This window comes from Macaca nemestrina, chromosome 1 (assembly GCF_043159975.1).
Source record: "Macaca nemestrina isolate mMacNem1 chromosome 1, mMacNem.hap1, whole genome shotgun sequence".
In the NCBI taxonomy this organism is placed as follows: Eukaryota; Metazoa; Chordata; class Mammalia; order Primates; family Cercopithecidae; genus Macaca; species Macaca nemestrina.
Genome location: NC_092125.1, coordinates 201,928,053 through 201,999,392, shown reverse-complemented (window position 1 = coordinate 201,999,392; position 71,340 = coordinate 201,928,053). Strand labels below are relative to the sequence as shown.

General features: G+C 45.0%; 1 protein-coding gene across 4 annotated transcripts; it reads left to right on the top strand.

The window, feature by feature from the left end:
- Window positions 1-21,740: 21,740 nt before the first annotated feature.
- LOC105494624 (KH RNA binding domain containing, signal transduction associated 1) lies at window positions 21,741-69,103 on the top strand. Of its 4 annotated transcripts, none has more exons than XR_011623686.1 (12): window positions 21,741-22,332; window positions 37,840-37,964; window positions 39,063-39,179; window positions 40,720-40,866; window positions 44,083-44,216; window positions 45,012-45,213; window positions 45,742-45,809; window positions 46,725-46,783; window positions 49,751-49,943; window positions 52,542-52,601; window positions 65,279-65,397; window positions 68,561-69,103. XR_011623686.1 is itself a non-coding variant. In XM_071096952.1 (9 exons), the coding sequence occupies exons 1-9, from the start codon at window positions 21,951-21,953 to the stop codon at window positions 49,846-49,848; spliced, it is 1,332 nt and encodes a 443-aa protein (XP_070953053.1). In that variant the 5' UTR covers window positions 21,741-21,950; the 3' UTR covers window positions 49,849-51,096. The 4 variants fall into 4 exon arrangements, 1 of the variants encoding a protein (XP_070953053.1); XR_011623683.1 differs by having other exon boundaries at window positions 65,279-65,401; XR_011623688.1 differs by lacking the exon at window positions 65,279-65,397.
- Window positions 69,104-71,340: the final 2,237 nt, after the last annotated feature.

Here is a 71,340-nt window from a genome sequence, read left to right as displayed (position 1 = left end):
CCTCAAGACTACGGAGGCATGACACCATGCTGGGCTACAAGTGATTCTCCTGGCCTCAAGTGATCCTCCCACCTCAATCTCCCAAAGTTCACAGGATCTCATGCTATTGCCCAGGCTCCAGTACAGTGGAACAATCATGATTCAGCAACCTCCAACTCCTGGGCTCAATCAATCCTCCCACCTCAGCCTCCCTCAATCCCTCTTAATATGTTTTATGACTTTTTTATTTTATTTTATTTTATTTTATTTTATTTTATTTTATTTTTTTGAGATGGAGTCTTGCTCTGTCGCCCAGGCTGGAGTATAGTGGTCCCATCTCAGCTCACTGCAAACTCTGCCTCCCAGGTTCAAGTGATTCTTCTGCCTCAGCCTCCCGAGTAGCTGGGACTACAGGTGCACACCACGACGCCCGGCTAATTTTTGTATGTTTAGTAGAGATGGGGTTTGACCATGTTGGCCAGGCTGGTCTCGAACTCCTGACCTCAGGTGATCCACCCCGCCCCCAGCCTCCCAAAGTGCTGGGATTACAGGCATGAGCCACCACACCTGGCACAATTAATTTATTTTTAATAATAAACTCAAGTTTATTTCAGTAATTTTGCAATTCACCATTAAATGATTGATCTATCATTCAGGGTCTTAGCAAGAAATTGAACTAAACTCAGAAAATTCAAGAAACTTTAATGAAGGGAATATTCAAGAGATATGGGTAGAGTTATGGGAGCCAAAATGGGAGGTTGAGGCAGCCACAGGCTAGCAATAGCAGGAAGCCACCACGACTGCACTTGCTTAAAAAGGCAAGGGGAGGAAATGCAGTTTCCTTGAACCCAATGGCAAGCCAAGCCATGGAAGAGGGGCCACAGACAGGAGCTATTATGTTGGACAGAAGTAATCATTGCCAGAAAAAATTTAAAATGTGGCTGGGTGTGGTGGCTCATATCTGTAATCCTAGCCTTTGGGAGGCCAAGGAGGGCGGATCACCTGAAGTCAAGAGTTTGAGACCAGCCTGGCCTACATGGCGAAACCCTGTCTCTACTAAAAATATAAAAATTAGCTGGGCGAGGTGGTGCGCACCTGTAGTCCCAGCTACTCAGGAGGCTGAGGCAGAAGAATCACTTGAACCCGGAAGTGGAGGTTGCAGTGAGCTGAGATTGCACCACTGCACTTCAGCCTGGGCAACAGAGCAAGACTCCATCTCAAAAACAAAACAAAACAAAACAAAACAAAAAGCATCCACTGTAGCTACAGACCCTGCCACAGTGAGATGGTCATGAGGCTGAGCTGGTCCTCAGAGCTGCCTTCTTCCGCTCTCTAGTCCATGTTCCCCTCACCCTTTGCCAACATGTTGGCCAGAGGAAATTCTTTACTCAGTGGAATGAACCAAACCTTCATTTCCACAGGATTCAAGCCATAAGTGGTCCTGTCTTTATTGCTTTGCTATAGTTTTACATTGATAGTTATTCTATGGGAGTACTAAGACCCTAGTGAATCCACTGGGAATAAACACAAGTATTCTTGCCCCTGTTGGTAGCAGCAACCTAATTTCCATGCAGGATTAATCACCCTAGCCAATAGTATAAACTCCTTATCTGCCACTGGTTCAGTAGTATGAAGAGTCCAAAATGACCACTGAAAAGTCTCAGCTTCCAAATTAATAGAACCAATGTAATGTCTGTGTTCCCTGGAGGAAGCATTCCTCCCTTGGGAAATAGGACTTGCAAATCTACTGAACCCAGAGTTACAGGAACAAAAAGAAAAAAAAATAATCTGAGTTATTAAGTAGAAATGTGAGAAAGATCAGTCCCACTCCCACCCTGAATACAGACGGCACTGTATACTGGTGACTTGCTTAACGCATATGCCACATCCTTTGACATCACCTCAAAACTTGTTTTTCTTTTTTGTTTTCTTTTTGTGGAAACAGGGTCTCACTATGTTGCCCAGGCTGTTCTCAAATTCCCAGCCTCCAGCTATCTTCCTGCCTTTGCCTCCCTAAGTGTTGGGATTACAGGTGTGAGCCATCATGCCCAACTGACATCACCTCAACTTTCAGGTTGCTGTCTCCTTGATGGCATTCCCAGGAATCAGCTGGCTGTGACTTCCTAAGCCATTCCTACACTATCCAGAGTTCTTAAGGTGTGACATCTGAATTGGAAATTTTCGCTGGTGATTTTACCACCTCTCTATGAAAGTGTTCAAGGGATATTCTGGTTATTTGAGAACACTTTATATTCTCATCACCAAAAACAAAACCAAGAAAACCACAATCACCCTTATTTTGTAATTTTCTTTTTACGTTATACAGGGCAGACCCCTACCTCAGATACTTGGGTTTTGCCATGCAATTGATGCCTAATTATCGCTCATATCCCTGCTCTCATGGCTTCACCCCACACAGAGGACAGTATGTCCACTAGGCCTATTTCAGCATTTTTCACAGAGATGTTTTAAATTTGCTCAATTGCAAATGACAATGTGGTAAGTATTTCTGTGGCATTCATAAACCGTGATATGCTCTGTAACACATCAACAAAGTGTCAAGTGGGTTTTGTGTTGGTCAAGAAAAAAAGATAATAAGGCCAGGTGCAGTGGCTATCGCCTGCGCATTTTGGGAGGCCAAGGTGGGCAGATCACTTGAGGCCAGGAGTTCGAGACCAGCCTAGCCAACACGGAGAAACCCCATCTCTACTAAAAATACAAAAAATTAGCCAGGTGTGGTGGCACATGCCTGTAGACCCAGTGAGGCGTGAGAATCACTTGAACCCGGGAGGCGGAGGTTGCAGAGAGCCAAGTTCACGCCACTGCACTCCAGTCTGGGTGATAGTGACTCTGCCCTGCCCTGCTTCCCTCGACAAAAAAGAAAAGAAAAGAAAAGAAAAAAGGACAATGGCCCCTAATGCTTCCCATTTCATAATTTGATCTGATATCTATGATTAAACTGAGTAGCAGTGTGTGATGAAAGAAAGAGTCTGACTTCATGTTCAAAATTCTGGGAGAAACACCCTTATTATAGTAATCAACCTCATGCATTTAAATAAGTGTTTCGTAGAGCAAATCTCCACAATTATTTGGGAGCTATGAGCTTGGACTTTGAAATCAGACAGCCCTAGATTTCAAGCTTTAGTTCACCACATACATGATGTGCGCAGGTTATTTAACCTTTTTGAGCCTCAGTTTCTTCTTCTCTATAAAGTGGGTGTAACTATTGTCCTTTCTCCCAGACTTAAAGGCTTACAAAGAGACTGGCATATACTAAATTATTTTTAAAATATTAGCAATTGTGGTTTCTAATAGTTATTACTCACTAGGCATTATAAGTATTGGGTTCTAAGATGAATGAAAGATTTCAGAAGTCTTTGCTTATAAAACGGAAATTTATCAAGAGGAAAAGACTCCAACTTAAGTTTCCTTTAGGCCATTTTTTAGAAGGTTGGATCATTTCCCTTCCCCCATAAAAAAAAAAAAAAAAACCTGATAAACTTTCAGAAAGAAAACACAATTGCTTAATTTAAATTTTATCATAGATATTTAAAATAAAAATAGTTTTAGAATAAATTTTTCACTTAGGTCAACATGATACAAAGAAATTCTGTTTTAATGAGTTGTAGGTTTATCTTGTAGGACACTGAAACCACTGTATAATCATTGAAGTCAATATAAGTAAACCAAATTTTACAGAACTAGGGGCCAGAATTTGCCAGTTTTAGGGGTTTATGATTAAATGTTTGTCTTTAAATCCCTAAGTAAGTCACACCTATGATATAATGCTTAAAACATTTGGGCTCTCAGCTGGGCACAGTAGCTCACACCTGAAATCCCAGCACTTTGGCCGGGCGCGGTGGCTCACGCCTGTAATCCCAGCACTTTGGGAGGCCGAGGCGGGCGGATCACAAGGTCAGGAGATCGAGACCACGGTGAAACCCCGTCTCTACTAAAAATACAAAAAATTAGCCGGGCGCGGTTGTGGGCGCCTGTAGTCCCAGCTACTCAGGAGGCTGAGGCAGGAGAATGGCGTGAACCCGGGAGGCGGAGCTTGCAGTGAGCCGAGATGGCGCCACTGCACTCCAGCCTGGGCTGGGCGACAGAGCGAGACTCCGTCTCAAAAAAAAAAAAAAAAAAAAAAGAAATCCCAGCACTCTGGGAGGCCAAGGCAGGCGGATCACTTGAGATCAGGAGCTCGAGACCAGCCTGGCCAACGTGATGAAACCCTATCTCTACTAAAAATACAAAAATTAGCCGGACATGGTGGTGCACACCTGTAGTCCTAGCTACTCAGTAGGCTGAGGCAGGAGAATTGCTTGAACCTGGGAGGCAGAGGTTGCAGTGAGCCAAGATCATGCTACTGCACTCCAGCTTAAACAACAGAGCGGGACTCCATCTCAAAAAAAAAAAAAAAAAAAAAAAAAAAAAAAAAAAAATTGGGCTCTTGAGTTAGACTACCTGAATTCAAATCTGCAGTAACTTTGCAAGTGACTTAACCTCCTTGTGCTTTTATTTTCTCAGCTGGAAAAAGGGGAATAACAGTGTCAGCTTCAGAGGACTGTTGTGAGAATTAAATAACTAAACACATATAGATGTTGGCTATCATTATTTCTTATTCCTGCAATTCCAAGTTCCCAGTAAGTAAATGTAATGTGAAGAGAAGTAGGATCAGCCTATCCTGTCAAAAGAAGTATCTCAATCTGGACACAGTGGCTCCCACCTGTAATCCCAGCACTTCAAGAGGCTGAGGTGGGAGGATCGCTTGAGCCCACGAGTTTGAGACCAGCCTGGGCAATTTGGCAAAACCCGATCTCTACAAAAAATACAAAACTTAGCTGGGCATGGTGGCAGGTGCCTATAGTTGTAGCTATTCAGAGGGGCTGAGCTGGGAGGATCACTTGAGCCCAGGAGGTCAAGGCTGCCGTGAACCAAGATTGCACTACTGCACTCCAGCCTGGGGGACAGAGTGAGACCCCATCTCAAAAAAAAAGAAAAAAAAAGTATTTTAGGGCCGGGCGCGGTGGCTCAAGCCTGTAATCCCAGCACTTTGGGAGGTCGAGACGGGCGGATCACGAGGTCAGGAGATTGAGACCATCCTGGATAACACGGTGAAACCCCGTCTCTACTAAAAAATACAAAAAGTGAAACCCCGTCTCTACTAAAAAATACAAAAAACTAGCCGGGCGAGGCAGCGGGCGCCTGTAGTCCTAGCTACTCGGGAGGCTGAGGCAGGAGAATGGCGTAAACCCGGGGGGCGGAGCTTGCAGTGAGCTGAGATCCGGCCACTGCACTCTAGCCCGGGCGACAGAGCCAGACTCCGTCTCAAAAAAAAAAAAAAAAAAAAATACAAAAAACTAGCCGGGCAAGGTGGCAGGCGCCTGTAGTCCCAGATACTCGGGAGGCTGAGGCAGGAGAATGGTGTAAACCCGGGAGGCGGAGCTTGCAGTGAGCTGAGATCCAGCCACTGCACTCCAGCCTGGGCAACAGAGCGAGACTCCGTCTCAAAAAAAAAAAAAAAAAAGGTATTTTAGAGTAAAAAGTGCCCTAGTGAGCTTGGCACAGATAGTAAACTGCTATCCCAAGAAATGCAGACCAATCATGTTGATAAGGTATCCATTTTATACACATCCCCCCTAGAGCTTAGGGACAAGCCTAGTGAGTCAGCTTATTGGGTCACACAATCAACTGACTGGTCCCAAGCTTTGAAAAATTTGATTTTCCAAAAGTTAATTTAAAAAAACTTAAAGAAAGGCCAGGCTCGGTGGCTCACGCCTGTAACCCCAGCACCTTGGAGGCCGAGGCAGGCGGATCACAAGGTCAGGAGATTGAGACCATCCTGGCTAACACGGTGAAACCCCGTCTCTACTAAAAATACAAAAATTAGCCGGGCATGGTAGCAGGTGCCTGTAGTCCCAGCTACTCAGGAGGCTGAGCCAGGATAATGGCGTGAACCTGGGAGGCAGAGCTTGCAGTGAGCTGAGATTGCACCACTGCACTCCAGCCTGGGCAACAGAGCGAGACTCCATCTCAAAAAAAAAAAAAAAAGTTAAAGTAGGCCTCAAGTCTCTTTACTACACTCTATTCCTGGGCTGTGGCCTCACTGATGATAGCATGTAAGTGGTCTCAGGCAGTTTTCCGGGTAGTCCTGTTCCGATACTCAGAGACTAAAAACATCTTGATTTTTCCCTCGTTTGTTCCTTTTCACCTAGGTAGGAAGTGAGCACGGTGGCTCACACCGGAAATCCCAGCACTCTGGGAGGCCAAGGCAGGTGGATCATTTGAGGTCAGGAGTTTGAGACCAGTCTGGCCAACATGGTGAAACCCCATCTCTACTAAAAATACAAAAATTAGCCAGACATGGTGGTGCACACCTGTAGTCCTAGCTACTCGGTAGGACCAATATGCTCTCCTTTTTTTTTTTTTTTTGAGACGGAGTCTCGCTGTGTTGCCCAGGCTGGAGCGCAAGTGGCCGGATCTCAGCTCACTGCAAGCTCCGCCTCCTGGGTTTACGCCATTCTCCTGCCTCAGCCTCCCGAGTAGCTGGGACTACAGGAGCCCGCCACCTCGCCTGGCTATTTTTTTTTTTTTTTTTTTTTTTTAGTAGAGATGGGGTTTCACCGTGTTAGCCAGGATGGTCTCGATCTCCTGACCTCGTGATCCGCCCGTCTCAGCCTCCCAAAGTGCTGGGATTACAGGCTTGAGCCAACACGCCCGGCCTCTCCTTTTTATCAACACTGAGTGTAGTATCAGGTTCAAAGTTTCAGCTCAGCAGTTGATTGTTAAGACTAACTTGAGATTAGGGAGAAAGGCAGGTGAGAGTTGGGCAGGCCCAACCATGAACCATGTCATTCCGCTGCTGAGAAACCTTTGAATGCCTTTCCTATGCAAACTTAAGAGGCTTATAAGAATAAAATAGGCCAGGCACAGTGGATGGCCAGGTGCAGTGGCTCACGCCTGTAATCCCAGCATTTTGGGAGACTGAGGCAGGCAGATCACCTGAGATCAGGAGTCCGAGACCAGCCTGGCCAACATGGCAAAACACTGTCTCTACTAAAATACAAAACTTAGCTGGGCGTGGTGGTGGGTGCCTGTAATCTCAGCTATCTGGGAGGCTGAGGCAGGAGAATCACTTGAACCCAGGAGGTGGAGGTTGCAGGGAGCCAAGATCACGCCATTGCACTCCAGCCTGGATGACAAGAGCCAAACTCTGTCTCAAAAAATAAAAAATAATAAAATAAACTTAGACTGATCTCTTTTTTAACAGGATATAAACTTCTAAGATCCAGCCAGGCTGAACTACAGGTAGGTTCTCAAACAACCAAGTTCTCTCTCCCCTCTACACCCTCTCATGTGCCCGGGTTGCACTTCTCCAGTCCTTTACCTGACTGACACCTGAGGTCCATTAAGTTCAGCCTAGATGACACCTCCTCCAGGAAGCATTCCTTAACCTGAGACTGGGTTAGGTGATCCTCCTCTGTACTCCTATAACACCTTGTATTTAATCTTATTCTTATAATTTTACCCACACTGATCTGCAATTGCCAACTTACTTATCTGTGTTCCCCCCTCCCCGTCATCAGCATCCTGAGGATAGGAACCCACATCTTACTCACCATCATATCCTTAGCCTCTAGCATACTTCTGGCACATAGTAAATGCTCAATAAGTAAATACTTGTTGCATATTTACTGTAGTAGTCTCCTAATTGGTCCTCATGCTTTCGTTTTTCTCCCAATTTCTAGACAACAGCCAGAGAAAGCTCAGCACAGCTTACATGGCCATGCAGCATTCTGACCCTACCTACCACACCCACCTCAATTCTACTTGCTTATGCTCACTGACTTCTCCAGCCATATGGCCTTTCTTTTTTTCTTAGAATTCACTCAACCAGTACCTGCCTCAGGGCAGCTGCACTTGCTGCACCTTTTGTCCAGAGAGCTCTTCCCCTAGTACGTGCCATGGCTGGCTTCTCCCCCATCAGGAACCCCTGAGAGAGACCTTCCCAGACCATCCTGCTTAAAGTAGCAACCCCATCCCTTCTCAGTCACGCTACCACAGTATCTTATCTTTTTTTTTTTTTTTGAAATGGAGTCTTGTTCTGTCTCCCAAGCTGGAGTGCAGTGGCTCGATCTCAGCTCACTGCAACCTCGCCTCCCGGGTTCAAGCAATTCTCCTGTCTCAGCCTCCTGAGGAGCCGGGATTATAGGCACACACCACCGCGCCCGGCTAAATTTTGTATTTGTAGTAGAGATGGGGTTTCACCATGTTGGCCAGGCTGGTCTCGAACTCCTGACCTTGGGTGATCTGCCTGCCTCGGTCTCCCAAAGTGCTGGGATTATAGGTATGGGCCACTCTGCCCGGCCATTTTATCATCTTTCTAGAAATTATTTCTACCCTGTGTACTTGGTGTTTATCTGTCTCCCCTATGCAGAAAGCAGCACAAAAGCAGGAACCCTGTCTATCTTGTTTACTGCTTACCCCACACCCAGTACAATGGCTGGCAACTATTAGGTAGATATATAATAAATATTCATTGGATGAATGAATGCATGCATGCCTCATGAATGGAACAAATGCTGCCCTTGAAATAGTCACATTGGGCGCTGTGTCTATCCTTGCTCTGACAGTGCCATATTGCTCAAAGGTATTTTGGGACCTCATCTTTTAGAACTGACTTCAGGATCACTTCAAAAGTTACACAAGCTCTTAGACAAGATGGCATGAAGAAAAAAAGTTACAGAAAAAAATCAGATTCACAGCTGGGAATGGTGGCTCACATCTGTAATCCCAGCACTTTGGGAGGCTGAGGCAGAGGGTCGCTTGAGCCCAGGAGTTAAAGATTAGCCTGGTCACGGCAGTGAAACCCCATCTCTACAAAAGAAACAAATTTAAATTAACTGGGCATGATGGTACGTGCCTGTTGTCCCAGCTACTGGGGAGGCTGAAGCAGGAGGATTGCTTGAGCTCAGGAGTTTGGGGCTGTGAGCTATGATTGTGCCACTGTACTCCAGCCCGGGCAACAGAGTGAGACCTTGTCTCAAAACTAAAAAATAAATAAAATGTGTCACCTGTGTCAATATTCTGAAGAATACATTTTAGGCTCTATAGGGAATTTGCAAAGAGAAATTCAGGCACCTCTCATTCCGATGTGTAAGTTCTCCAGTGTTATGTTACTTCTAAAAGATCATCTTGTTTTACAGTGAAACTTTTTTATTTTTTTTCTGAGACAGTCTCACTCTGTTGCCCAGGCTGGAGTGTAGTGGTGTGATCTTGGCTCACTGCAACTGCCACCTCCTGGGCTTAATTGATTCCCCTGCCCTGGCCTCCCTAGTTGCTGGGATTACAGGTGCACGCCACCATGCCCAACTAATTTTTGTATTTTTAGTAGAGATGGGCTTTCACCATGTTGTTCAGGCTGGTCTCGAACTCTTGACCTCGGGTGATCTGCCTGCCTTGGCTTCCCAAAGTGCTGGGATTACAGGCGTGAGCCACTATGCCTGGCCCACAGTGAAACTTTATACACTAAGAACAGTGTTTTCACTTTTGGACTGCTTTCTCATTTTAGTGATTTTTGAAACAGTTCCATTGTGAATAATTCAATGTGTAGGAAAAAAAACAACACAATGGTATTTAGGTTAGAAGGCATGTCAGGGTCTAAATAATTGCTTCCTTCTCTCCTACAAGAATCACTCCAGCCTGACAACTTTGCTATTCCTCAAGCATCTCACAGATTCTCACCAGTTTGTGCCCCTCTTTCTGTACTTTTTTTTTTTTTTTTTTTTTTTTTTTTGAGACGGAGTCTCGCGCTGTCACCCAGGCTGGAGTGCAGTGGCCGGATCTCAGCTCACTGCAAGCTCCGCCTCCCGGGTTCACGCCATTCTCCTGCCTCCGCCTCCCGAGTAGCTGGGACTACAGGCGTCCGCCACCTCGGCCGGCTAGTTTTTTGTATTTTTTAGTAGAGACGGGGTTTCACCGTGTTAACCAGGATGGTCTCGATCTCCTGACCTCGTGATCCGCCCGTCTCGGCCTCCCAAAGTGCTGGGATTACAGGCTTGAGCCACCGCGCCCGGCCCTCTTTCTGTTCTTTCCTCTGACAGAATAGACCTTCTATCCTTTACCCCAGTCCCTAGCAAAATTGCATTCTTCCTTCTAGGCCCTGCTCAAATATTTGCCTTCAAGAATTCCCACCCCATGTAAACTTCCTTCAGAATTAATTCCCTTATTTGCTGGGCATGGTGGCTCACGCCTGTAATTCCAACACTTTGAGAGGCCAAAGCGGGTGGATCACTTGAGGTCAGGAGTTCAAGACCAGCCTGGCCAACATGGCAAAACCTTGTCTCTCCTAAAAATACAAAACTTAGCCAGGCGTGGTGGCGCACGCCTGTAATCCCAGCTACTTGGGTGACTGAGGTATGATAATCACCTGAACCTGGGAAGTTAAGGTTGCGGTGAGCTGAGATCATACCACTGCACTCCAGCCTGGGCAACAGAGAGAGACTGTCTCAAAAAAAAAAAAAGAAAAAAAAAAGAATTAATTCCATCATCCCCTTACTTCCCACACCACCTAGTATAAGCACCATGAGGCCATGAGGGCAGGTGCAATGTCTGTCTTCTTCATGACTATGTCCCCAGGACTGAGCACAGTGTCTGGCATATGGTACATGTTCAAAATATATTTGTCGAATGAATGAATGCTTCTCCATTCTATTATCTTGCATATATTATTTAGGTGTTTTTTTTTTTTTTTTTTTTTGAGACAGAGTCTCACTCTGTCACCCAGGCTGGAGTGCAGTGGTATGATCTCAGCTCACTGCAACCTCCAGGTCCCAGGTTCAAGCAATTCTCCTGTCTCAGCCTCCTGAGTAGCTGGGCATACAGTGCCTGCCACCATGCCCAGCTAATTTTTTTTTTTTTTTTTTTTTTTTTTTGAGATGGAGTCTCGCTCTGTCGCCCGGGCTGGAGTGCAGTGGCCGGATCTCAGCTCACTGCAAGCTCCGCCTCCCAGGTTTACGCCATTCTCCTGCCTCAGCCTCCGGAGTAGCTGGGACTACAGGCGCCTGCCACCTCGCCTGGCTAGTTTTTTGTATTTTTTAGTAGAGACGGGGTTTCACGGTGTTCGCCAGGATGGTCTCGATCTCCTGACCTCGTGATCCGCCCGTCTCGGCCTCCCAAAGTGCTGGGATTACAGGCTTGAGCCACCGCGCCCGGCCCATGCCCAGCTAATTTTTGTATTTTTAGTAGAGACGGGGTTTCACCATATTGGTCAGGCTGGTCTCAAACTCCTGACCTCAGGTGATCCACCCACCTCGGCCTCCCAAAGTGCTAGGATTACAGGTGTGAACCACCGCACCCAGCCTATTATTTAGTTCTTTAAATGTCTTCCTTTCCCTCAAGACTGCCAATTTCTTCTATAGTGAGGTCCACAGCTTTATTCATCTTTTATCTCTCTGAGTCATAAAGAAGACAGAGGTGAGCCTGGGCCCAGAAGGTGGCATTTATTTTGCTAAAATTCCAAAGCTTGCTCTCAGCTCAACTAGCATCACAGCAAATTCCTTTGCTTTTATATTATCTTTGACCCCAAACTAAGCTTCTGACATGAAAGGGTGGCCCTAAGTTCTGAATATTATCCGCCTCCCCGACCCCAGGCCTGAGCCTAACTGAGCCCAAATGTAGTGCCCCTTGGGTTTACATATCTCCAAATTGAGGGTGAACTCCCTTCTCTCCCTGGGCTCCTCTGACTGCCCTTGCAGTCTCGTCTCCCATTCCACCACCGGAATGATCTAGGACAGGATCACTATCTCAATCAAACGCTTAAAGAGGCAAGCTGGTAGCATAAACACCTGGGAAGTTAGAGGTAGTGCCATCTAAAGGCAGAAGCTAGTTATTGCTTGGAGGAGTATGAGCCCAGAGCTCCTGTACGTCCCTAGAACATCTGATGTTTCAAGAAAAACTAGAAATCCAGAGCTTTAAAAAAATGTGAAATCTCCCCATGTTTAAGTATTGGCAACTAATTCAATTTTTTCAATTAGGTAGGCCTAATTTTATTTTATTTTTTGAGACAGAGTCTCACTGTGTCACCCAGGCTGGAGTACAATGGCACAATCTTGGCTCACTGCAACCTCTGCCTCCCAGGTTCAAGCAATTCTCTGCCTCAGCCTCCCAATTAGCTGGCATTACAGGTGCCTGCCACCACGCCCGGCTAATTTTTGGATTTTTTTATTAGAGATGGGGTTTCACCATCTTGGCCAGGCTGGTCTTGAACTCCTGACCTTGTGATCTACCCACCTCGGCCTCCCAAAGTGCTGGATTACAGGCGTGAGCCACTGCACCCAGCCTAGATAGGCCTAATTTTAAAACATATGCACAGGCTAAATCTAACCTGTGAGCTGTGGTGTTCTTCACTCCTTTCAGCCTCTGATCACGTTATCTCACTGTTCGCCACTGGCACTCTATTTCCTTATCTAAGCACCAAGATTCAGACTACCTTTTGGCCTTATCTCCTGCCATCTTCCATGAGCCCCTCCCGACTCACCCAAATCTAGATCATATACTGCAACTTGCCATTCCAGGGACCCACACCAAATTTTGTAATGTTTTGTTGTCTTTGCACGTGCTGTTCCTATTGATATTCATTGAGTCAACAAATATTTACTGATTAGCCAATCCAGCCCAGCACTGTGCTGGGGACATAACCTGAAACACCAGAAACAAAGTTCCTGCTCTCATAGAGCTTACATTTGAGTTGTAGAGATGGAGGTTACTCAAATAATCACAAAGAGGTAAATTCTTGTTGGGTTTTTTTTTTTTTTGAGACGGGGTCTCACTCTGTCACCCAGGATGGAGTACAATAGCATGATCTCGGCTCACTGCAACCTCTACCTCCTGGGCTCAAGCAATCCTCCCACCTCAGCAAGTAGCTGGTACCACAGGCTCACATCACTACCCCCAGAGAATTTTTTTGTTTGTTTGTTTTGTTTTGGTAGAGACAGGGTTTCGCCATGTTGCCCAGGCTGGTCTCAAACTCCTGAGCTCAAGTGATCCACCCACTTTGGCCTCCCAAAATGCTGGGATTACAGGCATGAGCCATCACATCCAGTCCCAAAGAGGTAAATTTAAAAGGTGCTGTTTTAGGAAAGAGCCATGAAAGCAGGTAACAAAGGGAACTAAGCCGACCTGCACTAGGGTGCCTGGACACCTTCCCTGAAGAAGTGGCAATTGACTACATCTGAAGAATATATAGGAATTACAGTAGCTAAAGAAAAGAGGAGGAGCTAAAGAAAGAAAAGACGAGGGACTAGACTGGAGTAAGGGGGACAGTGATTGGAGTTTTAGGCTAAGGAACCAGAATGGGTGTGGTCGAGAGGAAGCAGGAGTCTGGCTTATTTGAGGAACTGAAAAAGGCCAGGGCTGCTAAGCACAGGAACCAGGCAGGAGAATGGCATGAGATGAGGTAAGAAAGCCAGGTGTAGCTGGGCACAGTGGCACCTGTAGTCTCAGCTACTTGGGATGCTGAGGAAGGAGGATCATTTGAGGCCAGGAGTTGGAGACGGCAGTGAGCTATGATGGCGCCACTGCATTCCAGCCTGGGCAACACAGTGAGACTCAATCTCTATTAAAAAAAAAAAAAAAAAGAAAAGAAAAGAGGCCGGGCGTGGTGGCTTACACCTGTAATCCCAGCACTTTGGGAGGCTGAGGTGGACGGATCACCTGAGGTCAGGAGTTCGAGACCAGCCTGACCAATATGGAGAAACCCTGTCTTTACTAAAAATACAAAATTGGCCGGGCATGGTGGCACATGTCTATAATCCCAGCTACTAGGGAGGCTGAGGCAGGAGAATCGCTTGAATCTGGGAGGCAGAGGTTGCGGTGAGCCGAGATTGTGCCACTGCACTCCAGCCTGGGCAACAAGAGTGAAACTCCATCTCAAAAAAAGAAAAGAGAAAAGAAAAGAAAAAAAAGAAGAGTCAGGCATGCAGGTAGGGGCAGGTCAAACATGTTAACAGGACTCAGGTCTTTATCCTAAAGGCAATAGGAAAAATATTATTCTGGCTTCTGGGTTGAAAATAGAAAAGGACAAAAGGAGTGGAAGTAGGGGACCAGGTCAGAGGTGGCAGAAGTTCAAGACAGGCATTATGGCACTTCAGATGGAGGCAGAGGCAGGGGAGACAGAGAAATGTAGATGGGATTTTCAGTATTTATGAGGTAAGCAACAAAGGACTTAAGAATGGTTTGTATGTGGTGGGGGTAGAGCGATGAGGCAGAGGAGGGAAGTCAGAACAAGTCTCAGATATCCAGCGTGTGTAGTGAGTTAGGGATGCTGTTCCCTAAGATACAGACACTGAGAAGGAGCAGGTCAGTGGCGAAGGCAAAGGGTAGAGTGTGAATTTGTTTATTTATTTATGTATTTTGAGACGGTCTTTCTCTGTCGCCCAAGCTGGAGTGCAGTGGCGCTATTTCGGCTCACTGCAACCTCCACCTCCCAGGTTCAAGCGATTCTCCTGCCTCAGCATCCTGAGTAGCTGGGATTAAAGGCAGGTGCCACTACACCTGGCTAATTTTTGTATTTTTAGTAGAGACGGGGTTTTGTGATGTTGGCCAGGCTCGACTCAAATTTCTGACCTCAGCTGATCCACCCGCCTCAGCCCCCCCCCAAAGTGCTGAGATCACAGGCATGAGCCACTGTGCCCAGCCTATTTACTTATTTATTTTTGAAATAGAGTTTTGTTCTTGTTGCCCAGGCTGGAGGGCAATGACACGATCTTGGCTCACTGCAACCTCCACCTCCCAGGTTCAAGCAATTCTCCTGCCTCAGCCTCCCAAATAGCTGGGATTACAGGTGCCCGCCACCATGCCTGGGTAATTTTTATTTATTATTATTATTTATTATTTATTATTATTATTTTAAATGGAGTCTCATTCTGTTGCCCAGGCTGGAGTGCAATGATGCGATCTCGGCTCACTGCAACCTCCACCTCTTGGGTTCAAGCGATTCTCCTGCCTTAGCCTCCCGAGTAACTGGGACTACTGGCGCCCACCACCACACCTGGCTAATTTTTGTATTTTTGGTAGATATGGGGTTTCAATATGTTGGCCAGGCTGGTCTAAAAACTCCTGACCTCAGGTGATCTGCTTGCCTTGGCCTTCCAAAGTGCTGGGATTGCAGACGTGACCCACTGCACCTGGCAAGCAGCTCACTTTCTGGTTAGCAGGACAGGCAGAAAAAAAAAAAAAAGACGATTATAATCCAAACATCACACAAGCCTCAGCAGTCTGTGGATTCAAACAAAGCTACATGAATGCTAATCATCCCAAGTTCCTGTTCTTGCCCCAGCAAAGTCTCCTCCAAGTATTTCTGGGATTTCTCTAGGGACTTTTCACACAAGGCTGTCACTGGTCACATCAGCCTTGCTCTGATCCCTTCTACCTCTACCAAAGGTGCCTACTGTGGGAAAGCCTGATGACCCTGTGGGCAGGACTCAGACTATTATGAGGCTGGCAAAGGGCAAGCCTCAAAGTGAACGACTCCTTCAATTCTGCTGGCCCTGTGTTCTCTCTCTGTGCTGGAGCAGGCTGGAGAGAGGAAAAGTTCAATGAAAGAGCTGGGTCCAGAGCAGCACTGCTAATGCCTGCAGTTTGGGTTCTACCGGGGACATGTCGAGTTTGAGGAGCCTCTGAGATATCCAAATGAGGATGTTAGGGATGCAATTGGCTTTCTGGATTTGGAATTCAGAAGTTTGAGTTAGAGATCTGAATTCCAGAGCTGTAAACATGGAGGAGGGAGTACCAGCACAGGACCAAGCTTTGCTGAATTCCCAACATTTAAATGCCCTGGCCCTCTCTCTACCTGGCCACTTCCCAAATACCCAGCTTTCCTACCTCATCTGGGCAGTTGGTCAGTCACTCCCTCCTGTGCATGCCCATGTGTGTCTGCAGCCTTCTGTTACAACACCTTTCATTCTACATGGCAACTTGATTTACATATTTGTCTCCTTGAGAGTAGGGACTTTCTCTTAATGTTGAATTTTGGTCTCCCCATCTCCTTCCCCTTCCCTCCACATATGTGGTGCCAAGTGGTGTTTAAAACTGAACAAATGAACTACACTTTTTTTTTTTTGAGACAGTATTGCTGTGTCACCCAGGCTGGAACGCAACGGTGTGATCTCGGCTCACTGCAATCTCCACCTCGTGTGTTCAATCAATTCTCTGCCTCAGCCTCCTGAGTAGCTGGGATTACAGACACCCGTCACCACGCCTGACTAATATTTTGTATTTTTAGTAGAGACAGGGTTTTACCATCTTGGCTAGCCTGCTCTTGAACTCCTGACCTTGTGATCCACCCACCTCAGCCTCCCAAAGTGCTGGGATCACAGGCGTGAGCCACCGTGCCGCCTGAACTACACTCTTGGAAGAGAAACTCTGCTGCCCAGGGCTGGGGCCTTTTGTCTCCTGGGAACTGGCTGTGATGCAGGAGAGGTAGATGGGGCCTGCAGATCTCCCACCTGCTGAGATCACACAGTTCAGGAACTCTAGGCAAATTTCAATCCTTTCAGTCATTCCCTTAGTGAGTCATGTGAAGGTGAAAGTCTGCAGTAGGATACTCAATAAATGTGTGTGGTGATCATAACAATGACCAATATTGCTTATGAAGTACCTACTAATTGCCAGCCTCTGTGCTAAGTGCTTTATAGACACTATCACCATTAACCCTAACAGCCCTGGGGCAGACATTGTTATCTCCGCTGTTTTTGTTTGTTTGTTTGTTTGTTTTGAGATAGAGTCTTGCTCTGTCACCCAGACTGGAGTGCAGTGGTGAGATCTCGGCTCACTGCAACCTCCGCCTCCGCCTCCAATTCTCCTGCCTCAGGCTCCCCAGTAGCTGGGATTACAGGTGCGTGCCACCATGCCTGGCTAATTTTTTTACTTCTAGTAGAGATGGGGTTTCACCATGTTGGCCAAGCTGGTCTCGAACTCCTGACCTCGTGATCCACCTGCCTTGGCCTCCCAAAGTGATGGGATTACAGGTGTGAGCCACCGTGCCCAGCCATCTCTGTTTCATCAAGGAGAGGGAAAAGGAGTCTGAGCTAGTGTGATAGTTAATTTAGGTGTCAACTTCACTGGATTAAGGTATACCCAGAGAACTGATAAAGCATGATTTCTGGGTGTGTCTGTGAGTGTGTTCCCAGAGGAGAGTGGCCTGTGAGTGGACTGAGTGGTACAGATCCACCCTCCATGTGGGCGGGCACCAGCTAATTGGCTAGGGCCCAGAATGAACACAAAAGGCAAAGAAGGGATTTCCTGTCTCTCTTCCTGGAGCTAGGACACTCTTCTTCTCCCGTCCCTGGACATTAGTTCTCCATGCTCTTCAGCCCTTGGACTCCAGGACTTACACCAGCAGCCCCTGGGTTCTCAGGCCTTCACCCTCTGAGAATCGCACCACTGGCTTCCTTGGTTCTGAGGATCTCAGATTTGGACCGAGCCACATGACCGGCCTTCCAGGGTCTCCAGCTTGCAGAAAGCCTCCAATGGGACTTTTCAGCCTTCATAATCATGTGAACCAATTGTCCTCACAAGTCCCCTCTCAGATGTCTATATCTATCTATATACCGTGTTTATTCTCTCTAAAGAATCCTGACTAATGTAGCAAAGCAAAACACTGTGCACAATCACCCAGTAGGTAAGAGGCAGAGCTACCAACCTCCATCTGAACCATTATGCACTGCTGCTGTACCCTATACCATAGTAACTGGATTAAGGGTAGAAGAAACTTTCTCTTTTTGGAACCTCCTCCTCCCCCGAAAACAAGCCTAGCTATACTCAGTGAAAATGATACAGATCAGAAAGTAGGACTTTCAGATCCACAGCCAACATAAAGCACCCACAAATCTTCATCAGGCACTAAAGGGCATAATAATGATTACTTCTGCTTATAAGCCTTACCATCAGGAGGTTTACACTGGTATTTGTTAATATTCATAACAAGCCTTCAAGGTAGATGTCATTAGCCCACTTTATAAAAGAGGAAACTAAGTTTCAGAGGTCTTCCGAATGATACACAGTGAGGACAAGGCATTGCCGGGTTCTTTGAATTTGCCCCACTCCAACCTCAGTCTTTTCACATGGATGCTACCTTTCAGGTGGACCTAGGGCAGCATACTGTGGTCAACACAAAATAAACTCCAGACTTCTAGGCTTTCAGGGCAGAAATTACTCTTCCCAATGCCCCGAGAAGGACCCCAAAATAGAAGGCTGCTGCATCACTTAGTGGGTACATACACTGCAACCTCAACCACTCAGGGCCTGAGATTACCTTTAGGGTTCTCACCTGGAAGAAGAGCACATCTCTCCCACTCAGCCTACTCTCAGGGAAAGCAACTAAAGATGTGGCAAGCACCCAGAAAGACTGAGGGTTATTTTTTTGTTCTGTTTCCAGTGTTTTTAAAATTGTATATAGTTATGGCTACAACATGTTTTGCTATGCATATGCAGTAACTGTTTATTCTAGTCTAGAAAGGCCATAGATACCACTACTCAGCTCCTTCTCAGACATACCTTTATCAAAGTTTTATTAGACTCAGCCCAAGAGATCTCTATTTGGGCATCTCATTACAGGGCAAGGACGCTTCAGCCATTTGTACCACCACCACTCAAGCAGGATCTTCAAGGGTGGCAGTGGAAATGAGCTGCAAGGGAACTATAAATTCTCCTTGCCCCTTCCCCACTCTTCACGCAGTTGCTCTCTCAATCCACCTATTCCTTCAAGTCTGACACTGGATTACTCCCATTCCCTGAACACATTTCCCACATTCTCATCTCTGCTCATTTATTCCACTTCTCTTCACCTGGAACTTATTCTCCCTTGGCCAAAATCTATCTTCTGCATTGAACTCCAACAGCACTTAATTTTTTTGCTTCTTTTTTTCTTTTTGACACTGAGTCACTCTGTTGCCCAGGCTGGAGTGCAATGTGGCACGATCTCGGCTCACTGCAACCTTCACCTCCCAGGTTCAAGCGATTCTCCTGCCTCACTCTCCCAAGTAGCTGGGATTACAGGCGCATGCCACTGCGTTCGGCTTTTTTGTGTTTTTAGTAGAGATGGGGTTTCACTGTATTGACCAAGCTGGTCTTGAACTCCTGACCTCAGGTGATCCACACACTTCGGCCTCCCAAAGTGCTGGGATTACAGGAGTGGGCCACTGCACTGGCCCTTTTTTTTTTTTTTTTTTTTTTTTTTTTTTGAGACAAGGTCTCACTCTGTCATCCAGGCTGAGTGCAGTGGGGGCAGTAGTGGCTCACTGCAGCCTCAATCTCCCAGGCTCAAGCAGCAATCTTCCCACCTCAGTCTCTCAAGTAGCTGGGACAACGGGTGCATGCCACCACACCCAGCTAATTTATTTATTATTTGTAAAGATGAGGTCTCACTATGTTGCCCAGCCTGGTCTCGAACTCCTGGATGCAAGAGATCCTCCTGCCTTGGGATTACAGGCATGAGCCACTGCACCTGGCCTGCACTTAATTTTCAACTATCTGTTTGACATTCATCACATTTCATTCATTACAAGCACTCAAAAATTTTTTTTTTCCTACTTGACTGAGGACAAGAGTCACTTCTTGGAACCTCAAAGTAAACGTATATATACTTTTTTTTTTTTTTTTTGTGAGGAGGAGTCTCCCTCTGTCACCCAGGCTGGAGTGCAGTAGTGTGATCTCGGCTCACTGCAGCCTCCGCCTCCCGGATTCAAGCGATTCTCCTGCCTCAGCCTCCCGAGTAGCTGGGATTACAGGCGCCCGCCACCACCCCCGGCTAGTTTCTGCATTTTTAGTAGAGGCAGGGTTTTGCCATGTTGGTCACGCTGGTCTCGAACTCCTCACTTCAGGTGATCCGCCCACCTCAGCCTCCCAAAGTGCTTGGATTACAGACATGAGCCACCGCAGCCAGCCTATATTTTATATTACATATATATAATTTATGTGGATATGTGTGTTTTGTTTTCATTTCTGTGGGTGATTTGGTAAATCCTCTCCCTTAACCCAAGAAGGCCTTTAGGTTCTCTAGTTAAAGGGTTCTAAGTTTCACATCCAAAAATCAACAGTTTCCAGGCACTCAGAAGACAATTTCCGAAGAAACTTTTTTTCCTTGTTTTTTTTGTTTGTTTTTTTGTTTTTTGAACGGAGTCTCGCTCTGTTGCCCAGGTTGGAGTGCAGTGGCGCGATCTCGGCTCACTGCTGCCTCCACCTCCCTGGTTCGAGCAATTCTCCTGCCTCAGCCTCCCAAGTAACTGGGATTACAGGCACGCACCATCACACCCCGTTAATTTTTATATTTTTAGTAGAGACGGGGTTTCACCATGTTGGCCAGGCTGGTCTCCACCTGGCCTCAGGTGATTCGCCCATCTCGGCCTCCCAAAGTGCTGAGATCACAGGCGTGAGCCACCGAACCCGGTGGAAACTTTTTTATTGTTAGAGATGAGGTCTCATTACATTGTCCAGACTGCTCTCGAACTCCTAGCCTCAAGTAATCCTCCCATCTAGGCCTCCCAAAGTGCTGGGATTACAGGCATAAGCCACCGCACGAGGCCCCAAAGACTTTTGAAAAGTGTGGGCTCATTAGGAGAACTGATCCAGAAGAAAAAGAGATGGGAGTGAGTGCTTTAAATGGAAGAAGAAAAAAATCTGTGGAGGGAACGAAAAGTTAGAGACAGCACTAAGCTTTTGATGGTTTATGGGACAAGTAGGGACCTAACGCTCCACCTGCATATAGCACTCCAGGATGTGGAGAACGCCGTGGGAGACTGGCCATCTGGCCTTTGAGAGTAGTGGCAAGCGTCTCTTTGAGCAAGTCTGGAGTGGTAGAAGGAGCCACCCTAATGATGCAAGCAACGTGGATTAAGGATCTGGTCTCTACTCCACTTTTTGGCAGAAGAATCACTTAATTGGCAATGACAACGGCAAAACAAAACACAATTCAGAGAAAGCAGTAAAATATATAAAAAGAGCTAAAATGCTGCTTAAGATTTCCCTGACCAACAACGGCAACCGTTTTAGAACCGACTGGAAGAGATCTAATACTGGAAATACATACACTGGAAACGACTTCTTGTGTTCCCTATGTCTGGGGCCCTTTTCTTTGCTAGACTTCAGATCTCTGATCCGAGCCATCCCTCTTAGCTCATGTCCTCCAGTAGCCTTCAGAGTTTCCACCGAGCCGTCCTTTCTCAATTTCTCCCTCCAGGTTTCCCTTCCCCAACTTCCCCTCCTGCATCGGACTCTCCCTTAGCCTTCCTTTCTCCCTCCTGTCTTCCTCCCCCGGCGGTCTCAATTCTCTCTCCCTCCCCTTTCCGTGTCCCTCACGGCAGTCTCCTTTTATTTCCTTACTTCGGTGACCGCCCCCCACCCCACTTCCATCCCCACTCCACTCGCCACCCCACTCCCCACCCCACTCCCCACAGCCTCCCTCCGCTGCTCAGCCGTTGGAGAGGGCGTGGCCCCGCGAGTAACAGGTCTCCCGCCCCACACTCCGCGGGCCCGCGCGCAGACAAAGACATTCCACAGCTCCCGCCCCCTCCACGCACTAGGCCAGAAGAGGGAGGAGACACGTGTCCCGCTAGCGCCGAGTCACGTGGAAAAGGAAACGAACGGAGCCTGCGGCCTCCCGCGCATGCGCGTCAAGCTCTGGCCTGGCGGGCGCGGAGGGAAAGCCAGAGTCAGGAGGCGACTTCTTCGGACGCCGCGGCGGTGCGCAGGCGCCGTGGCCGGACTGGGGACTTTGTTCTCCGCGGAGAAACCCAAGGGCGGTGCCGGTGACTGGCTGCGCACGCGCGCCGCCTCATTTCCGGTGTTCTCTCTCGCTGGGTCGCTCGGGTCGGCTTCGGTCGCTACTGCTCCCGCTCTCCCACCCCCGCCAACCGCCGCTTGGGCCTCCGTCGCTGCCGCGTCGCTCTCTCGCTCCTTGGTTTCGCACATCCTCCCCGATGCAGCGCCGGGACGACCCCGCCGCGCGCATGAGCCGGTCCTCGGGCCGCAGCGGCTCCATGGACCCCTCCGGTGCCCACCCCTCGGTGCGTCAGACGCCGTCTCGGCAGCCGCCGCTGCCTCACCGGTCCCGGGGAGGCGGAGGAGGGTCCCGCGGGGGCGCCCGGGCCTCGCCCGCTACGCAGCCGCCACCGCTGCTGCCGCCCTCGGCCACGGGTCCCGACGCGACAGTGGGCGGGCCAGCGCCGACCCCGCTGCTGCCCCCCTCGGCCACAGCCTCGGTGAAGATGGAGCCGGAGAACAAGTACCTGCCAGAACTCATGGCCGAGAAGGACTCGCTCGACCCGTCCTTCACTCACGCCATGCAGCTGCTGACGGCAGGTAAGGGGGCCTCCTGGGTCCCTCGGCCATCCTGGGGCATGAGTGGCCCTGGCTTTGTTCCTCTCGCTTCCCGCCCCCTCGGGACCGAGGCAGTCGGGAGCTCCGGTGTCATCCTCATCTTTGGGAGCCTGGATTCCACATTCCCACCTCAACCCGGAGTGCGTGGGAGAATTTCTAGGCTGCAGTGGAGGCCCAAAGGCGACTTTGCGATCTCCTAGCGCTAACGTCTTGATGGATGGTGCTGAGCTCCCCGCCCCTTTCCCGACTCTTCCCTCCTCCCTCCTCTTGCGGCTGCTGGGCGCACAGATTCTTCCAGAAATTAACCTGTATTTCCCCCTTTCCCGAAGGGAAACCCTTTTTGATCGCGGGTGGCGATGAGCGCCTCGTCCGAGGTGTAGGAAGTGAAGACAGCCGGAGCGGGGAGGGACCGTGGGAGGAAGGGCCGAGGTGAGGTGGGGTGAGGCTGGAATACCCTGTCCAGCGCCTCGCTGTCGCTGGGGCCGAGCCGGACTTAGCGGTAACCGCAGCTTAAGTTGCTGGGAGGAAGGAGCGATTTATGGGATCGGAACTTGAGGTTTCCGAATCAGATTTCCGACTAAGGCTGATAAAGTAAGAATTGCTACTGAGCCTGAAGGTTGTCCTCTTTCATTTTACACCGTGTGTTCACTATCATGGAAGAAGGAGTGAAATAACCCTAGAGACAGTGAAATGGGACGATAGGGTCTCCCGCGTAGTTCACATAACGTTTCCCAGCGAGATGGACAGAAATTGAGAGAAGTGGCATGATGCTTGTACTGAAAGACTTAGTCTTTTTGTTGCTGTTTTTTTTACGTTTTTGATTCAGTAGTGAAATAAATCAGAAATGAGAGTCTTTGTTCTGTAGATTAGCGCTCTTTTCTTGATCAGCACTAGCCAATCACCTAATCGCTCTGATTTTTCCCTAAAGCTGTGTGACCTTCGCTTCAAGTTAAAACATTATTTTAATAAATATTTCTTATGATACCTAAATTTTAGTAAGCAAGTAAAAATTGACATCCTTCAACACTGAATGAGTAGTTGGACTCTTTGGGAAGGTTAATATAATGGGCAGTTCATTATGAAAATATTATCTCCCTCTCTTTGTTCTCTGTCTCCCAACACTGTAAGGTAAGGGATCTTTACCAGTGTGGTGTTCATCTTTTATATGCTTTCTTAAGATAACTGTCAAAAACTATTGATCCTTAAAAGTTACTTAGAATTTTCAGCCTTCCCTCACTGCTTAACTAAGAGAGGAGTGCTCTTTATTTTTAACCTGGGCTTTCTGGATGTATTTTTTTTTTAAACCCAACTGAAATTGGAGAAGTGTGGTTGAGGTAATGTTGGTTTGGGATGTATGAATTCTTTCTAGCATGGGTAAGTGTTAGTATATGTTGAGCCTGGCTTTTAAGGTATTTCTGAATTATCTTGCGAGGGGATTGCAGTGAAGTCGCAACCCATTGTGAGGAAGTGAGACTTTGAGAAGATAGAATAGTAGTATTTAAGCTCTGGTAAGATCACATGGAAGGGGCGGGCGCGGTGGCTCATGCCTGTAATCCCAGCACTTTGGGAGGCCCAGACGGGCGGATCACGAGGCCAGGAGTTCGAAACCAGCCTGACCAACATGGTGAAACCCCCGTCTGTACTAAAAATACAAAATTAGCCTGGCGTGGTGGCGCATGCCTGTAATCCCAGCTACTTTGGAGGCTGAGGCAGGAGAATCGCTTGAACCTGGGAATCGAAGGTTGCAGGGAGCCCAGATTGCGCCATTGCACTCCAGTCTGGACAACAAGAGCTAAACTCCATCGCAAAAAAGGAGAGGAAAAAAGAACACATGGAAGAAAAATATAGCTAAGACTTCATGTTTGAGGTCTGAGCACTTTACATTAAATATTTAACCTATGAAATGAGAACTTTTATTATCCTCATTTTTACAGATGAGGAAACCAAGGCACCCAGAGATTAATAATTTGCCTAAGGTAACAAAATTAGTAAGCAGCATAACCAGGGTTTTTAGTCAGTCTACACACCTTCCCCGTTCCCTCACTGTAGTGCCTGCTGCAAATTGTACTTTAAAAGTAAGCTATAATTGGACAAAATATTAAAATCTAGCTGGGGTGATAGGTGACCCAAAAAAAAAGTGTATTTGAAAGTATAAAAAAAAAAAAAGACAAAACTTTGAGGGATGTAGATTTTGAATATAGACTTCTGTGTTAAGCAGATTGATATTCAGCAGCGAGGACAGTCGAATGTATTTGCAGACATAAAGATTCAGTCATCCATCTTTGTTTTCTGGAAGAGAAATAATTTACCTTATTGTGTTAATGTATTTATATACTAAGTAAAATGCTGTTATATATGTCAGTGTTCTTTTTCTTTTCTTTTTTTTTTTTTGAGACGGAGTTTCGCTCTTGTTGCCCAGGCTGGAGTGCAGTGGCGCAATCTCGGCTCACCGCAACCTCTGCCTCCCAGGTTCAAGCGATTCTCCTACCTCAGCCTCCCTAGTAGCTGGGATTACAGGCATGTGCCACCACACCCGGCTAATTTTGTATTTTTAGCAGGACGGGGTTTCTCCATGTTGGTCAGGCTGGTCTCAAACTCCCGACTTCAGGTGATCCGCCCATCTGGGCCTCCCAAAGTGCTGGGATTACAGGCATGAGCCACTGCGCCCGGCCTCTTTTTCTACTTTCTACAACTAGTAAAATATAAGTTAGTATAAGTGACTCAAGAATAAAACATTTTGAATAGATTAGCAATCTGCAAAAGATCTTGGAGGGATAATCAAAAATCCATCCTTCAGAAGGATGGAAAAAGTGGAAAACATTTTACAAAGTCTGTTGAAACTTCAAAATAGTTAATTCCTTTATTTACAATATTCTCTAGAAATACATTAAGACCTTCCCAGTTCATTCCACAGGGCTAGCAAAACCTGCTATTAAAACTGGAAAATAAGGGCCGGGCCAGTGGCTCACGCCTGTAATCCCAGCACTTTGGGAGGCTGAGGTGGGGAAATCACGAGGTCAGGAGTTCAAGACCAGCCTGGTCAACTTGGTGAAACCCCTTCTTTACTAAAAATACAAAAAATTTCCCCGGGCGTGGTAGTGGGTGCCTGTAATCCTAGCTACTTCGGAGGCTGAGGCAGGAGAATCATTTGAACTCAGTAGGCAGAGGTTGCAGTGAGCCCAGATCGCACCACTGCACTCCAGCCTGGGCAAAAGAGCGAGACTCTGTCTGAAAAAAAAAACAAAACCGAGAACACCTTTCCTAGGAATGTGCTCAAAGAAACTTATACATGAGTACTTGATTCATAAAATGGTGTGCCTTGTTCACAAAATGTTGCAACTTGTGTCACCATTCATTGGCTAATGTGATAGATTTACAACAGAAAATATTTGGCTGGGCACAGTTTCTCATGCCTGTAATCCCAGCATTTTGGGAGGCCTAGGCGGGTGGATTACCTGAGGTCAGGAGTTCGAGACCAGCCTGACCAACATGGTGAAACCCTGTCTTTACAAAAAATACAAAAATTAGCTGGGTGTGGTGGCAGGTGCCTGTAATCCTGGCTACTTGGGAGACTGAGGCAGGAGAATCGCTGGAGGCAGAGGTTGCAGTGAGCTGAGATATAGCCAACAAGTGAAACTCAATCTCAAAAAAAAAAAAAGAGAAAAGAAAAAGAAAAGAAAGTATTTGTACAGCAGTGAAAATGGATGAACTACAGGCAACAACATGGAGAAATCTCCAAAATCTAATGTTATATGAAGAAAGTACATCCCATAAGACTACATATGGTATAATACTATTTCTGTAAAACAAAGCCTAGTAAGATTAAGCAGAATATCATTAAGTATACATTTGTCTGTGATAATGCAGTTTTGTTTTTGTTTTTGTTTTTGAGACGGAGTCTTGCTCTGTCACTCAGACTGGAGTGCAGTGGCGCTATCTCGGCTCACTGCAACCTCCACCTTTCGGTTTCAAGCAATTCTGCCTCAGCCTCCCGAGTAGCTGGGATTACAGGCGCCCGCCACCATGCCCGGCTGCTTTCTGTATTTTTAGTAGAGATGGGGTTTCACCATGTTGGCCAAGCTGGTCTCGAATTCCTGACCTGGTGATCCTCCCGCTTTGGCCTCCCACTGTACTAACACTCAGACTACCCGTGTTACAGGTGTGAGCCACCACGCCCAGACCAATGCAGGTTTTGTTTGTTTGTTTGTTTGTTTGTCTTTAACGAAACTAAATGTGCTTATTGGCTGGGTCTGGTGGCTCATGCCTGTAATCCCAGGACTTTGGGAGGCCAAGGTGAGAGGATTGCTTGAGTCCCAGTGAGAGCTTGTCTCTACAGAAAATTTAAAAATTAGCTGAGAATGGCGGCACACACCCGTAGTCCCAGCTATTCGGTAGTCTGAGGCAGAAGGATCGCTTGAACCCAGGAGATTGGTCTTAGACTGAGGTGGAAGAATTGCTTGAACCCAGGAGGTCGAGGCTGCCTTGAGCTGAGATCGTGCCACTGCACTACAGCCTGGGCAACAGTGAGACCCTGTGTCAAAAATAAATAAATGTGCTTACCATATAGTTCAACAGTTGCATTCTTGGGTATTTATTTCAGGGAAATTAAAACTCAGGTTAACACAAAACCTGTACATGAATGTTCACAGCAGCTTTATTTGTAGTAGCCAAAAACTGGAAACAAACCAAATGCCTCCAGTAGGTAAATAAACTGGCACACCCATACCATGGAATGGTGCTCTGCAGTTTAAGAAAAAAAAAAAAAGGAACTGTTAATAAATGTAGCAACTTGATTGATCACAAGAGAATTAAGCTGAGTAAAGAAAGCCAGTCTCAAAAGGTTATGTACTATATGATTTCATGAATATAACATTCTTGAAGAAATGAAATAGTGGAGATGAAGACTAGATTAGTGGTAGCCAATGGTGAGAGATGAGGGAAGACGGTGACTGGCTATCAAAGGGTAAGGATCCTCACGATGGAACTGTTCTGTATCTTGACTGTGGTGGTGGTCACATGAATCTGATTAAATTGCATAGAACTAAGCAAATAAGTGCATGTAAAGTTGGTGAAATCCTGATAAAGTCAATTAATTCTTAATTTATTTTGTTTTTTTTTAATGAAACCTGTACAACAAATTTTCTTATTTTAATGTTAATTTTCTGATTGTGATACAGGTATGCAAAATGTTAGGGGGAAAACTGAAGTATACAGGATCACTGTTATTTCTTACAACTGCACATAAATCTACAGTTGCCTTAAAATTAAAAAAAAAAACAAAACTTTTTTCAAAGATGCGAAGCTCTAAGCTCTAAATTGTGCACTAAGGAAAAGATTTGGGAGACCATAGTCGGTATGGCAGAGTATTCTACTGTCCTGGAATGTAAACATTGAGCCCCTATGAAAGGGCTCTTAACAGGCCTTTGGGGGATTTTTTTTCTTAAACCAATACCCAGGCTTTCTATACCCATAGCCAATCTTGTATATAATATATTGTAAATTTGTATTTTTTTCTGGGTTGCTAATCAGTAGCTTCCATCAAATTCTCAAAGGGACCCATGATTCCAAAAAAGGTAAAGAGCCTGTTGGCCTTGTGCTCTTGCTCGAAACAGTAATTTGTTAAATAGAACGAATGAAGTTGTTTCGTAATAGTAAGCTTACCGGACTTCTGATTCTAAAAGATGATACCAACAGAAACGGTGAGAATTACAAATTTGGGGATGATAAAGTTATGTGAGTTGTTTAAGGGAAGTTGAGGGTGTTAACAGTACTTCTTTTTTTTTTTTTTTTTTTTTTTTGAGACAGGTTCTTACTCTGTCACTCAGACTGGACTGCAGTAATGCAATCTTGGCTCACTGCAACCTCTGCCTCCCGGATTCAAGCTATTCTTCTGTCTCAGCCTCCTGAGTAGCTGGGACGACAGGCAAACGCTGGCACACGCCAGCACGCCCAATTTTTAGATTTAGCTAGAGTAAATCTTTAAAGGGTTTAACTAAACCCCAACAGGGTTTCACCATGTTGGCCACAATGGTCTCGATCTCCTGACCTCGTGATCTACCCACCTTGGCCTCCCAAAGTGCTGGGATTACAGGTGTGAGCCACCGCGCCCCAGCCAGTACATTTCTTTAATTTGGTTAATGGTTATAGATCCCTATTGTGTATCAAGCATTGTTCTGTACTAAGAATTATAGATACTCAGCAATGGAAGGAATCCAGAGATTGTTAAACAACAGGCAAAGGAGAAGTGCTGTGTTTAGAAGTGTAGAACCAAGTATATTGGGTGGTCTAGAGGTGGGTATGAAATGAACCCTGACCTTCTAGATCAATTCTGCTGAGAATCTTGCTGTCCTAGAAACACTTGCTCTGGACACCTTAGAAAATCTTGACCATTGTCTTATTCCTTATGTAAGCCATATCAAACGTTTAGTTGGCCGGGCGCGGTGGCTCACGCTTGTAATCCCAGCCCTTTGGGGGGCCAAGGCGGATTGATCACAAGGTCAGGAGATCGAGACCATCCTAGCTAACGTGGTGAAACCCTGCCTTTACTAAAAATAGAAAAATTAGCCGGATGTGGTGGCACGTGCCTGTAGTCACCAGCTACTTGGGAGGCTTAGACAGGAGAATCACTTGAACCCAGGAGGCAGAGGTTGCAGTGAGCTGAAATTGCACCACTGCACTCAAGCGTGCACTGCACTCAAGTGTGGGCGACAGAGCAAGACCCTGTCTCAAAAAAAAAAAAAAGTTCAGTTAATGATATATTTGTAGTAATTTGTTTTTAGTTAACCCAGCCTAGTTGATAAAGTTTGTATGTAATTTTCCCAAACTTCTCTAGTATTAACATTTTTTAATACATTACATCTCTCTCTCGCCCTCTCTCTTTTTTTCTTACTGTTTTTCTTATTAACATTCTCTTTTAAAGTCATACACCATGGCCAGGCGCGGTGGCTCAAGCCTGTAATCCCAGCACTTTGGGAGGCCGAGACGGGCGGATCACGAGGTCAGGAGATCGAGACCATCCTGGTTAACACAGTGAAACCCCGTCTCTACTAAAAACAAAAAACTAGCCGGGCGAGGTGGCGGGCGCCTGTAGTCCCAGCTACTCGGGAGGCTGAGGCAGGAGAATGGCGTGAACCCGGGAGGCGGAGCTTGCAGTGAGCTGAGATCCGGCCACTACACTCCAGCCTGGGTGACAGAGCGAGACTCCGTCTCAAAAAAAATAAATAAATAAAAAAAATAAAGTCATACACCAAGCATGTAGGAGAGCTGGGATTCAAACCCGTTTTGTCTAGCTTCAAAACCTGTGTTCTTTCTTCGGAGACGTATTAAGCAACATGGAAGCTTGCAGTCTGGTTGGGAGGAAAAAAAAAAAAAGTAGAGGGTGGGAAAGGTTAAGTTATAGTAAAAGATGAAGGAAATGTCAAAAGGTTAATTGAATTTACTCTCTTTGGTATAAGAAGTGACTTGGGTTTAAGTGTCTGCTATGTCACTAATTAGTTTTGAGATCTTGGACAAGTTATATAACTTTTCTGAGCCTGAGTTTCTTCATCTGTCAAATGAAGATAATACTGGTTACAAAGACGAAGTGAGATAATAAATACAAAATTCCTGACACATAGAAGGCAGTGGATAAGATATGATTATTCTAAGTGGCCAGGAAACAAATGGGTCACCTCTTGTGTAGTTTACACCTCAGCTTTGTTTTCTGTGGCTCTTGGGACATCCAAGGTCTCCAGAGACCCAAGCAGAGATTACTTAAAGGAGTCAGTTCCAAAAGGGTTATCTAGAAAGTACTTTTGCCTGAGGTTGAACCATTTTTAGGAAACTCCTCCTCGATTTTTTTTCTTCCCGTTTCAGTCTACCCTAGCTCTCCAGGGAAAGCAAGGACAAGGAGAGACATACAGAGTTGAAAAAGAAAAGAGAAAGACCATCAGACCACTGAACATCTGAGACACCCATAAAGCCTCTTTATTACCTTTAGGCTACATACCAGTGTCTGAGGGTATAAATTGTACTTCCCAAAATTTTATAAAAATCAGCTCTTCCTTGCTTAAATAAAGTGTGCCCCCACAAACACACACTCATCAAGAGACAATAGGAAAAGCATGAAATTAGAAGAGGCCCAGTGTGGTGGCTGACGCCTGTAATCCCAGCACTTTGGGAGGCCAAGGTGGGCGGATCACCTGAGATCAGGAGTTGAAGACCAGCCTGACCAACATGGTGAACCCTTGTTTCTACTAAAAATACAAAATTTAGCTGGGCATGGTGGCAGACGCCTGTAATCCCAGCTACTCGGGAGGCTGAGGCAGGGAGAATTGCTTGAACCCGGGAAGCAGAGGTGGCAGTAAGCCAAGATTGCGCCACTTCACTCCAGCCTGGGCGACAGAGTGAGACTTCGTTTCAAAAAAAAAAAAAAAAAGGAGAGAGAAGGCCTGAGTTTTGGGGGTTTTCTAAAGTTTTTTGTTAAATTTTTTTTAGAGACAGGGTCTTGCTCTGTCACCCAAGCTGGAATGCAGTAGCGCCATTATAGCTCACTGCAGCCTCCAACTCCTGGTCTCAAGTGATCATCCTGCCTCAGCCTCTCTAGTAATTGGGACAACAGATACACACCACCACACCGAGCTAATTTAATTTAATTTAATTTTTTTTTACATTTTAGTAAAGATGGGGTCTCACTCTGTTGCCCAGGCAGGTCTCAAGTTCCTGGGCTTAAGCAGTCCTCACACCTCGGCCTCCCAAAGTTCTGGGATTATAGATGTGAGCCCCTGTGCCCAGCCAGGCCTGGGTTTTTAATTCTTAATCTGTTACTTTAACAATTTTATGACCTAGAGATAGTTATTTAACCTCTTTGAGTTTTTATTTCCTCAGATGTAAGTAACTCAGTTCACTGAGTTATTTAACCTCTTTGAGTTTTTGTTTCCTCAGATGTAGGTAACTCAGTTCACTGAGTTATTTTTGAGGATTAGTGAGGTAATAGTTCTATGATATTTGATACATAGTAGGCATCAAATAAATATTCAGCCCCAGTTGAGTCAGGTAGCATGTACCTTTAGTCCTAGCTACTGGGGAGACTGAGGTGGGAGGATCCCTTGAGCTCAGGAGTTCGAGGCTGCAGTGAACTATGATGGTGTCACTGTACTTCAGCCTGGGCAGTAGAGAACCCATCTTTTTTTTAAAAAAAAAAAGTGGGCACAGTAGGTCACGCCTATAATCCCAGCCCTTTGGGAGGCCGAAGTGGAAGGATCATTTGAGTCCACAAGTTCAAGACCAGCCTGGGCAAAATAGGGAGACCCCCTCTCTATTAAAAAAAAAAAAAAAATTAGGCATGGTGGCACACGCCTATGGTTGCAGCTACTGGGGGTGCTGAGGTGGGAGGATCGCCTGAACCCAGGAGGTTGAGGCTACAGTGAGCCATGATTGTGCCACTCATTCCAGCCTGGGTGATAAAGTGAGACCCTGTCTTAAAAAAAGAGAACAATGAAGTGCCCCCCCCCCCCCCGTTTTTTTTTCTTTCTGTGAGACGGAGTCTTGCTCTGTCACCCAGCCTGGAGTGCAGTGGCGCAGTCTCGGCTTACTGTGACCTCCGCCTCCCGGGTTCAAGCAATTCTCTCAGCCTCCCAAGCAGTTGGGACTACAGGAGCATACCAACTCGCCCAGCTCGTTTTTATACTTTTAGTAGAGATGGGGTTTCACCATATTGGTCAGGCTGGTCTTGAACTCCTGACCTCAGGTGATCCACCCGCCTCAACCTCCCAAAGTGCTGGGATTACAGGCGTGAGCCACAGCACCTGGCCCCCTCCACCTGTCTTGAAAGCTCAAGTAGCTTCTTAGTCTTTGCTTGCTTCCTTTTCTTCCCTCTCCCTCTCTCCCTTCATCCCCTCCCTGCCCACTCCCTCGTTCCCCCTCTCTTCCCTTCTTCTTTCCTTTCTCCCTCCTTTCCTCCCTTTCTCCCTTCCTCCCCTCTCCCCTCCCCTCTCCTTCCCTTCTCCTCTCCTGTCTCCCTTCCTCACCCAAACTGGAGTGCAGTTGCACAGTCATCATAGTTCACTGCAGCCTTGAACTCTTGGGCTCAAGCGATCTTCCCCCCACAGCCTCCTGAGTAGCTGGGATTATAGGCATGTACCACTACACCCAGCTAATTAAAAAATATTTATTTATTTATATATTTATTTTTGGTAGTGACAGAGTCTCGCTGTGTTGCCCAGGCTGATCTCAAGCTCCTGGGCCCAAAGCAGTCATCCTGCCTCAGCCTCCCAAAGCACTGGGATTACAATCGCACGTGCTACTGTGCCCAACCAGTGTTTTGCTTTGTAGGTTAAAATTCGGATTCTCTTTTCAACCCTCTGTTTTATTTAAATGATCCTCCTCTGAATTCTCTAAAAATGCTTTGCTTTGCTCTTTTTGAGACAGGGCCTTACTCTTTCACCCAGGCTGGAGAGCAGTGGCATGATCTTGGCTCACTACAGCCTCCAACTCCTTATCCTCCTGTCTCAGCCTCCCAAATAGCTGGGACCACAGGCACATACCACCATGCCTGATTAATTTGTTATTTTTTTGTAGAGAAGGGGTCTCACTATGTTACCTGCCGTGGTCCCAAACTCCTGGGCTCCAGTGATCCTTCTGCCTCAGCTTCCCCGAATGCTGAGATTACAGGTGTGAGCTACCATGCCTGGCCACTGCTGTTCTTTAAAAAGTTGTGAAATCATATGACAGAAGGATTCTAAGATCTGACTAGTTCAAAAATAGAAGAATCCATGCTATAGAAAGGTCTTATATTATCACAGTGGTCTTTAAGAAATGAAAAAATGAAAGGCCTTAAATTCACAGAGTGTATTACATTGCATATAAACACACCTTCCTGTAGGAGTATAACAAATTAACAGACTTTGAGTTGTCTTGCACTGACCAAGATTTCTGGAAAGTGGTATAAAATATAGCCAAAAGTTCTAACTCAATGGTAGCCCTAGGAAGCACAAAGCGACATAGATAAAATGAAGTATCTAGTTTGTTCCACATTTCTTTTGTTGTTGTTGTGATGGAGTATCGCGCTGTTGCCCAGGCTGGAGTGCAGTGGCATGATTTCAGCTTGCTGCAACCTCTGCCTCCTGGGTTCGAGAAATTCTCATGCCCTCAGCCTCTCAGGTAGCTGGGATTACAGGTGTGAGCCACCGCCATGCCTGGTTATTGATGTGTGTGTGTATATATGTACACATATATACACACACATATGTACATATATACACACACATATATACACATATATATACACACACACATATATATATATTTTTTTGAGACGGAGTCTCGTTCTGTCACCCAGGCTGGAGTGCAGTGGTGCGATGTTTGCTCACACTCACTGCAAGCTCTGCCACTTCCTGGGTTCACGCCATTCTCCTGCCTCAGCCTCCCAAGAAACTGGGACAACAGGCGCCCGCCACCACGCCCGGCTAATTTTTTTGTATTTTTAGTAGAGACGGGGTTTCACCGTGTTCGCCAGGATGGTCTCCATCTCCTGACCTCGTAATCCGCCCACCTCGGCCTCCCAAAGTGCTGGGATTACAGGCGTGAGCCACTGCGCCCGGCCTATATATAATTTTTTGAGATGGAGTCTCGCCCTCTCGCCCAAGCTAGAGTACAATGGCACAATCTCGGCTCACTGCAGCCTCTGCCTCCCGGGTTCTAGCAATTCTCCTCCCTCAGCCTCCTGGGTAGCTGGGATTACAGGCGCATGCCACCACGCCTGGCTAATTTTTGTATTTTTAGCAGAGATAGGATTTCACCATGTTGACCAGGCTGATCTCGAATTTTTGGCTTCAAGTGATCCGCCCACCTCAGCTTCCCAAAGTGCTGGGATTACAGGCGTGAGCCACCGCGCCTGGCCTATATATATATAAAATATATATATATATATAAAAAATATATATATATAAAATATATATAAATATATATATATATATATATTTTTTTTTTTTTAAGTAGAGACGGGGTTTCACTACGTTGGTCAGGCTGTTCTTGAACTCCTGACCTCAGGTGATCTGCCCACCTTGGCCTCCCAAAGTGCTGGGATTATGCGCGTGAGCTACCACTCCCGGCCTGTTCCACGTTATTAAAAACTCCTTGGCGATGTTCTCAGATCAGAATTATGGCATCTTTGTTCTTCTAGGACTTCGAGGATTGAGTACCTAAGTTTTCCAGTCTGAGAACTTAGAAAGTGGTGTAGTCAAGTACAGCAGGCTCAAAAAGATTGATCAGAAAAAGTTTATATTAACAGCAGGAGAAAAGAGGTAGAGGTCAGGATCTGCCACCAAACAGTAAGGGTTAGGGTTAGGATTACCCTCACAAGTAAAGTGTTGAATGAAGCATTACTCTATTAATTGTAAGGTCAAATTTGTTTTCTATTCTAGGCAGTGAAACATAAGATTGTGAAGAGTACTGTCATTTACAGTTCTTCTTGTAGGATTAAAGGTTTTAATTAAGGATATTTACAGTTCGTCAGCAATTTTAATTGTCAGGAAACCAGAGAGTTATGTGCTCTATTAGTTCATGGTATAGTATAGCATCTGAAATTAGGCTTTTTAACAAACAAGACTTCAGTCTGAAATTCTAAATTCTGTATAGCATGTCTGAGTCCATTACTTTGCTTCATCTATATATTTCAGAGCTGCAGCTCTCTCAACATTTATTTTAAAAACTCCCAGTGCGGTGGCTCACACCTGTAATCCCAGCACTTTGGGAGGCTGTGGTGGGTGGATCACTTGAAGTCACACCAGCCCAGCCAACATGGTGAAACCCCATCTCTACTAAAAATACAAAAAAAAAAGTTAGCCGGGCATAGTGGTGCATGCCTGTAGTTCCAGCTACTTGGAAGGCTGAGGCAGGAGAGTCGCTTGAACCCGGGAAGCAGAGGTTCCAGTGAGCAGAGATTGTGCCACTGCACTCCAGTCTGGGTGACAGAGCGAGACTGTGTCTCAAAAAATAATAATAATTAGTAAATAAATAAAAACTGTTAAGGGTATACATTTGCAGAACGTGTTTGAGGTAGGGTATGTTTATACTTTAAGCCAATGATTTTCAAAGTATGGTCCCTGCACCAGCAGTATCAGAATTACCTGGGAACTTGTTGGAATTGCAAATTCCTAACACAAATCCCAGACTGGGTTTGAGGCCCAGCAGTCTAGTTTAATAAGCCCTCTTCTAGGTGATTCTGATGCATGAAGAAGTTTGGGAACCCTAGTCTTAAAATTCTAGAACATGGGAATATTATGTGATATTCTATTACAGAGTATTTTCTGATATTTAGAATGTTCCACTGATTTTAGGGAGTATATGTATTTTAACTATTCTCAGTGAATCATATAAGCTTTCAGTTGCTGCTCATTCCTTGGGCACTTTTCCCTCATCTCTGTTAGAACTCCTGTTATAGCACTTAACTATACTTCATTGCCACCCCTATAGTCTGGGAGCTCCAGTATATAAACAGTGAAGACAGAGACCAGTCTGACTCGCTCTGTTGTATCTCCTGTGCTTTGCAAGACAGATGCCTGGCTCTTAGTAAGTCCTCCATAGTGGTTAATGATTGTACCTATTATAGCTCTCCCTTCATCTGCCTCTCCATACCGTAGGAAGCACTCAAACACTTGCAGTCACTCAATGAATGAAGTTCCTTAATGGTAGGAAATCTTTTTTTTTTTTTTTTTTTTTTTTTTTTTTTTTTTTTTTTTTTTTTTTTTTTTGAGACGGAGTCTTGCTCTGTCACCCAGGCTGGAGTGCTGTGGCCGGATCTCAGCTCACTGCAAGCTCCGCCTCCCGGGTTCCCGCCATTCTCCTGCCTCAGCCTCCCGAGTAGCTGGGACTACAGGCGCCCGCCACCTCGCCCGGCTAGTTTTTTGTACTTTTTAGTAGAGACGGGGTTTCACCGTGTTAGTCAGGATGGTCTCGATCTCCTGACCTTGTGATCCACCCGTCTCGGCCTCCCAAAGTGCTGGGATTACAGGCTTGAGCCACCGCGCCCGGCCAGTAGGAAATCTTTTTGTATGCCAAGTTTCTATCTAATGAAACTGTCTTAACCTGCGAATTGAAAGTACTTTTGGGTGATGATGGATATATCTGTGGCCATAATGGTGGTGATAGTTTCATGGGTGTATACTTATCTCCAAACTCATCATGAATTGTATACATTAATTATGTATGGGTTTTTACATATCAGTTATACTTCAATAAAATGTTTTTTTAGAAAGTACCTTGTGGCTGGGCCGGGCGCGGTGGCTCATGCCTGTAATCCCAGCACTTTGGGAGGCTGAGGCAGGTGGATCACCTGAGGTCGGGAGTTCAAGACCAGCCTGACCAACATGGAGAAACCCCGTCTCTACTAAAAATACAATATTAGCTGGGCATGGTGGCACATGCCTGTAATCCCTGCTACTTGGAAGGCTGAGGCAGGAGAATCGCTTGAACCCAGGAGGCAGAGGTTACAGTGAGCCAAGATTGCACCATTGCACTCCAGCCTGGGCAACAGGAGTGAAACTCCGTCTCAAAAAAGTACCTGGTGCATTTTGTATCGTTTAGACATTGGCTGAATTTGGGCTAGATAATGGTGACGATATATTAAGTACTTTATGAAAAATTGCCTTTAATTGGGCATATCTACATATTTTATTAACTTCTCTTACGTCACACAACTAGTGAGTAGCAGAGTAAGAACAAGGTCTTTCAGACTCTTAAGGACTAGTATCTAGAGTACTAATGTCACTGTGGAACTTTAATGGAACTATCCATTGTATATTTAGATTATTGATTTTTGCTTTTTTCAAGGTAAGATTATATTTTGTCTTGATGCAGATTTTAATTTTTTGTTTGTTTCTTTATTCTCCTTTCCCCATCTCACCCAATTAATTTTGTTAAATCGATTTAAGAAACATTTAAATGTCTCTATTCTCACGTGAGGCTTCAGGTGAGGTTAGAAGAGCACACTACTTTTATTAGAAGCAGGCTTTGGGCTTTCTAATCAACTTCATATAACTTTAGTACTTTCAGCTAGTTTCTTTCTGAAATTGGCACATTCATGTGTACTATTTTTTTTTTTTTTTTTTTTTGAGACGGAGTCTCGCTCTGTCGCCCAGGCTGGAGTGCAGTGGCACAATCTCAGCTCACTGCAAGCTCCGCTCCACCTCCTGGGTTCACGCCATTCTCCTGCCTCAGCTTCCCAAGTAGCTGGGACTACAGGCGCATGCCACCACGCCCGGCTAATTTTTTGTAATTTTAGTAGAGACGGGGTTTCACCATGTTAGCCAGGATGGTCTCGAACTCCTGACCTCATGATCCACCCGCCTCGGCCTCCCAAAGTGCTGGGATTACAGACGTGAGCCACCGCGCCCGGCCTTCATGTGTACTATTTGGTCTCACTATATTGTACTTCATGTTATTGCTTTAAGCAGACTTCAAAATTTGCTTTTATTTACCAGAGCAAAAATTTAAATTGTTTTTCCTATTCAGAAATTGAGAAGATTCAGAAAGGAGACTCAAAAAAGGACGATGAAGAGAATTACTTGGATTTATTTTCTCATAAGAACATGAAACTGAAAGAGCGAGTGCTGATACCTGTCAAGCAGTATCCCAAGGTAAGGCAAAAAGTGCCTTGCATCTTTGAGTTATCTTTATAGTTACGAGAGAGTCATGGACTCCTGGGGATTGTGATGCTTTAGAAACTTAAGCCTGTGAAGCTTCTCTTTCATGCTTGCAGTACCTGTTTCTGGCAATTGAAATATCTAAGTTCTTAACTAAACATAGTTATAGCCAGGAAGGAAATGTAATAATCTTTTTATTATCAAAAAGTTTCTTTCTCTAATGACTGCTCAGGCTACAAGTTCAAAGAAAAAAAAAAATAAAACCTGAAGAGTTGCTCTCTGTCAAAAGACTAACCTGAAATCTAAATAAAAGGAAATATAATACAAATCCTCAATTGGATGAAGTTAATTTTATTTTCTTACTAAAAGTTTACTTTTAAGTAAATGCTTTTTTTCTTCCTTTTTTTTTTTTTTCCTTAGGAAAGCAATTAGTTACATTTAGTTTATCCAGCGTGCTATCAAAGGGTGCTATATAGTCTCTTCTGTTCTGAGGTCACTGCGTTAACAATGTTTATGTATGTTAAGGCATGCATAAACAGGCACAGTGGCTCATGCCTGTAATGCCAGCACTTTGGGAGGCCAATGCAGGCAGATTACTTGAGCCCAGGAATTCAAGACCAGCCTAAGCAACATAGCAAAACCGTATCTCTACAAAAAATACAAAAATTAGCCTGATATGGTGATGTGCACCTATAGTCCCGGCTACTCCAGAGGCTGAGGCGGGAGGATCACTTGAGCCCAGGAAGTCGAGGCTGCGGTGAGCCATGATCATGTCACTACACTTTGGCCTGGGCAACAAAGTGAGAGCCTGTCTCAAAATAAAGTAAAAAATAAAATAGTAAAGGTCTTAGTGTATTATGGAAGATGGCCAGAATACATCAGAAAAGCCAAATTCAGGTCTAGGAACTGCCACTTTCTAGTTTCATAATCTTAAACTAATCACTTTATTAATATGGCTTCAGCGTCCTTCAGTAAAACGGGAATGGTAATACTCTACCTTTGCAGGGTTGTTTAAAATCAAATGAGGTAATTTATGTGGAGATGTTTTTATATAGTAGCATGTATATTTAGAAATCCTTTATTTTCTGTCAGTTCAATTTTGTGGGGAAGATTCTTGGACCACAAGGGAATACAATCAAAAGACTGCAGGAAGAGACTGGTGCAAAGATCTCTGTGTTGGGAAAGGGCTCAATGAGAGACAAAGCCAAGGTAAGCTCACATTAGTGAGGCAAGAGGACATCCTAATGCCTTCTACTTGCCCAGAATGCAGTATAGATGCCTTATAGAGGCAAGAATTTTGTGTATGTACAGAATGTGGCTCCTTTAAGTGTGCATTGGGTGCAAGAGATTATACACCAAGTTAATTTACTTGCTTGGCAACCCTGGAAGAGCCTAGGTGTGCCCTGGTGATAGTTTTCTTTTGGACTTTTGACTGCATAGTAATGGACAGAGCAGTAGCATCTTGTGCATTGGTAGGATTGTCTGGGAAAACTTGAAAGGGGAGCTGGATATACTAAAACTTAGTCTAAAGCAGACAAAAGACACTAAAAGGCAAACAGCACACCCCCTTTTTTGTAACCTGGAAAAGTGAGAACAATAGTGTTGTGAGAGCAGAAGAGTTTGAGGATTAGTTGGTTTGTTTTATAGCCGGCTGGAATGTGAGGCTCACTAAAAGAATGTATTCCAAAAGGAGCCATGAGTAATCCTGACTACAGAATCTAATGAGTCTTTTCCCATGCCATAGCCGCATATACTGTGTACTCTGTGACAAGAAACTTCTCACCAAAACAGAATGGTCTTAGCCTTCTGGGGTCACTTTATTTGATGAGATATGCCTGCTACAGTCCGAAAACCTATTCTTTCAATCCTCCTTTTATGTAGCCTAATGGACACGTGTTTGTTTTCTCAGGTCATTTCTTACTAGATGCATATAGTTAGGGCTGAAGTGTGTTGTTCTAGCTAATGAGATTTACATGAGCTTTTCTTCTCTCTGTCCTGACTTCTTTCTTCCCCTAGCACTCCCTAGACCATATAAGCAGATAAGCAGAGCTCGTGGTGATTAACAGCTCTACCTGAGATTTAAAAACAAATGCTTGGCACACAGCTATTATCTGAATAGAGACTAGAATTAAGTTTTTCTTCTTTATGCTTTTAGTAAGAGCTCCAGTGGATATCTCAGGGATTTAAGATGACAATTAACTGTTAGCAGCAGACCATGTGCAAGTTTAGCAGGCTGTGCAAATTACTGTTCTTCAGAGCTTGTTTCACTTTTTTTTTTTTCTTGAGACGGAGCCTTGCTCTTGCCCAGGCTGGAGTGCAGTGGCGCAACCTCCAACTCCCGGGTTCAAGCGATTCTCCTGCCTCAGCCTCCTGAGTAGCTGGGATTACAGGCAAGCATCACCATGCCCGGCTAATTTTTGTATTTTTAGTAGAGGTGAGGCTTCATCACGTTGGTCAGGCTGGTCTGGAACTCCTGACCTAGTGATCCGCCCACCTCGGCCTCCCAAAGTGCTGGGATTACAGGCATGAGCCACCATGCCTGGCTGCTTGTTTTACTTTCTTAAACTTTACTGTTTTTCTTTCTTTCTTTTTTTTTTTTTTAAATTCTTCTCAGCTCATACCAATTAAACTTTACTGTTAGTTTAATTAGACATTGGGGATATTTCTTGCTGTTCCTTTGGCTTAGAGGTAAAGGTGTTGTTTTCTCCCTAGTCCATGTGGTGTGACGTTTCTCTGCATTTTTCCATAGGAGGAAGAGCTGCGCAAAGGTGGAGACCCCAAATATGCCCACTTGAATATGGATCTGCATGTCTTCATTGAAGTCTTTGGACCCCCATGTGAGGCTTATGCTCTTATGGCCCATGCCATGGAGGAAGTCAAGAAATTTCTAGTACCGGTAAGGAAATCCATATCCTGTGTCTTCTGAGCAAAAGAGAACTGGGATCTTATGCTGTTGTGAAGGTAGGGTTTCTTAACTAAGGTCTCTGCATAACCTGTATGTATACCAAATTCTGCATTTATGTTCATTTTCCTGCGGTAGTTCATTGCTTGTACCTAGTTCTCCAAGCATTATGCTCCAAGGCCACTCTGTCCCTCCTTGTCTAATGTGGTAGTCATTGTGTACCGGTATCTGTTGTCAGTATCTCGGGTCCACAATGTGCCTGCATTCTGATACTTGGTTAACTACGGTTTAACAGGGTCTTCACCTAGCTGAGTATTTTGGTAGTAGTGTGGAACAAGGAGATTGTATTAAGAAGGTGACTAAGGTGCGTCCCTGCACTCAAGAAGTTTATGCTGTAGAGAGTAGAGGCTAGCAGCAAGAAGCTTATAACATCTAGTGTTACTGAGTTAAATTCTGAGCACACTTAGGGATTTCTTTCCTGGAGGAGTTTGCTGAGGATGAGTTTGGTTTGGAAGAGGTTGACTGTTGATGTTTCACAGATTGGTGAGCAGCTTTTTTCAGACTATAACTGAGGACTAGATAGAGATAGGACAGGCCAGTTTATCTATCTTGCTTATTACCATCTTTAAATACTTGGTTGGAACGTTACTTTGAATAAATAGGAAATGGTACTGTTTTTGCCTTTTAGCAAGGCCAGGTGGTTGTCAGAGTTAACATACTACTGTTGAATATTTAATAACAAGGATGAATCTGGAAGCTTATGAAGGATTTGGAATATTATTCAACTAGAATTGAGTAAGTGTCATGTGTTCATCAGAAAACTGAGAGGTGGTAAGATACAGTCCTTGGTTTTCTTGAATGTTAAATGAGGGAGTTGGAACTAAATGTAGTGTCAGAGGATGTGAAAATTGATAGAGCAAAAATTTATAGGCAGTGTGGGCCGGACACGGTGGGTAACGCCTATAATCCCAACAATTTGGGAGGCCGAGGTGGGCAGATCACCTGAGGTCGAGAGTTTGAGACCAGCCTGACCAACGTGGTGAAACCCCGTCTCTACTAAAAATTAGCTGGGCGTGGTGGCGCCCAGCTACTCAGGAGGCTGAAGCAGGAGAATCGCTTGAACCCAGGAGGCAGAGGTTGCGGTAAGCCAAGATTGTGCCATTGGACTCCAGCCTGGGCAACAAGAGTAAAACTCCTTTTCCAAAGAAAATAAAAATTTCAGGCATTTTGTACCCGTAATGCTGAACTCCAAGGATGCCAACAGTCTCAAATGTCTTCGCAGCTGCTTTGCTTTCAAGTACCTCATCTTCATTAGAATGTTCGACGTGAAACAGACCATTTGACATATCCTAGAGAAAAACACAGCTGGTTAATCTTGCTCAAGGGAATTCTTTTTACTCTTTTTGGGGTGTTCTATTGATCACCCAAGCATTCAATTTCCAAAGGACTGCAGAGGGAATACCCATCTTCTCTCTTTATTGTTAGTCTCCCTCATATTCCTCAGAAGGCTTAGGTTTGTGAGGCTTCCATGTAAGTGAATCTTTTGAAAAAGATGCCTGCCGGGGAGATGGGGGTTTCCTCAGTGTTGCTCTGGTAGTTGGAGGAGTCTGAGGAATGGTCTGGCATTAGTTACTTGATTCTCCAAGGTGTGAGTCTCAAGCAGCAGTAATGTGTAAGGTAGGAGCCGGACAATTGAGGGGGGCATCAAAGACTAGCATCATCTATGGAAACTGTATACATCTGGGATGTGTAAAAATGCATGAAGTATTAAGACTGAATGGCTCTCAACAGGAAGTGTGAAAAGATTTGCAAATGGCATTTGGCTTGATTTTTCCCTCTTGTGGAGGAAAAAAAAGTGAGATTATTTTTGCATCTGTGACTAGAGCCCTCCATTTTCCCCTTAGAATAATTAATTATACCAGTAATGCCTCACAGTGCAGTAGAAAGAGCACTGGATGTATATCTGTCTCTGTATGTCTTCCTGGACAGGTTATCATTTCATTTTTCTGAACTTCAGGTTTTTCATCCAAACATTTCTTAAATATCTGTCAGATGTCTGATACTATGCTTCGGTGTAAAGTTACAAAAATGGCTCCTGAAGAGCTTACAGTTTAGTGACAGACAATTCTAAAATGATGTGGTAAGTGCTTGCATGTAGGGAATTACGTGGTACTTTGAGAAAAGAGGAGTTGTAGGAATGGCATCAAGAGAAGGTTTTTCAAGAGACACTTATTTAGACAAGTCTTACAAGGATGAGTTAAGAATCCCTCAGGTGGACAAAAAAGACAGTATAAGGACAAAAAAGCCTGTTGATCCAACACCTAGATTTTGAGACAGGTAATTCTGAATTCACATCTAGAGTCTGCCATTTATTAGCTCTATGTTCTTAAGCTGGTTGATGTATACTCTTTGAGTCTGTTTTCTTAACTGTAAAATGTGGAGATCTGCCTACTTCAGGGACATTTTGAAGATAAAACTGAAAAGTCTATATAAAGTTTATTATATGGAGCCAAGTGCATACAGCTCCATTAATGGTAGTGGCTTTTATTATTCCAGGAAGAGGAAACTATTTGCAAAGAATGGATGTGTAAGAGTATGCCAGGCTCTGAACTACAAGTTGTTCAGTCTGGCTTGTGGAGAGGTTATATATATAGAACGAATGGAAGTGATCCAGAGAGCTAGGCAGGGAGCACATTATGAATAATGAGGAGTCTGCCGTCAAGACTTTTCTCGGCCGGGCACGGTGGCTCAAGCCTGTAATCCCAGCACTTTGGGAGGCCGAGACGGGCGGATCACGAGGTCAGGAGATCGAGACCATCCTGGCTAACACGGTGAAACCCCGTCTCTACTAAAAATACAAAAAAAAATAAGCCGGGCGAGGTGGCGGGCGCCTGTAGTCCCAGCTGCTCGGGAGGCTGAGGCAGGAGAATTGCGCGAACCCGGGAGGCGGAGCTTGCAGTGAGCGGAGATCTGGCCACTGCACTCCAGCCTGGGCGACAGAGCCAGACTCCGTCTCAAAAAAAAAAAAAAAAAAAAAGACTTTTCTCAAAGAGGTGACAGGTAGGGTGCCATTTGACTTCAGAGAATGAATGATGTGAGACCTCATCTGGGCTCTCAAAGCTGTTCTTAGAATTCAAGGCTCCCATGGGCCGGATGGTTTCTCAGTAGAAACTGTAGATATTACACAATACTCGTATCTTTCATTCCCAGGACATGATGGATGATATCTGCCAGGAGCAATTTCTAGAGCTGTCCTACTTGAATGGAGTACCTGAACCCTCTCGTGGACGTGGGGTGCCAGTGAGAGGCCGAGGAGCTGCACCTCCTCCACCACCTGTTCCCAGGTAAAAATAATGGAGACACCCAGAAATAAGATGTAAATTTGACTACTAGTATCATCTCTTTTAGTGGTGCTCTTATGTCTCACTTAGGAAGGTTCTCAGGATTTGTACGTCGCATCGAGAATAGAATTCTACAACCAGACATGATGGCTCACGCCTGTAATCCCAGCATTTTGGGAGGCTAAGGCAGGCAGATCACCTGACATTAGGAGTTTGAGACCGGCCTGGTCAATGTGGCGAAACCCAGTCTCTACTAAAAATACAAAAATTAGCCAGGTGTGGTGCTATACACCTGTAATCCCAGCTACTCAGGAGGCTGGGGCAAGAGAATTGCTTGAACCCAGGAGACAGAGGTTGCAGTGAGCCAAGATCATGCCACTGCGCTCCAGCCTGGGTGATAGAGCAAGACTCCATTTCAAAAAAAAAAAAAGGAGTTCTAGCTCTTGGGCACTTTGACGATAGCCAAGTGCTGCAGTCTAGCTGAAACTTTTGGTCTTCTAATTTTGGACAATCCTAGCATTTTTTAATGGTCTGACTTTAAAATTCTACCTTTTGTGACTGACCTTTATGGAGTATTCAGACTCTTCAGACCCTACCCAAGGCAGTGCAGTGATGAACTGGTCCACTGTAGGACCTGGGGGATCTTGCAGTGTGGGTCCTTTACCCTGTACATTCCTCCGTGCTTTAATAATAGTTAACGCTTCATGAAATCTGCTTAACTCCAGAATTTATAAACAAATCAGAACATAAAAGTCTGTTTATAAAAAGCTCCATTTAAAATAAACTTTCATTTTGTAGGGGCCGTGGTGTTGGACCACCTCGGGGGGCTTTGGTACGTGGTACACCAGTAAGGGGAGCCATCACCAGAGGTGCCACTGTGACTCGAGGCGTGCCACCCCCACCTACTGTGAGGGGTGCTCCAGCACCAAGAGCACGGACAGCGGGCATCCAGAGGATACCTTTGCCTCCACCTCCTGCACCAGAAACATATGAAGAATATGTAAGAAATTTGAACAATATGCCCTTTCCCAATACCTAGAAGGCTGCCAAAGGAAATTGAATGACAGGGCCTCGGTCCTTTATGTGGGTGTCATGGGCTGCCTGTAAGATTTGCAATCTGCCCTCTTCTTTTGCAGTGAATGTTGAACTATTAGAAGATTTTTCCATTTTAGGCATGGTTTTACTATAGGCCTGTAGATTAAACAAGAAATAAGATGTACCTTAATGTAGTGTTTTATAATGAATTTCTTACTACTAGTACTGATAATACTAAAGTTTGATTTTGTACTTCCTGCCCACACTTGTTCTATGGCATATCGTATTTGTTTGGGTTTTCTTTGTTTAGTAACCCTTTCTCTTTTGGCTATCCTACAGTTAGGCATTAACATTTTGGAGGGAAATGTCATGTCCTTTTAATTCAGAAGCCTACCTACTCCCATGGGATGTAATTACCTTTCCTATTCTATGATTTTGATCTTTTATTTCTTTTTTTTTTTTTTTTTTTTTTTTTTGGTTGGTGTTGTTCTAGGGATATGATGATACATATGCAGAACAAAGTTACGAAGGCTACGAAGGCTATTACAGCCAGAGTCAAGGGTGAGTCAGGCAGTATAAGCACTGTTTTGTGTCCTAAGGATGGATGGAGGGAGTTGGAGGAACAGAGAGATTTAGACAGCACAACCCTGAGGAGCAGAATGGTTCACCTTTTGAGGATATCTCCTGTGCAACCCCCACAACTCTGACTGGTCTTGAACTTGAGTTCAAGCAGTCCTGCCACTTTAGCCTCCCTAGTAGCTGGGGTTACAGGTGCATGCCACCATGCAGTGCTTTCCTCTGCTTTTGACATCTGTGAAGCACACACTTGGATTTGTAAATTTGGATAACTGAACCTTAAATTTTAATTTAGAACCTGAGAGTAACAGATGAAAAATTTCCAAGCTGTGACTACATGGAAACAAGGAGAAATGCCTTTACATTATTTTGATTTATTATTTTAAAATATCAAAACCACATTAAAGTTGATAAAATTTTACAAGAAACTTGAATTCCATTACCATAACTTACCATAAATTCCATTACCATAATCTTTTCTGCATTTCTCTTTAAGACTATTTCCTTGTGTGTCCATATATATAGCTTACCTGTGAATTGATTGAAAAAGAGTCCCAGAATTCTACGGCAGTGATAAGACAGTTCTTTTTTCCTTCTGGTGAGCCCTATGAGTACATGTATATGTATGCTATATTAAAAGGGTCGATTTAGGATTGTGCTTTTTCACTTTATATTCTGTGGTATCCATTTTTCTTTGCAGTAGTTGTCATAATTATTTTATAAGTACATAGTATATACATATATTGGAAATATTTTGTGGTTTAGGGATGGGGCAGAATAAGTATTTTCCTGTATTAATACACATAGTAAAATGACTGAAATGTGGAAGTATTTGAGAGAAAGGTGAAACTAAAACATAGTTACTCTGTAGCTTCCTAACACTCTGTCTTTGGCTTTCAGGGACTCAGAATATTATGACTATGGACATGGGGAGGTTCAGGATTCTTATGAAGCTTATGGTATGTCTTTATCTCTGTGGTGGGGCAGAATGTACAATTAAGTGCCTGGGAGAATGCTGGTGACTAAAGTATTGAGAGTCAGGCAAACACACCTAAGGATAAACCTTTAGAAGGCCAAGATTTTGCTCAATGTGACAGTGAGAGTTCCACGGTACTTCAATTTTGCAGTACATGGTAAAAAGAGGGACTGCTAAAGTGAGGTGGGGTATCGCTATTCTTGGAAGGGTAGTGTGTGTCTTAAACGAGGGCTCAAGACCAGCTTGGTCTGATTGGAGCAGCAGACTTATAAGCTAATGTTGATTTTTTTCTACTTTAGGCAGGGAAATAGCTAGACCTGGGTTGTATTTCTGGGCCTTTGCTGCCAATATCTAGGCCACTTTGGTAGATAACAAGAACTTAATCATACACAACTGTACTCATCTACCCCATTTCATTAAAAAAATAAATTTAGATCTAATTGAAAAGAATGTCATTGTAAAGGAGATGTCAGCTGAAAGGGACCTAGATGGCAAGCAGCTAGCCAGACCAGGTTTGGGGGGCAAGAATAGTATTAGGGCCAGGCGTGGTGGCTCATGCCTGTAATCCCAACACTTTGGGAGGCCGAGGTGGGTGGATCACCTGAGGTGAGGAGTTCGAGACCAGCCTGGCCAAGATGGTGAAACCCTGTCTCTACTAAAAATAGCAAAAAATTAGCCGGGCGTGGTGGCAGGCACCTATAATCCCAGCTACTCGGGAGGCTGAGGCATGAGAATCACTTGAAGCTGGGAAGCGGAGGTTGCAGTGAGCTGAGACCACACCATTGCACTCCTGCCTGGGCAACAAGAACAAAACTCCATCTCAAAAAAAAGAAATAGTGCCTATTGGAATCAGATTAGAGGCTGTAGGGGCAAGAGCCAATTCAGGACAGTACTGGCACCAAGCTCCTTGTTGGCTTGAAGACATCTCAACACAGTCCTTGATCCCAAAAGAGCTATGGAGGCTGCAGCAGCATCAGGACAAGGGTGCGTTCCCTGAGGTTTGGTTAAAAAAACATTGCTCATGTGTGTCCTCAAGAGCCAGTTATGGCCCTGTGTTAATAGGCCTCATTGGGAATACTGTGTGGCAGTGGATGCAGCTAGAGCTACCTTTTTAGTGTGAGGTGTTTTCAGCATACCTGAGGGACTTCCAGAGAGTCCTTGGCAGGGGCTCATCAATTGACAATTCACACTAAGATACTGGTTGACAATCTCCCCTTATCCCTAGCTGAAAAAGAGGAGCCCCTTAGGGCCTCCCAGAGACAGACAAGCTGAGCCCAACTCAGCACAGTATGAAGTAGCCAATCAGCTGCTTGCCCAAGGAAACTGTTTTTACCAGTTTTAGCGAAATAGCACTGGACAGTTGCCAATCACTAAGACGGCTTTGCTCTGCTCATATACCACTATTTAGAAGGGCAGTGTGATTGCACCCAAGTATTTCCCACCATCAGTGAGGCAGTACAGTGGGGCCTCTGTATGTGTTTGACTAAATTGCATTTCTGTTTTGCTGGAGAAAAGACCAAACTGAAGAGGCAGGCTTTTCTTTGTGCTCCTGATATGATGTTGCCACAGTTAATCTGTTCTGATCTCTGCTTTGATTAACAGAATTAGAAAAATAAACTGTCCAGGATGATCTGTATACGTCAGGAAAAAAAAAGAAACTGTCTTGTTGATACCCAGAAGCCACTTGGAAAGTGATGGACATATGTGTTACACTAGGGGTATAATTAGGGTTCTGTGTGACTTTAGATCTATATAGGAGTTTGAGGCCTATAAAGATGGAGGCAGATACTTGTGAATACAGGCAGCTGGAAAAATACTTCAGGATGAACTAGAGTGTGTAAGGTGTGGGAAGAATAAGCTTAAATGCAATTTATTTTCGTAAGAGGTCACCTCTAGAAATATGTGATCATATTCCTCAGGCTTTTCCCTGTCACAAAGGAGAAACATTTGAGGATGTGAACCACATTGTCTGGCTTCTCTCAACTGTCAACTTAAGAAAGGAGATAAGGAATTACCTTTTTTTTTTTTTTTTTTTTTTTTGAGATGGAGTCTGGCTCTATCGCCCAGGCTGGAGTGGAGTGGCATAATCTCAGCTGACTGCAACCTCTGCCTCCCAGGTTCCAGCGATTCTCCTGCCTCAGCCTCCTGAGTAGCTGGGATTTCAGGCGCGCGCTACCATGCCTGGCTAATTTTTGTATTTTTAATAGAGATGGGGTTTCACCCTGTTGGTCAGGCTGGTCTCGGACCCCTGACCTCGTGATCTGCCTGCCTTGGCCTCCCAAAGTGCTGGGATTACAGGTGTGAGCCATCGTGCCCAGCCTTGGAATTATCTTAAACAGTGCTGTCAGTGCAGCGTTTGATTGCACATCCCTCTACCAGAGCGAGCAGTATCAGCTCTGCTGGTGGAGGGCCCCATGGAAAGTGGCCCTTGCTTGCTTTTCCCAGAGAGCTAGAGGACACTTCTCCATAAGGAAACATGACTTACTGTTGCGTGGAAGTGGGGCTGGCTGCCTGCTTCCAATCTGAAAGACTTCGAGAAGTTTTCCCGCCTTACCTGAGCTGCCTGCCAAATTGTTTTCGGAACAGGAAAGGCCATTGCAGACTCATAAAATTGACTTTCTCACTATCTCAAGCAAGGTGTGTTGGGTATCTCCAGGTTTGGGGACTGGAGTATAGATCACGTTTGTCTATGAAGAACCTCGTTGTGGGAGATTACTCCAGAGTCAATGGCAGCCTTTTTGAATTTGTTCCCTTCTGTCCTTCCACTCAAAACTGAAAAATTGCCCAGACTGCCCAATAGGGCCAAGCCAAGTAGAAAGCAAGGAACACCAGGGGAAGTGTCAAGACATTAGAAGAAACGCAGTGTTTTTGGTGATGTTTACTATGTGACCTATCCCTGTTCATCCCTAAGTGCCACATGGTTTATAAACTGTCTTTGTTTTCCCCACAGGCCAGGACGACTGGAATGGGACCAGGCCGTCGCTGAAGGCCCCTCCTGCTAGGCCAGTGAAGGGAGCATACAGAGAGCACCCATATGGACGTTATTAAAAACAAACATGAGGGGAAAATATCAGTTATGAGCAAAGTTGTTACTGATTTCTTGTATCTCCCAGGATTCCTGTTGCTTTACCCACAACAGACAAGTAATTGTCTAAGTGTTTTTCTTCGTGGTCCCCTTCTTCTCCCCACCTTATTCCATTCTTAACTCTGCATTCTGGCTTCTGTACGTAGTATTTTAAAATGAGTTAAAATAGATTTAGGAATATTGAATTAATTTTTTAAGTGTGTAGATGCTTTTTTCTTTGTTGTTTAAATATAAACAGAAGTGTACCTTTTATAATAAAAAAAGAAGTTGAGTAAAAAAAAAAACACAAACCTGTTAGTTTCAAAAGTGACTTTGCTTGCTTAAAGGTTCTGAAGTAAAGGCTTGTTAACTTTCTCTTAGTTTTGATTTGAGGCATCCCGTAAAGTTGTAGTTGCAGAATCCCAAACTAGGCTACATTTCAAAATTCAGGGCTGTTTAAGATTTAAAATCACAAACGTTAACGGCAGTAGGCACCACCATGTAAAAGTGAGCTCAGACGTCTCTAAAAAATGTTTCCTTTATAAAAGCACATGGCGGTTGAATCTTAAGGTTAAATTTTAATACGAAAGATCCTCATGAATTAAATAGTTGATGCAATTTTTAACGTTAATTGATATAAAACAACAACAAAATTAGGCTTGTAAAACTGACTTTTTCATTACGTGGGTTTTGAAATCTAGCCCCAGACATACTGTGTTGAGAGATACTTAGGGGGATGGAGTAGGTTTTGAAGAGGTTGATGGTGGTGGGGAGGGAAGGCCTCCTGAATTGAGTTTGATGCAGAGCTTTTTAGCCATGAAGAATCTTTCAGTCATAGGATTAATAATTAAATTTTCAGTATTTAAAAAGACAAAATATTTTGTCCATTTGAGATTCTGCACTCCATGAAAGGCTCACTTGGACGCTGGGGCCAAAAGCTGATGATTTTCTTAAGTTGACGGTTGTCAATATCGAACTGTTCCCAAGTTAGTCAAGTATGTCTCAACACTAGCATGATATAAAAAGGGACACTGCAGCTGAATGAAAAAGGAATCAAAATCCACTTTGTACATAAGTTAAAGTCCTAATTGGATTTGTACCGTCCTCCCATTTTGTTCTCGGAAGGTTAAATGCTACATGTGTAAGTCTGCCTAAATAGGTAGCTTAAACTTATGTCAAAATGTCTGCAGCAGTTTGTCAATAAAGTTTAGTCCTTTTTTAATCAAAGTAAATGTGATGAATTGTCATTTTTTTGGGTGGACCATAAAATAGTTTTCTCTTTCAAATAAACTTAAATTAACTCTAAAGTTAATGGGCTTGTTAAAAGTTGGAAACATTCTTAAAAGTGGTGGGGGGGATTTTATTTTAAGTTTACCAAAAAAAAAGTTGATGGAGTTGTTAAGTTTTAGTTTAAAAATAACCAAAGTTTTTTCACCCCCTGGAAGTTGTTGGAAGCAGTTGTATCCAATCCTATCAAAAATTATAATTTATGGAGAGTTTTCAACTCAGCTGAGCTGTAACTTGGTTTCCATACATAGGTCTCAGTATTTAAAAGTGCGAGCCAGCCTGGTTTGCACCTTCTGTAGAGCCCCTAGGTGGCTCTAAAGTGTGACACCAAATAATTTGTATGAGCTCAGAAGGGGACAGCACCTGCCTTTAGACATGACAGTTCAGCCAACTCTGGGTGCCCTTGAGGGTTTCTCTTTGAATCCCAGAAATGCTGATAACTCAGCTGGGCTGGGGCAGGATTTGGCATGATAGGCTGGCTCTGAACCCCCTCGTAAGAGACCAAGAGAGGAAATGATGGAATTGGTTGGTCCCTCTTCTACTCTATGCTGATTCTCAGGGTTCTCATGGCTTCCCTAAGAGAGCCACCTAAACTGCTCGGGGGTGAAAAATCCTCTTGTATTGAAGTGCCAAGCTGCCTGCAGCAGTGCATGATGGACATTTTTTTTCTTTTTAAAACACACCAACAAAAAAATGTATTTGTAGATTGTGATAAAATGTAAATAACTGAATTTTCAACCATGGTTTGAAGTCAGCTTTCAGGGCATTATGTCTTGTTTTGATGAAAAGAGATCACTCTATACCCCCCTTTTTAAAGGAAAATTATCGCAAGAGAATCAGGATGTGTAAAGCTAACATGCATCGCAAAAAACCAAAGGTAACCTAAATGTCTGATTTTAATAGCACATATTTCTCTTTTACATAAACTGTGACAGCAACTTGCATAAACAATTCTTTAGCTGTTAATTTTAATGTTAAAACTTTGCAAAACTTGTTTAATAAAAATAGCTGTAAAAAGAAAAACCATATGTTGCCGCATAAATTAGCCATAACTCTTAATAATCCTGCCCATCACAAGTGAACTGTAATGTAACCTGGGCACAAAGTCTGACATCTTAAATGACACATTGTAAAATTTCAATGACTGTAGATTAGACCTCCTGCTGCACCCCAAAAGCTTTCTGCTCAGCTATTTAAAACTGTGTAAGGATGAGTCCCTGTAGGTCCCCATATTGATGTTCACAATGAAACTTTACTTAAAATTTCTTAAAAGTTGCATGTTTCTCCTGTAATGTGTAAACTGCATGCAGGATCTCTTTATCTTTTATTTTGTATGTCTTTAAAAAAACTTCCTCTTCAAAAGACTGATCTGTTATTTCTCCATTTTCAGGTGATTGAAAACTCCTGAGGCATTACCTGGACTAGAATGGGTAGTGAAGACCCATGTCAGGTATGTTAAGGTGGCTTTCTGTTAAGGACCATGTAACTGTATCATAACTGTAAAACAGTTATGCTAGGAGGTGGACTATAAGGTGGTCAATGGGTTAATCTTTCTTGTGGTCATTTGTACCTTATTTACAACATGACCACACTTACATGTCCATACTGAATTTACATCTAATGGTTGATAAGGCCAGACAATATCAACTTGGATCTGTTGAATCCCACTCTGTTTATCCTGTTAATAACCCGATGAGGCGGTATTCCACTTGGAGTTCATTGGTTGCAAGCAACGAAGTGGCTAATGTAAATAAAAGAGACTTTATTAGAAAGGTGTTAGGGGCTCAACGTTTAGTGTGAAAGCTAAAAAATCTGGTGTGGGAACTGTAGTGGCTACAGGGAACTGGGACAACAATGGTAGACCAAAGGAACGATCTTGAAACAAAAACTGGCTCCTTGGGCACAGCTGAAACTATGTCGGGTCTCTTTCTGCCTCAAGAGTCAGGTTTTAGAGAAGGAATATCAGACTGGATTAGCTGAGTCACATGTGTAAGAAAAAACCAATTCCTCAAAAGGCAGTTGGGGAGTTATTAGGAAAGGGAAATGGATGCTGGGCAGACCAGAAACAATTGTCCAGTAATACCCGTATTTTACAGAAGTAACTTAGACCTAATGAAGTTAAGTAACTTCCCAGGGTCACATAATTAGTATGGCTAGTACTCAAGCCCAAGATTTGTGTTGCCAAAACCTGTCATCTTAACCCTGTACTATACTGTCCTTAGTCTAGGGAGACTATACTGTCCTTAGTCTCCTTATTAGGAGATCCTTCATAGGGATAATTGCGGTATAGAAGAAAGGACATGGAGCCTACAGAACACTTTTCCTAAAGTTTAACTCCCTGGTTTGTATAGTTGGGGGCTGTGACAACAGTGAGCTTTCCTGTTAATTGAAGCCATTAAGCAACTAACTGGCTGATTTTTCTCTCTGCTCTGAGTGAGGTGTTAGGATTAGGATGACACTGAGGAGAAAGGCCTAACTAGGTAAGCCAAAGGCACATAGAACCTTTCACAGTGAAATTTGACTTCTTGGAATTTCTTTTTCTTCCAAACCTGCCTCTCAGCCTCTGAGAGATCTGGAAGCTTTAAGGAGGGGTATGTGTGCTGAACAAGTTTCTGGGCACCTGGCAAGTCCTAAGTTTGATGTTGGTCACATGAATGGCTAGGAAATTTAGCAGGGGGGAATCCCTGAATGTAGAGAATTTAGTCTCCACTCTTCCTAGGGTAGTCTGAAGAAGAAAAATGGATTAGAAGTTTGGGGAAACCTTTCATCTGGACTGTGCTTGGAAAGGCGGGTTCTGTTGTTTGTGGACCCAGGCCTGCTGGTGTTCTGCCTGTTCTGGACGTTTAGCTTCGCCCATTGGCCCAAGTATTTTCTGTAAAATTCTGTCACTCACTACCTGTGAACTTTATTTATTTATTTATTTTAAGGTGGAGTCTCAACTCTATTGCCCAGGCTGGAGTACAGTGGTGTGATTTCAGCTTACTGCAACCTCTGCCTCCCGGGTTCAAGCGATTCCCCTGCCTCAGCCTCCCGAGTAGCTGGGATTATAGGCACATACCACAACGCCTGGATAATTTTTATATTTTTAGTAGAGATGGGGTTTCACCATGTTGGCCAGGCTAATCTTGAACTCCTGGCTTCAAGTAATCCACCCACCTCAGCCTCCCAAAGTGCTAGGATCATAGGTGTGAGCCACTGCACCCAGCCAACCTGTAAATTTTTATTACAATTCTGTAAGCTTTAGAGACAGGCAAGATCAAGATTGGGTATCTATCCTGGCTCCGCTTCATGTGAGCCTTTGTCACCTTAGAAACAAAACCCTTTCAGTGCCTCATTTATCATCAAATGAAGTTGATAATACCTGACATTTATCACTGTGTGCATCATAATATCCTAACAGAGTTAATAAGTATCTCATTTGGTCCCTTTCTACCTTTGTTTCTGTTTTGAGGAAAAATTCACACAGCATACAATTTACAATTTTGAAGTGTACAATGCAGTAGTTTTAAGTTTATTTGTACTGTGCAACCATTTCCACTATTTAATTCCAGAATATTTTCATCACTCTAAAAAGAAATCTTGTATCTGCTAATAGTCACTCCCAACTCCCCTCTCTCCCCAGCTGTTGGCAGCCACTAATCTTTCTGTGGGTTTGCCTATTCTGACCATTCCATATAAATGGAATCATACAATACATGCTTTTTGGAATTGGCTTCTTTGACTTTGCATAGTGTTTGGTTCATCCATTTGATAGCATGTAACATAGTACTTCATACTAGTCATAGGAAACATTACTTCCAAAAGCAGCCCGTTTCATTAGAGACGGCTCTAAGTATTTTATCTCTCATTTTGAATGAGACCTGTACTCAGTAATTTAAACTGAATCTGATTTGGACCCCTGAAGCAATATCCTTTCAGGTATTTGAAGATCGTTTTCATTGCTGTGTCTTTCCCATCTCTAAAAATTTTCTTGGCTTGGCTGCGCACGGCAGCTCATGCCTGTAATCCCAACACCTGGGGAGGCTGAGGTGGGAGGATCACTTGAGGCCAGGAATTCAAGACCAGCCTGGACAACATAGCAGACTCTGTCTCTACAAAAAGTAAAAAAATTAGCTGGGCATGATGGCTTGCACCTCTAATCCTAGCTACTCAGGAGGCAGGGGCAGGAAGATCACTTGAGTCTAGGAGTTCGAGGTTACAGTATACTATGATCACATCACTGTACTCTAGCCTGGGTAGAAAGTTTTTAAAATACTATTGGTCCCAATAAAATACATTTCCTGCATGCCAAATGTGGCCTTTAGCCTACCAGTTTGCAACCTCTGGTTAGCTTCTGTTAGTATAAATTAAAGGTCATGTTAGCTTTTTTTTTTTTTTTTTTTTTTTTTTGAGACAGAGTCTCGCTTTGTCGCCCAGGCTGGAGTGCAGTGGCGCGATCTCCGCTCACTGCAAGCTCCGCTGCCTCCCGGGTTCACGCCATTCTCCTGCCTCAGCCTCCCGAGAAGCTGGGACTACAGGCGCCCGCCACCACGCCCGGCTAATTTTTTTGCGTTTTTAGTAGAGACGGGGTTTCACCGTGTTTGCCAGGATGGTCTCGATTTCCTGACCTCGTGATCCGCCCGCCTCGGCCTCCCAAAGTGCTGGGATTACAGGCGTGAGCCACCGCGCCTGGCCATGTTAGCATTTTTTTTTTTTTTTTGAGACGGAGTCTTGCTCTGCCGCCCAGGCTGGAGTGCAGTGGCGCGATCTCGGCTCACTGCAAGCTCCGCCTCCCGGGTTCACGCCATTCTCCTGCCTCAGCCTCCCGAGTAGCTGGGACTACAGGCGCCCACAACCGCGCCCGGCTAATTTTTTGTATTTTTAGTAGAGACGGGGTTTCACCGTGGTCTCAATCTCCTGACCTTGTGATCCGCCCGCCTCGGCCTCCCAAAGTGCTGGGATTACAGGCGTGAGCCACCGCGCCCGGCGCATTTTTTTTTTTTTTTTTGAGACGGAGTCTTGCTCTGTCACCCAGGCTGGAGTGCAGTGGCGTGATCTCGGCTCACTACAAGCTCCGCCTCCTGGGTTCACGCCATTCTCCTGCCTCAGCCTCCCGAGTAGCTGGGACTACAGGCGCCCGCTACCACGCCCGGCTAATTTTTTTTTGTATTTTTAGTAGAGACGGGGTTTCACCGTGTTAGCCAGGATGGTCTTGATCTCCTGACCTTGTGATCCGCCCGTCTCGGCCTCCCAAAGTGCTGGGATTACAGGCTTGAGCCACCGCGCCCGGCCCATGTTAGCATTTTTAAGTGATTCTTTTTGGACAGACATAACTGTCCTAGTGGCAAAGAAGTTTAGAGTTTTGGGGGAGTTTTAAAATAACTTTATTGAGATAGAATTCATATACCATACTGTTCTCTCACTTAAAGTGTACAATTCAGTGGTTTTTAGTATATGCAGAGTCATTCAGTCATCACTATGGTCCGTTTGAAATGTCTTTATCATCCCAAAAAGAAACACCATGCCTTTTGTCTGTCTCCCACCAATTTATCCCTCCAGCCATAGGCTACTACTCTGCTTTCTGTCTCTATAGACTTGCCTGCTGTGGACATGCACTAAAGATGACAAGGGTTTAGCCTCCAGAAGGCTAAGACCAAGGGTTCAACCAGTCACAGAAGACCACTTTCTGTATGATTTCATGCAAATGAAATTTCATACAAATGAAATCGTACAATAAGTGGTCTTTTGTGACTGGCTTCCTTTTTTTTTATTATTTTTTTTTTGAGACGGAGTCTTGCTCTGTCACTCAGGCTGGAGTGCAGTGGCATGATCTCAGTTCACTGCAACCTCCGCTTCCCAGGTTCAAGCAATTCTCCTGCCTCAGCCTCCTGAGTAGCTGGGATTATAGGCACATGCCTCCATGCCCGGCTAATTTTTGTATTTTTGGTAGAGGTGGGGTTTCACTGTGTCGGCCAGGCTGGTCTGGAACTCGTGACCTCAGGTGATCCACCTACCTTGGCCTCCAAAGTTTGAGATTACAGATGTGAGCCATCATGCTCAGCCGACTGGTTTCCTTTCACTTAGGATGTTTTCAAGGTTCATCCATGTTGTAGCATGTATCAGTACTTTGTTCTTTTTTTTTTCTTTTTTTTTTCTTTTTTATTTTTTTATTTTTTTATTTTTATTATTTTTTTTTTTTTGAGACGGAGTCTTGCTCTGTCCCCCAGGCTGGAGTGCAGTGGCCGGATCTCAGCTCACTGCAAGCTCCTTCTCTCGGGTTCACGCCATTCTCCTGCCTCAGCCTCCCGAGTAGCTGGGACTACAGGCACCCGCCACTTCGCCCGGCTAGTTTTTTGTATTTTTTAGTAGAGACGGGGTTTCACCGTGTTAGCCAGGATGGTCTCGATCTCCTGACCTCATGATCCGCCCGTCTCGGCCTCCCAAAGTGCTGGGATTACAGGCTTGAGCCACCGCGCCCGGCCTTTCTTTTTTTTTAGTGTTAAATGCGATTTCACTGTGTGCATATACTACGTTTCATTTATTCATTCATCCATTGACAGGCATTTGGATTGTTTCTACTTTTTGGCTATTACGAATAATACTGCTTTGAATATTTGTATATAAGTTTTTGTGTGGACATGTTTTCAGTTTATTGGGTATATACCTAGAAGAATATCTGGGTTCTGGGTCATACTGGGACTCTGTTTAATTTCTTTTTTTGGGGGGTGAGACAGAGTCTTACTCTGTCGCCCAGGCTGGAGTGCAGTGGTGCGATCTCAGCTCACTGCAACCTCTGCCTCCTGGGTTCAGGTGATTCTCCTGCCTCAGCCTCCCGAGCAGCTGGGACTACAGGCACGTGCCACCACACCTGGCTAATTTTTTGTATTTTTAGTAGAGACGGGGTTTCACCGTGTTAGCCAGGATGGTCTCAATCTCCTGACCTCATGATCCACCTGCCTCAGCCTCCCAAAGTGCTGGGATTACAGGTGTGAGCCACCATGCCCGGCCTGTTTAATTTTTTTAGGAACTGTCAAATTGTTTTCTACAGAGCCTGTACCATTCCTACCAGCAATGTATGAGGGTTCCAAATGCTGCATAGCCTCACCAGCATTTACTTTATTATAGCTATCTTTAGTGGGTGTGAAGTGGTACCTCACTGTGGTTTTGATTTGCATTTCCCTAATGACTAATGTCATTGAGCATATTTTCATGTGCTTGTTAGCCAATTATATATCTTCTGTGGAAAAATGTCTATCTAAATGCTTTGCCCACCTTTAAATGGGATAATTTGTCTTTTTATTAGTGAGTTGTAAGTTCTTTCTTTCTTTATTTTTTTGAGATGGAGTCTCGCTGTGTCGCCCAGGCTGGAGTGCAGTGGCGTGATCTCGGCTCACTGCAAGCTCCGCCTCCCGGGTTCATGCCATTCTCCCGCCTCAGCCTCCCGAGTAGCTGAGACTACAGGCGCCCGCCACCACGCCCGGCTAGTTTTTTGTATTTTTAGTAGAGACGGGGTTTCACCGTGTTAGCCAGGATAGTCTCGATCTCCTGGCCTCGTGATCCACCCGCCTCGGCCTCCCAAAGTGCTGGGATTACAGGCTTGAGCCACCGCGCCCGGCCATTTTCTGTATTTTTTAGTAGAGGTCGGGTTTCACCATGTTGGCCAGGCCAGGCTGGTCTTGAACCCGAGCTCAGGCCATCCACCCACCTTGGCCTCCCAAAGTGCTAAGATTACAGGTGTGAGCCACCATGCTGAGCTTTAATTCTTGCGTTTAGGTCTATGATTCATTTTATGTTAACTTTTGTGCATGGTCTGGGGTGGGGGTTCAAATTCATTCTTTTTTTTTTTTTTTTTTTTGGAGACAGAGTCTTGCTGTGTCACCCAGGCTGAAGTACAGTGGCTTAATCTCAGCTCATTGCAACCTCTCCCTCCCAGGTTCAAGCAATTCTCCCTGCCTCAGCCTCCCGAGTAGCTGGGATTACAGGCGCCCGCCATCACGCCCAGCTAATTTTTGTATTTTTAGTAGAGACAGGGTTTTGCCATGTTGGCCAGGCTGGTCTGGAACTCCTAACCTCAGGTGATCTGCCTGCCTCAGCCTCCCAAAGTGCTGGGATTATAGGCGTGAGCCACCGTGCTTGGCCCAAATTCATTCTTTTACATATGGATATCCCATTGTACCATTTGTTGAAAAGACTATTCTTTCTTCATTGAATGGTCTTGTCGCCCTTATCAAAAATCAGTTAACCACAGATGTATGTAGGTCTACTGCCTTTTGAAGTAGTTATTACCTAAAGTGGTAATACAATTTCTGGCAGTTGCTGTTCAATAATAAATAATAGCCGATCAGATTATTTTTACATCACTGAGAGTTTGTAAGTGATAGAGCTAGGATTTGATCCCAAGTATGGGTGACTACAAAGCATGCCTTTATTTTCTGTATTATACTGCAGGCTGCTAAAATGGGAATGAGGCTGTTCTAGCTGCCATGCCTGGTCATAGGTGGTTTTCCAGAGGCTCAGAGGCTGTGCTCCAGCATGCCCATCTCCCTCCATCAACTTCCTCCCTTCCTAGCCCTCTCTTCCCCCACCACTGTCCATAGTCTCCAGGGTGGACACTTGGCAATGACAGTTACTACTGAGGGAATACTCTGACCCTTCTTTACCTACAGTATAGATACAGGCTTAGGGTTTGTCCCGCCTTTATACTGTCTTTCACCAAATCTCATCTCCTGTCCCAGGCTAAGAATGAAGTTAGAGATGCATTAACACCTGATAGGACTTTGTGGCCACCAAAGATAAGGGTGTGTTAGGCAACACATGGGCTCACTGTCTTCTTGATATGTTTCTGTACTTTGTTTTTTTTTTTTTTTTTTTTGAGACGGAGTCTTGCTCTGTAGCCCAGGCTGGAGTGCAGTGGCCGGATCTCAGCTCACTGCAAGCTCCGCCTCCCGGGTTCACGCCATTCTCCAGCCTCAGCCTCCTGAGTAGCTGGGACTACAGGCGCTGCCACCTCGCCCGGCTATTTTTTGTATTTCTTAGTAGAGACGGGGTTTCACCGTGTTAGCCAGGATGGTCTCGATCTCCTGACCTCGTGATCCGCCCATCTCGGCCTCCCAAAGTGCTGGGATTACAGGCTTGAGCCACCGCGCCCGGCCTGTTTCTGTACTTTGTATGACCCTACAGAGGCTGCTGTTTGCTGGCGGTACTACTAGTAAGTAGTCATTTTCATTTTTTTCCCTCATTTTGTTCTCAGTTTATGGTATCACTGATCTTGACCACATTTAAAAGAAGAGGAAAGTGAGATAGGGAAAATAGGCAGCTTTGCTTGGCTAAGGGAGAAGAGCCCAATTTGAATGCCTACTGTGTGTCCCTATTTTTATAGATTAGGCAACTGATACTGGAAGAGGTGAGGTAATTTACCCCATGGTTGCATAGCACGTTAGGACAGGGTGCATATCAACATTTTTGTACAGCAAAGTCCATTCTCTGTGCTGAAAGCTTGCTGCTTGTGTAATTCCAAATTTCATTGACCCCAAGAGACTGCTTATTGTAAGTTGTGTCTTTAAGTGCTGGAAAGAAAAAGAGAGACAGAGAGACAGACAGAGGAGAGAGGGGAGAGGGGAGGAGGGGGAGGGAGGGAGGGAAGGAAAAAGACTGCCAATTAAGCTGACATAGTGGTTTCTTTTCACATCAAATACAAGATGCATCCTGAAAAAAAAAAATTATATTATTACCGTATTTTGTGAATTCAGACATGTATTGACTATTTACTCTGTGCCATGTAGTTTTCTCTACTAGTGAGGTAAATGTTGTTATCCCATTTTTACACATGATGAAACTGAGACCAGAAAATTTTAAATAGGCCAGGCCTGGTGGCTCACCCTGTAACCCCAAGGCAGGAGTATCACTTGAGTCCAGGAGTTCGGCACTAGCCTGGGCAACATAGTGAGACTCCCATCTCTACCAAAAAAAAAAAAAAAGGTAGATGTGGTGGTGCACGCCTGTAGTCCCAGCTACTTGAAAGGCTGAGTCAGGAAGATTGCTTGAGCCCAGGAGGAGGTCAAGGCTGCAGAGAGTCATGATCATGACACTATACTCCAGCCTGGGTGACAGCGAGACTCTGTCTCAAAAAATACTAATATATCTATAAAATAATAAATCAAAAAATATAATAGTAGTGTATCATCATGTTCTCTTGCAGAACTGAATACCAGGGAGCCTGGAGGAGCTGCCTGAGAAAGGCTTAGGGAGAGCCAGACAAAGGGGATCGCATTTAAGTTGCATCTTAAAGGATAACCAAAATTTGCCAGGCAGACAAATGGATAGTTTAGCATAATAACACTTTATTATAGCTTTAAGCTGACTAATTTAATGAATTAATTAGAGGTGGGGTCTTGCTTTGCCACCCAGGCTGGAGTGCAGTGGTGTGATCATAGCCCACTGCAGCCTTGAACTCCTGGGCTCAAGCTGTCCTCCTGCCTCAGCCTCCCAAGTAGTTGGGACTACAGGCATGGGCCACCATGCCCGCTTGACTTTTTTTTTTTTTTTATAGAAACAGGTCTCTATGTTGCCCAAGCTGGACTCAAACTCCTGGCCTCAAGCACCTTCCCAGAGTGGTAAGGATTACAGGTATGAGCCATCATACCCTGCCTAAACAGACTACTTTCAAATTCTGCCTCAGTTTCAAGTCTCAATTTCATCATTTGTAAAATGGGGATAATAGATACTTCACAACATCGTTGGGAAGATCGAGTGAGCTAATGCATATAAAATATTCAACAGGCCAGGCACAGTGGCTCACGTGTGTAATCCCAGCACTTTGGGAGGCCGAGGTGGGTGGATCACCTGAGATCAGGAATTCGAGACCAGCCTGACCAACGTGGAGAAACCCCGTCTCTACTAAAAACACAAAAAATTAGACAGGCATGGTGGCGCATGCCTGTAATCCCAGCTACTCTGGAGGCTGAGGCAGGAGAATCGCTTGAACCTGGGAGGCAGAGGTTGCAGTGAGCCAAGATTGCACCATTGCACATAACAAAAGCGAAACTCCATCTCAAAAAAAAAAATGCATTCAACATGACACGTAGTAAGCACTCAAATATTAGCTATAAATAGAGATTGGAAGAATAAGTTGGTGCTGATTTTGGAAGCTACATATTAGTCAAAGAGTTTGAACTTTATTCTAAAGTTTGAGCTATTTAATGCCTTAAGCATGAGAGTGACTTACATCACATCTGTTTACCAGTGTGCCGGCAAGGTAGGGAAAATAAGGGAAGGAAACTTTCTGTAAAGTGGCGCTACTTCTTTGTGGGAGAGTGAAGGAGATATTCTCCCCTTGTTGTCCTCCCGCCTTCCCTTCTGCCTGAAGGCCTTTTAATTCCTGCCTTTTTCAGAAAGGAGACTCATCTCTCCTGTCTGGTACTTGGGTTGTTTGAGGATGAGATGTCTGGACTGCCCGATGTTACGGGAATCTCTTCATGTCGTATTCCTTTCACCCACCCTGTGAAATGGAAACCAGAACTCCTGAGTGTCTACTAATAGAAACTTTGCTCTTAACAGATTGTTAAAAGTCCTAAATGGATAAGGTCCCTGCCTCCATTTTAAGCTCTTAATTATGTGCTAATTCTGTGCTGGGAGTCTCATATACAGCAAGCTTGTCCAACCTGTGGCCCAGGACAGCTTTGAATGCACCCTAACACACATTCATAAACTTTCTTGAAACATGATTAGATTTGTCTGCAATTTTTTTCTTAAGCTCATCGGCTGTCGTTAGTGTATTTTATGTGTGCCCCAAGACAGTTACTCCAATGTGGCCCAGGGAAGCCAAAAGATTGGACACCTCTGAATTATACAGTATCTCATTTAACTCTCACAAACAACCCTGTGAAGCAATGATTATCCGTGGCATACAGAGTGAGAAATGTATGTCTAGAAGTTGAGATAACCAGAGTCCAAGAGATGGAGATTAGACTGAAGTCTTTATGCTCCTCCTCAGCTGCTGGTCTTCTCTGTACCTAGGGTGGCCACATGATCAGCTTACACCGAAGTAGTTCCTGGCTTTGGTGTATAGGACTGGTACCCCTGGCTTGGTTTCCAGATTCCTGAAGTTAAAAAACTTGGATTCTGGGCCGGGTGCGGGGGCCCACGCCTGTAATCCCAGCACTTTGGGAGGTCATGGTGGGCAGATCATGAGGTCAGGAGTTTGAGACCACCCTGGCCAACATGGTGAAACCCCACCTCTACTAAAAATACAAAAATTAGTTGGACGTGGTGTTGCACATCTGTAATCCCAGCTACTTGGGAGGCGGAGGCAGGGGAATTGCTTGAACCTGGGAGGCGGAGGTTATGGTGAGCCGCTGTCGCACCATTGCACTCCAGCCTAGGCGACAAGAACAAGACTCCATCTCAAAAAAAAAAAAAAAAGACTTGGATCCTTATGAGCCCTCCCCTCTTCTCTTCAGACCCACATGTACCTCCTGCTCCCTGGATTAATAGTCGTTGCATGTTTAAAGCTAGCAAGCATCTGATGAATATTTAATAGCATCAAGCAGACAGGCTGCAAACAGCTGTCTGAGACAGCAGCTGCTTAGGGGGAGGGGAGGAAGTGCACAGCACTGCCTTAACTACCCGTTCTTTTGTTCCCTGGCCTAGAAAATAGACCTGGCTTTTCAAGGCCCCTTAGGAGCATAAGCCTATGGGGGCACTGCACCCTAGTCCTATTGTAGCCTGATTGCTGCCCTCGGCTCCTAAGGAGGCTGCCTTCAAGCAGGAGACTCAACCCTTTTTGGGAGGTAATGGGGAAGAATGTTCACTGACCTCTAGAATCCATTTTCCAGTCCCAGGGCTGGAGGTCTTCTACTCTATTGTCTATTCTGGCTCTGAAGCTGAGGATGCAGTCTCATCTAGTGTTCTGCAAACTGCAGCTCACACTCTCTGGTTTTTTTTTGTTTGTTTGTTTATTTTGAATGTAATTTCTGCTTTCGTGTACAGCTCTCTCTCCTAAAAGGAGAGAGACGTGTATCTGAAAGGGATGTGAATTTCATAGCTGTGCTGCTGAGGTTTAGCTTCTTGGTATACCGTGATCACAGATTCCCTAGCCTCTCACCAGTGACCATACTTCTCATTCCTAGCCGGTACTGTGGTGATTGTATTTGCATCTCAGGCAGGGAATGGGCTGATAGGAGTTCTCATGTACACAAGCTAACCCCATCCTTAGACCTTGGGGAGCTTCTTGCTTCAAGGAGGCCTTGTCACTTTCAGGGCAAATTGGGGGTGGGGGGGGTCGTCCAGGGACTCATTAAAAAAGACAGCTTAGTTGAGATGTTTCTAGATAGAGTGTGAGGCACAGCCAGTCTATCAGCCCAGATTAATCAGCTAAAAAGGGCACCTTGCCAGAAATTTGGGTACTATTTCTGATCTTAATATTGCATTAAGATGCCTGAATTGACTGTTCCCTTGTCAAACTCAGGGTAGCCAGTCTCTTTCTTCTAGGCACCATGATGTGTGTGAAAACTTGAGATAGAAGAGTTTGGGTTCAGATACAGGGCTAATTATTCCCAGGGGTCTTCTAACTCCAGCAGCCTTCATGGTTCCTATTCATGGCCTAGCTTTAGGTATAAGATGGTTGCTCCTCAGGTCTCAGGCTCTGGGGTTGGAATGTAGCAAACACATTCTGCATCTGCCTTTGAGAAAGAGAAATATCTTATTCTCTGATGTGATTATTTTTAAGCTTCTCTCCAGAAATCAGTACAAATGTCTCCTTTCATTCTTTTTAAAAATACATTCACTATTATACATTAAACACCTACTATGTGCTAGACACTGGGGATCCAGTGGCTGGTGAACAATATAAAATGGTCCCTGGCTTCGTGGAGTTTATAGTCTATTTGTGGAAATAGACATTAAACAAATAATCTCATAAATAACAATTTCAATTGTGTAAAGTTCTACAAAGAAAAGAACGGTGCGATGAGGGTACTGTGGTTTTCCTTGAGGAAATGATGTTTAAGCCAACATCTGAAGGAAGACTTAGCTAGGCAGAGGGCTTGGGGAAAGGACATAGAGCAGCACTTTATAGGCAGAGGATAGGACTGAAGCAAGTTGAAGCCAAGGTAAGAATCTGGACCTTTTTTATTTTTATTTTTGAGACAGGTCTTGTTCTGTCATCCAGGCTGGAGCACAGTATCAAGATGATGGCTCATTACACCCTCGACTTCCCAGGCTCAAGTGATCCTCCACCTCAGCCTCCCAAGTAACTGGGACTACAACAGGCAGGTGGCTGATTTTTTCTATTTATTGTAGAGGCAAGATCTCAATATGTTGCCCAGGCTGGTTTCGAACTCCTAGGCAAAATTGATCCTCCTATGTTAACCTCCCAAAGTGTTGCGATTATAGGTGTAAAGTCCACCTAGCTGGACCTTATTCTTTTTTTTTTTTTTTTTTTTTTTTTTAAGAGATGGGGTCTCGGCCGGGCGCGGTGGCTCAAGCCTGTAATCCCAGCACTTTGGGAGGCCGAGACGGGCGGATCACGAGGTCAGGAGATCGAGACCATCCTGGCTAACACGATGAAACCCCGTCTCTACTAAAAATACAAAAAACTAGCCGGGCGAGGTGGCGGGCGCCTGTAGTCCCAGCTACTCCGGAGGCTGAGGCAGGAGAATGGCGCAAACCCGGGAGGCGGAGCTTGCAGTGAGCTGAGATCCGGCCACTGCACTCCAGCCCGGGCTACAGAGCAAAGACTCCGTCTCAAAAAAAAAAAAAAAAAAAAGAGATGGGGTCTCAGGGGCCAGGTGCAATGGCTCACACCTGTAATTCCAGCACTTTGGGAGGCTGAGGCGAGCGGCTCACCTGAGGTCAGGAGTTCAAGACCAGCCTGGCCAACATGGTGAAACCCTGTCTCAACTAAAAATTCAAAAAATTAGCTGGGCGTGGTGGCGGGTGCCTGTAATCCCAGCTCCTCAGGAGTCTGAGGCAGGAGAATTGCTTGAACCCGGGAGGTGGAGGTAGCAGTGAGCCAAGATTGCACCACTGTACTCCAGCCTGGGCAATAAGAGCAAAACTCTGTCTCAAAAGAAAAAAAAAACAGATGGGGTCTCACTGCAGTGAACATAGCTCACTGCAGCAATCATAGCTCACTGCAGCTTCTACCTCCTGGGCTCAAGCCATCCTCTCACCTCAGCCTCCAGAGTAGCTGGGACTGTAGGCATGGGCCCAGCTTATTTTTTAATTTTTTGTAGAGATAAAGTATCACTATGTTGCCCAGGCTTGTCTTGAACTTCTGGCCTCAAGTGGTCCTCCCACCTCAGCATCCCAAAGTGCTAGGATTACAGGTGTGAGCCACTGCACTTGGCTGACTTTAAAAAAGCAAAGTTTCATAGAGTTTTGGTTTCCAATTCACAGGGTGGGTGAAAGGAATAGGATATGAGGAGAGTCCCTTAACACATGGCAGTCCTAACATCCCACTGAAGACAACTAAATGGGAGGAGGAGGGTGTGGAAAATGAAATTATTCAATGTGCTGATGAGTGGAGAATGGTTATGGGGACCTATTAAGAAACTTGCTAGTCTAGGCAAGAAATAAGAAAGGTCTAGCCGGGCATGGTAGTATGTGGCTGTAATCCCAGCTACTCAGGAGGTGGAGGCAGGAGGATCTCTTGAACCCAGGAAGTAGAGGTTGCAGTGAATTGAGATCGTGCCACTGCACTGCAGCCTGAGTGACAGAGTGAGACTGTCTTACCAATAACAAAAAAGGGCTATAGTAGAGTAATATTGCAAATGTAGAGAAGGTAAATGAATTCAAGAACTTTTGCCAGGCACAGTGGCTCATGCCTGTAATCCTAGCACTATGGGAGGCCAAGGCGGGTGGATCACCTGAGGTAAGGAGTCTTGAGACCAACCTGGCCAACATGGTGAAACCCCATCTCTACTAAAAATACAGAAATTAGCTGAGCGTGGTGACGCATGCCTATGATCCCAGCTACTTGGAAGCCTGAGCGAGGAGAATCACTGGAACCCAGAAGGCAGAGGCTGCAGTACTGGAGCTGAGATTGTGCCACTACACTCCAGCCTGAGCAAAAGAGCAAGACTGTCTCCAAAAAAAAAAAAAAAAAAATACATATATATATATATCTTTTAGGAGATAGAATGAACATAGTGAGGTTCCGGGTTACTGACTGGAACAGCTAGGGAGATGGTAGCACCATTTAAAAGACAGGAAGCACTGGCCAGGCATGGTGGCTCACACCTGTAATCCCAGCACTTTGGGAGGCCATTAGGAGGATCCCAGGAGTTTGAGAACAGTCTTAGCAACATACGGAGACAAAAATTTAAAAGTTAGCCAAGGATGTTGGTGTGTGTGTGTGTGTGATCGTATTTGGAGGCTGAGGTTGGAGGATCAGTTCAGCCCAGGAGACTAAGGCTGAAGTGAGCCATGATGTTGCCGCTGTACTCCAGCCTGAGTGACAAAGCAAGACTGTCTTTATTTTATTTTATTTTATTTTATTTATTTATTTATTTTTTTTTTTTTTTTTGGAGACGGAGTCTCGCTCTATCGCCCAGGCTGGAGTGCAGTGGCCGGATCTCAGCTCACTGCAAGCTCCGCCTCCCGGGTCTACGCCATTCTCCTGCCTCAGCCTCCTGAGTAGCTGGGACTACAGGCGCCCGCCACCTTGCCCGGCTAGTTTTTTGTATTTTTTTAGTAGAGACGGGGTTTCACTGTGTTAGCCAGGATGGTCTCGATCTCCTGACCTCGTGATCTGCCCGTCTCGGCCTCCCAAAGTGCTGGGATTACAGGCTTGAGCCACCGCGCCCGGCCAAAGCAAGACTGTCTTTAAAAAAAAAAGAAGAAGAAGGAGCATTGCTACAGGTTTTAGCATGAGATCAAGCCCCTTCCCTGTGCCCCAGATTTAAGATGTGTCTCCTCTAGTCCACCCTATTTGGTGCTGGGATGAATCCTTCATAACATCCATGGCTCCTTGAGCCTAACATTGAGTTACCAATAATAGTGATAAGAAGATGCCTATTTTCTGATTTCCATTCTTCAACAGACTTTAAAGATTTTTGTTCATCTTTTTCACATCTCTAGGACAGCAGAAAGCATTTTTCCCTTTGTTTATAGAGGCTTCAAAGCTTGGATAGGCCCCCCAAAGGTTTTGTTGATTCTTCCCTGGGTCACTCAGCTGATATATGACCAAGGACAGGAGATACTGAGTGTGAGACTGCATTTTCATTACCTGACAGCAAAAAGAGAATTCATAGGCTGTGGACTTCTGTTTTCTACCCATCTGTGTACCCAAGAAACCTGTGTACTGAATGAAACAACTAGAGTTGTGCTGTGGGATGGGGCAATTGTAAGGGAAGCAGCCTGGTCAGGTGGGAGGCTGGGAAGCCCCCTAATAGGGGAGCTTTCTTAATTTTCTGCCTTGTGTCTTTGCAGCTATCAGAGGACTCGGAAACCTGGAGAGCTACCTGCTGTATAAAGGCTGGCCTGAGGGTATTTGCTGAACACAGAGAAACCCAGGAGAGGAGATCAGCAGTTTTCTTTCACTCTACTTGATCTGTCAGATTTACCCAGAGAAAGCCAGTCAGGATCCCTTAAGAGTCTTTAGGCCCAGAATGGAGTCCTCAGGGCTGCAGGGGACTGTGGTGCTAACAATTAAACTGTTCAAGACTTTAAAGAGTTGAAGGGGACTAATGGGTATCCCTAGCATGGCCTCCTAGATGGGAATGAACTGGCAACTCCGACTGTGCCATTCCCAGTCTATGTGGTTCCCTTTAGCCTCCCAGAGAATTGGCTGAAACACCCTACGACCGTTTTGTTTCCCCACTACCACACCTGCGTTACGGGTATTAGCCTGTGAGTCCTTGAACCCTTCCAGAGGGCTCCCAAAGGAGGGTGATCACTGCCCCTCCATTGAAGACTGAGGAAAGCCAAGTGAGAAGATTCAGTTTATTTGGGCAAGTTATTTAACATCTGAACCTGCATTTCTCTTTTCTGAACCTGTTTTTCTCTTCATTGTTTATTACTTACCTTGTCCAAAAAGGCCATAAAGGGTAGTAGGGCTTTTTCTGTTCCACCTCTGTACTATATTTCTCCCCAGCAAGTATCTGCCCCTGAGGAGCTCAATAAAGGTTTGGTCAAGTGATGAATGGCCCCACTCTGGTAGCTTCTATCAACTGTGGGAGAGAGCCAAAGCCCCCGTCTAGCTCTCACTTTCCTTCCAGCTATACTAGGCCAGCTATTTATTCTGACATTTTCTCTAGAAGGATTGGAAAGTCAGCCTTTGATAGGCTTCTGGTTTCCTCTGGCCTATTTCTAGGTTGATTTATACTCAGCTTCCGAGAGGCTAGGGACCTCTGATACTGCACTCTTCCCTAATGCCTTCTAGTTATTTACCCTAACAAAGGAACAAGGGGAAGAACTGAGTTTAGGGAGAGAATAGAGCTTATCTGCATTTTAGCTGTGCCTGGGGCATTCTAGTGAGCTTGGATTGGTCCTTAGCAGGAACAGAAGTATAATGGAAAGGGATTCCTTAAAGTCAATTGATTTACACTGGGCAAGCTATTTAACCTCTGAGCCTGTTTCTGTCTTCATTGTTGATTACTATAAATAACAGCTAATAATTTACTTATTTCTTAGTATGTACCAGGAAAATGAGAAAAACTGAGACTCAAGGAGAATAAAAAAACTTGCCTATGGTTAGAAAAAGACTTCATGATCTATACTATCAGACTTCATGGCCTATTCTTTTGACCTATTTGTACCTCTCACAGCCACAAGTGCTTTGAAATAGTAAAGCATTTTGTTTGCATAAGGGGTTCGTCTAGGATGACAGATCATCTAGGTTTACCCAAGACAGAGTTTCTGGGATATGGGACTTTAAGTGCTAAAACTGGAAAAGTCACAGGCCAGCCTCGATGAGTTTGTTACCCTGTGTTTACATTGGATGCTCTGAGTCCAGGGCTGACAAGGGAGGAGTTTGGGGTGGGGAATTAGGGAATCAGATGGCATCCTCATCATATAAATGGAGGCACAGAACCTGAGTCACTGGCCGAGGAGCCAGTGTTAGATTCCTAGACAGGTATACCCTTAGTCTGCTAGGATTTCTACTCGGGAGCCACAGAATTTTATAGGAAAGCTTACAGGGCTGAAGCCAAACAGATCTGAATTCAAATCCCAGCTCATCATTTGTATATTTCCAGAGCCTGTTTAAATTTTTTTTTTTCTTTTTGCTTTAAGAAGAGCTGTAGGGCCTGTTTACTCCATCAAAGTAGGATAAGAATTGCTACCTACTGAATGGGATCTGAGAAGCAAATGATGTGTTTGAAATGCCTGGCACGGGCTCTGGACACAATACTGCTCAATCCTTAAGTTTCCCTCCTCCTTTTTTCCCAGGCTTGTGGGTCTTATGCAGTCCTGTCACCTGTCACAGCCTTCATCCTCCTGTTACCACTTAATGGTCCTTAGGATCTTCCTTTGAGAGCCCTGACTTGTTGGGCTTGGCCCACCCACCCAGCTGCCCTGTATGTCAGTCACTTCCCCTGCAAGCTGAGAAGGGATGACATCAGCCTTTCCCTCTTCCCCCCTCCCAAGCCTCTAGGCTGTTTTGAGCCATAAATATTTTAGTTGGGCCTTTCTCTGGCTGTTGCCAAGGTGATGGGCTCTCAGGGGACTGGGGTGGGAGTGTGGAGGTGGGGCTGGCAGCCTGGGGCCTGGCAGCAGAGCTGGCCTTGGAGGAGCGGGTATGAGGCCTGGCCAAGAGTCAATGCGTGCAGCTCAACAAGCAGGCTGTTGCTCTACCTGCCTGCCTGCCCTTTCCTTGGCCCCTCAGAGCCACTTCTGTTGCCTACAGGCCTACTTCTGCCCTTGGCTGCTGCTGTTCAACCTTAGGTAAACTGTTCAATGTCCCTAGGTTTTCATTTTAACATCCGTAACAAAAATCCAGGAAAGCAAAGTTTTGTAAAAATGCTGTAAGATGCAAGGCTAGTGAACCATGATTGGAGAAGGTAGGTCCCATTGCCCTTTCTGATAGACCTAAAGGCTGAGGTCTTGATGCCATGTGGATGTGGCCCTAAAGACAGCTCTTAGATATGCAACTGTCTCCCCTTCCTCCTTTCCCCAGGTCTAGCTAGATGACCTGGCCTGGCATGGGGTAGCCCAGGAAGGAGTTGGGCATTGTGGCTTATGAGCAAGAGTTGAGAGTCTCTTTTGCTTGA

What these genes read in the sequence shown, in the direction of transcription:
- LOC105494624 (XM_071096952.1), top strand. Translation starts at nt 21,951, where the DNA reads ATGCAGCGCCGGGACGACCCCGCCGCGCGCATGAGCCGGTCCTCGGGC. An exon ending in CTGTCAAGCAGTATCCCAAG is followed by an intron (nt 37,965 to 39,062) that starts GTAAGGCAAAAA and finishes ATTTTCTGTCAG; the next exon opens with TTCAATTTTGTGGGGAAGAT. An exon ending in TCAAGAAATTTCTAGTACCG is followed by an intron (nt 40,867 to 44,082) that starts GTAAGGAAATCC and finishes TTTCATTCCCAG; the next exon opens with GACATGATGGATGATATCTG.